At 34.9% G+C, this 72,089-nt stretch overlaps 2 protein-coding genes, 1 long non-coding RNA gene and 2 pseudogenes across 10 annotated transcripts in view; 3 read left to right on the top strand and 2 right to left on the bottom strand.

Annotated features, from left to right (window-relative positions):
- Nucleotides 1-32,209: 32,209 nt before the first annotated feature.
- On the top strand, nucleotides 32,210-39,751 carry LOC147477206 (uncharacterized). Its single transcript, XR_015209585.1, has 3 exons — nucleotides 32,210-32,463; nucleotides 39,371-39,442; nucleotides 39,532-39,751. It is a non-coding gene; the product is annotated as an uncharacterized LOC147477206 (long non-coding RNA).
- LOC147477207 (dirigent protein 22-like) lies at nucleotides 33,114-33,946 on the bottom strand (annotated as a pseudogene).
- Nucleotides 39,752-52,127: 12,376 nt separating the features above from the next.
- Nucleotides 52,128-54,260, top strand: LOC147477205 (large ribosomal subunit protein uL2 pseudogene; annotated as a pseudogene).
- A 5,792-nt stretch (nucleotides 54,261-60,052) lies between these two features.
- Nucleotides 60,053-63,247, bottom strand: LOC147477204 (Octicosapeptide/Phox/Bem1p family protein). Of its 2 annotated transcripts, none has more exons than XM_086583591.1 (2): nucleotides 63,086-63,247; nucleotides 60,053-61,503 (listed from the first exon to the last, which is right to left on the bottom strand). In XM_086583591.1, exon 2 carries the CDS (start codon nucleotides 61,475-61,477, stop codon nucleotides 60,320-60,322), a length of 1,158 nt encoding a protein of 385 aa, XP_086439717.1. In that variant the 5' UTR covers nucleotides 61,478-61,503; nucleotides 63,086-63,247; the 3' UTR covers nucleotides 60,053-60,319. The 2 variants fall into 2 exon arrangements, with proteins under 2 accessions (XP_086439717.1, XP_086439716.1); XM_086583590.1 differs by having other exon boundaries at nucleotides 60,053-61,507; nucleotides 63,086-63,245.
- A 5,970-nt stretch (nucleotides 63,248-69,217) lies between these two features.
- The window catches only part of LOC147477203 (equilibrative nucleotide transporter 3-like), a 4,700-nt gene continuing 1,828 nt past the window's right edge, over nucleotides 69,218-72,089 (top strand). The window contains exons 1-7 of one of the 7 annotated variants that reach the window (XM_086583026.1): nucleotides 69,218-69,411; nucleotides 69,621-69,669; nucleotides 69,754-69,858; nucleotides 70,742-70,897; nucleotides 70,987-71,130; nucleotides 71,397-71,502; nucleotides 72,013-72,089. The exon at nucleotides 72,013-72,089 is cut by the window's right edge and continues 99 nt beyond it. In XM_086583026.1, coding sequence (XP_086439152.1) covers nucleotides 69,628-69,669; nucleotides 69,754-69,858; nucleotides 70,742-70,897; nucleotides 70,987-71,130; nucleotides 71,397-71,502; nucleotides 72,013-72,089 — 630 coding nt within the window. In that variant the 5' untranslated portion in view covers nucleotides 69,218-69,411; nucleotides 69,621-69,627. Of the gene's footprint in view, nucleotides 69,513-69,620; nucleotides 69,670-69,753; nucleotides 69,859-70,741; nucleotides 70,898-70,986; nucleotides 71,131-71,396; nucleotides 71,503-72,012 lie in introns of all 7 variants that reach the window. The other 6 variants (XM_086583020.1, XM_086583019.1, XM_086583023.1 and 3 more) reach the window with 6 other exon arrangements.

The raw sequence follows: 72,089 nt of genomic DNA, 5'->3' as shown, positions 1-72,089 counted from the left end.
CCCTTTCATTCCATTTTATTCTTTGCTTTAATCAAGGCTCCAATTATTTTTGGTGGTTCATTTAATCTACCCTTTTTTTTCAAACAGAAAGCTCAGAGTACCTATTGGTATTGATGTTGAATCGTGTGGGAAATCTTGGTGAAAGTGTATTGGTTGGTAGCTCTGTTAAAGTAAACGTATGCATAGTAGTATTACAAAATGTATTAATTGACGAAAGTCTTTAGTAGAAGTAAATCACCAATTGGGCGGACAAGAAATTCTATTGCAGGCATTTGTGATTTCTCAACCATATTGAGATTGGAAATATATCTATAATCTGCACTTTGAAGGAATGATCAGGTTTCTTACATTGGTCACAATAGCTTCAGGACTTAGGGTGGCGTTGACTATCAATTTGAAGCAAGTCTATCTGAGACTACAAGAGTCGTGCTACTATTAGCTCTACTGGAGCCTCCAAGCAAACAAATCTCATTCTACCACCATAGCTCCCTAATTCATACTCTGGGTCTGCCGTTCTCAGAATCTCTCTGTACTTCTTATGTAGCGCAGAACATCCAAGAATAACTGTTTTAAAATTGACAATGTTTGCTCTGAGAACGACACTCAAGGTTTCAAGCCATGGAATTCGGTCTTCTTCTGAAAGAGGGATACCGTTGCTCATTTAATCTACCTTTATTATGTTAGTTGCAATAAATTATGTTCAACGGAATCACTACTGTGCAACTTCAATAGAAGAGGTGAGTTCAACGAGTTTTTATTCTTACTGTTCATAAATTCAACCTTTTGATTTATTTATGCTTATGCTACAAATTTTGGATATGCTTCCAGAATTTTTATTCTTACTGTTCCTAAACATGTGATTGCACTCTTAGTTGAATATTTTGTTTTATTTTTAATTGACACTCTAGTGCTTTGAAAACATTTAAGTTTCTAAGAACAGTTTTCTTTGAGGTGATGTCATTCTATATTTCTGTGTAAGGTTAAGTCAGATATGCATGCTAAGCTTGGAGAACAAGGCCAAAAGGAGTGGCAATTGACAGAAGGAGGGTGGTGATGAGAGAAGGTTAAAAATGAAAATTTGTCTACTGAGAGGAGAGTAAGAAGAAAAAAAAATACTTTTAATATAGAAGAGAATGGTTTAAAAAGTAGTTTCTTAGGAGGGTTGTTTCTTTCGAAAAGATCACAATCACTTTATTTTGTGTTGATTTGGACTTGGGATTAGTTTGATGACATCTTAGTTGACAAGTCTTGAAGAAACTTTTGGTGGACACAGATGAAGTTTAAGTCGGGAGACTCTATTTAGGCCTAAATCATGGGGAGACTTGGGTTGCATGCACAAGGGATTGTTAGTCAAGCATGGCTAAGTTTAATCGACTAGACTCTTTGTGTTAAAACTGTGGCCACTGGTAGTAGGGGGTTGTAAACTCCTCTCTTGGACTTCTGTCTTTTGGAGAGCGGTTCATTAGAATCACTGTATTACTCTTAATGAACTGGCCATCATATCTCTTATGCTTAAAAACAAATTTTGAAGGTTAAGGACCCTTGACAATGACATAGGTATCTTGGTTAAACCTAGACATACCCCTGATCAACTGAGATGGATGGATACATTAAACTTCATCTTTCCATCAGAAAGTATTCTAGAGAATTTGGCTGAACTGCAATCATTTTAGAGTAAACAGAAACTTATTATGGTAGTCTCTTAACGGGGGACAAGCTTAGCCATAGAAATTTTCATGGAAACTTGATTGCTGAGGCCTTTGGTTTGCCTTCACCACTCAACTTAACTAGGTGATTGGACCATGAGAGAGTGTAGTTAACCCTGATGAGAACGGGGTTGGATTGGTCGTAGGAGAGCTGTGGCATGGAAGCTCCTTTTAAGATATTCTCCGTAGAAGCTGAACTAAGGAGACCCATTCCAAACGATGCATTTATAAAAATGTGCTATCGTGTTCAGTAAACAATCATAACTGCATGTCTCCATTACATTGTAGATGCTTTAGAGAAGCCTGATCCCTTAACCATCCCCGGGGATCAAGTCCGGTTGCAAACAACAACAAATTTAAGGGAAAGGTGGACATGAACCTCATCCAACCCGGCCTAGGGAAAATAGGGGCCTGAAGTGGAATGAAAAGAGCTAAAGTACAGAAAAGAAAAATGAAACTCATTGCCGAAACAACACTTGCCAACCATGCAAATTTGCTCACCACCAAATACACTCCAACAGCAAAAGTAACAGCCAACATTGTTAATGCAATGGACAGGACAGTGAAAACATCCAACATTGTTAATTTCACTAGCAGTATGTTTTCACTCTTCTGCAGATTCTACTTCAACAGCGGCGTTTGCTCATAGTCGGCGTTTGCTCCTTATGTGAAATTAATCTTACTTTTCGAGGTTCAAATCACATTCTCTCTCCAACGTGCATCCCCTGCAACAGGAATAGAATAGGTAAGTTCTGTTACTAAATTAGTTTTTGCAGTTCCTACTTTCAGTGTTTTTTTTGTTATGCTTAGAATTCCTATTTCAATCTTCTCATTTTCAGAGTTCTTTTAACTAGATGTTTAATATGCTCTTCAATTTATTGTTGGTTTTTTCCGATTTTTCTCAATCATAGTTTTAGGGATTCCAAAATTCTCGCCTCATCAGTAGTTTACGAATCCGTAGTTTATTCGGAAAGTGTTAGAAACTTATAACCGATTCATAAATTGTACAATGGTTGGGAATTACAAAAAAGTTCACATTTGAACACACAATCTTGCTTCTCAACCAAACTGATTCACAATCGTTCAATTTGTGTCTTTGAAGGTATGTTGCTCAGATAGATACGACTCGATACCTCACCGTGCCAAATATGCTTTCTTTATTTTCTTCATTTTTTAGTATTAATAGTTGATTTTTTGTATTTAGTTTCCCTCATACTTTGTTTATGGCCATAAATTTGTAATGTAGTTCTATGTTATGAATTCAATGTTTTGTGGTACAATTAAATTCTTTATGCATTGATCACTACTAGGAGGATTTTTCTAGGTTTAAAATGTGTTCTTCACTATTGTGTATTGATTAATATATTCCTTCACACATCTATGTGTCACCAGTCATGTTATTGTTTCTCAATTTAAAAAAAAGCATTGCCGAACCATGATGACACATTGAAGATAAAATACAATGGAGAAAGAACAATTCCCTAAGTCCCTAACTAACGTAAGTTATCTAAGATTGCCATTGGTTTGAACTTTGAATTCCACTTGCAGTGATTGCTATGTCTTCAAAATGTACAGATTCAACACACAGAAATGTAGGTTAAGAAACAAGGATCATCATCCCTGTATTAGTTTCCACTTTCAGGTTATTGTTTTTATCGGTATCGAATGTGAATCCATTAAATGTGATGCCCATTCTTGCTTTGTCAGTCTCAAGCCTAGAGAAATGGAGAAAGAAGTGGTGGTATCACAATGTTGTATGAATGAGTCAAGTGCTTCATTGTATTTGACGTCAGACTAGCTACTGTGATAGGTAATGATAGTATTTTATTTCCAGTCTTATACATTATTTCTAATATTTTAGGTTTGACTATATGTCATATTCTTCAAATCGTGTATATGAACTATGGATAAGAATAATATTTTCTACACTAAAGCAGAAGAGTTATGAACCTATCTATTTGTTCATGTTCCTTAAGTATCTACTTCGATCTGTTTGAGCATCCTATCTGCTTATTGAGGAGTTTTATTTTATTTTTTAGTTCTTGGTGCGTGGTATTTTTCCAACTTATGTTTTCGTCTAAATGCATCCAAATTCTTATCTATTAATTTCTGGTCTATGACTCTATGTGCAAGGTTGCGACTTATCGGGACAATATTTGCAGTAATGATAGATGGAAAGGAATTGATCATTTTAAGTAGTAATTTTCTTCAACAAGGTTTGATTGTTAGTAAGGTAGTGTAACAGTTTTCTTCTATTTAACCGGCAATGTGATTTTAATTTTCTATGTAGTCAAAGAAGTTGTTGTCCAAATAGTTATGCATCTTCATGTTTAAACTTAAGTTCCCAAATTGAGTTTTTCTTTTTTCAGTCAAAACGGTGAAAAAGATACAACTAACTTTGATAAGGGAGAGACGAGAGAATATTAAGCCAAATGTGCATGTGCAACTTGGAGAGCAAGATCAGGAGTATGGCTAAAAAATAACACAATATTAAGGAGTGGATGGAGATTTTCTGTTTTACAATTTAATCTTATTAGTATTTTCTCTTTTTAGTTAACACACCAAAAGTGTTTGGTGGAATGTCTTGCATTTGACTTGAAGCAGAATATGTTTGCTATTTTTTATCGTTTGAGTTTTTTGAGTGAGAGGATGTTGCTTAGAAGTATCCCAAGTTGTGGTATGAGCTGCATCATGATGTGGAAGTTTATATTCATCATTTGGCAGAACATGGAAAATAGCTAATCATTTTTCACTTTAAACCATTGCAGCAGAATTTCGTCCTTTACTGACATGTAATCTTATTGCAAGCATCACATTCGTGACATGGTTGAACTTTTTGGTTGGGAGAATTGTGGACTAACATCTTGAGGACCTCACACATTGACTCGTAACAAAACATTTAAGGAAAAGGTACTCGAGGAAGTAACCACCCTATATCGAATGGAAATTATTTTCACAAAACCCAGTGTTAGTGTTCTTCAAGAACTTACCATTTCAAGGTCATTAGACCTTACTAGATATCCATATTTGGAAATTGATAATGCAAACCAACAATTGACATCCTTCGCAGAATACTACCATGACGCATCCCAAGAGACTAAATGTGATCGGCCCAGTGGGAATAGTAATCATCTTGCCCAACTAGAACGGTATGAATACCATCAATCTTGAGTTCCTGTTTATGTGAGGGTTTGACAAATTCTTTAAAGAAAATTCTCACAAGTATACGCATCTATGTTTCAGCTTATATATTCCACTTTGTATGAAGGATGTTCTTGCTGTTTTGATTTGGTTCAAAATATTATGTTACCTCTCCAAGACAAATTCGTTGATGTCATTTATTTATGTTTCACAATCTTTCTTTGAAGTTCATTATAGGTTTAATTATATATTGCTTATACTTTGAAAACTCCGAGCACATTTCTCTGTATATATTTGTTATGACAGTACAATTCGAAGGCAAAATCAATTAATTTTTCACCAATTAAATAATTTCAGCCCAAATCATATAAATACTACCAATTTTGTGACAGATTTATTAAGAAAGCAGTCATTCTCCTTCGGACTTGAAAGCAGATTTGTAAGTGTATGTATGATAGTATTGTTGGGTGAGTTTTTCTGTCTATAGGAACCATTATTGATATCATTCATCCCGAACAAACAATTAACTATTTTCATAGCACGTGCAACACACGTGCCCATTTACTAGTGTATATATATATATTATAACCTACTTTGCAATATGGATCACTTAACCTGCTTTACAAAGATACAAAACAATATAGGTAACAACATTCAAAAAGAACCATTTCATTGATTGGAAATGGGTTAAATGCATAGATGGGTAACGAACTATACATGAAATCAAACATTGGCATATAAATTTTTTTTTAACAAACTTGGGTAACGAAGTGTACTACGTTTTGCAATGTTGGGTTCTGTTTCACTTCCGTCCAATTTTTTCATACGTGTCAAGTTTTTTCATACGTGTCAGATTGCCACTAGATCACCACATAGGAAAATAAGTGACACATAATTAGAAAGAAAAAAAAAAAAAAAAACTTGACATGTGTGAAAAAAATGGACGGATCGGAAGTGAAAAAGAACCCAACGTTGCAAAACGTGGTACACTTCGTTACCCAAATTTACTCAAAAAAGTTTATACACCAATGTTTGATTTCGTATATAATTCGTTACCCATATATGTATTTTTTTTCATCATTGGAAATTAATTACAATTCACATTAAGGAACGTACGTACTTTTGCTTGTTCATTGAAACAAACAAGCTATTCAAAACATAGTCAATTTACAAAAGTTTTACAGCATAAGCCAGAACCTTCACAAAAGCATCTATAAAAAGACAAGTTACACCCAAAACAATTTCCAAAAATCCCTAAAAATCCAAAATCAACTTAACCTAATTAAGTAGATCCACCTAACAAAAGGAATTCCATCTCCGTTCAAGTTCTTCATTCGCCTACAAAATAATAACAATATGAATATGTATCATTAATGTAATCAAGTAAGAAGGAGATTTTAACCAACAATATCAATAACCAATAGTACCGAAAAAAGTGCAGCGCATTAACTATATAACTAGCACACATGCAAGAGAGGACATGCCCCATCCCTTATTAGGAGGATCCACTACAACAAAAAATAGTTTATATCAATGTTAAAAACAGTGACAAAAAATATTTTGTAACTGTTTTTTTTTTCTAAAACCGTGACCAAGTGGGTGTCATATTTTTTTTTTTGCAAAACCGTCACAAATACTCATTGAAGAACAGTCACAAATAGTTGAAAGTAGTCATAATATAACCAACTTTTAGTGACGGTTTCTCCTTAAACGGTGATAAATTGTATCCAAAACAGTCATAAAATGTAACACTTTAAGTACATTTAAGTTGTATATTCAAAACATATAGACATGTGACACCACAAACACAGTTAATGCAATACTTCATCTACTACCTAAGATAAAATAATCAATCTGATGAAATAATCCACAAAATTCTACACAAGAACCTTAACATGCATTCTGGTGAATAGCTAAACACATCTTTTAAAAGAAAAAATAAAGTTTGTTAATACTAGATTAAGATAGAAAAAAATATATATCAATTCAAGTTCATTACCTTATCATACAATTGTTTATGTACATGTGCATATGCTTCCTGACAAAGAACATATGCAAATCTGAATTGAGCATGCAAATCCCTTAGCATTTCATTTGCATCAAAATATTTTTCCTAACAATTATCCATTCAGCTTGTGAAACCTCATTTCTTGATCGCACTATCCATGTACTTCTTCGAACCTTTGAGCAAAGAAAAATTAGATAAGCATCTTGAATATATATATCAACTATCAAAAGCTTTTCAAGATCTTTTTTATTGCCAAATGCAAGTTGTTCAGGTGATTAAGTTCATGGCAAGTGCACTTAACAATTAGAATCAAACCGATTTCAATATATATTACAAACAGTCAAACAGAAAACAACTCACAAAGTAATCCACATACATATAACCAAGCTTTAGTGTTTAACCTATCACCAATGCCCTAAACAGAAATTGCATCATATATGTCGGTAACCATCGACTTAACAAAAAATACTTCCTAGAGTTTGACCCTTAGGGCAACTTCAAGTTCATCATGATACTCATTGCAAGTAACCTAGTAAATGAAACACCTCAAGAGTTTATATAGTTTGAAAGATATAGGAGTCATTTTTGAACTCAAATATATGTGAAGTCATTACTAGAAGGCAAAAGTAAAGCATTTTCAATGAACTTGTACCTTACACCAAATCACATACCACCCATTAGTGAACTCAAATGTGTAAAATAGGATCTTCAAATAGGATGAATTAATAATATAGGATCTTCCTTTTCAAAAATCATCAACTTTAAATGACCAAATGTGGTTTTTTTGGTCGGGGACAGATATGTTGGATTTTATTGAATCCTTAAAGTTGTCCCACATGATGGACACATGTCATGTATAATTAATGGTTTACAAAATATGGGCTTATATGATGAAGTATCAAAATCCATATTAATATTTTGACAATTAGAAGTTGTTTCCAATTATAGTCTAATTTTTATGGGAAATTAGAATCATTGTCAAATTAAAGAAACTGTCCTCTCCCCGTTTTTCTCTATATATACACATGTCTCATAATTGTGTATTATGTCATGTCAAGAAAACACATTAGGGTTAAAAAAAAGGCTTAGGGTGAGAAACAAGTTCTCCTTCTCCGTTCTACACGTTTCATTCATCTAAAGATATGGATTAAATTAAGTCTATTTACATTTAATTATTGATTTATGATTGTTATGACGTTTGTGAGTTCATGCGATTCAAGATCTTTGGTTTAAAATTAAGAATTGGTTAATATGTGGTATCAGTTGCTTTGTTGTGAACGAATCGTATGCTTCTCCCATTAAAAATGGACTTTTAATATCGTCAAAACCTGATATTTTATGGATCGTTATTTGCACTATTCTTGTTGAACGGTGAGATTATTGTGTGCTTATTTGGGATGCGTAGTGATACATGTTTCTATTGTTCAATGCCGAATAATAATAATTGCTTAAAACGGCTAGACATGTTTTAATGTTCAGGACCATATATCACCAACATATCATCTCGTATGTTTTAATGTCGTGCTATTGTTGTTTTACTTTAAGTTTTGATAAACTTCAGTTATGAATGGATCACTCCCCAAAGTTGTATTTTCTTTCCTATATATGGATTAAACCAATCAGTTCCCTGGATTCTGGTGATGGATCGACAAAGGGGCTATGCATCAAGGTTTCGGGTCATATACGGACAGGGATTAAAGTTTGGTTACTATCTGATCTTTGTAGGTTCATGTGCATGATATTTTGGGTTGAAGCTTAAAATCCCACTAATGGGCTTTGTGGTTCTACTTGTTCCCTTTATTGAATGGAAGAGGGTGCTGATATCATTAAGATATCATTAACTCATTAAGATTCCTTTGGGTTTCAACAGTTGCATTTTGACCCACTATGTTTTTTATTCGTTTCTTATAGTTGAGGAAAAAGACATGATGTTTCATCATCTACGTTTTTAAAAGGAATGAAATTATTGTTATTTTTAACCCAAAGCCCAGCCCATTAACGAATTGGGTATGGTCTGACCCTTATGTACTGGTAATGTTTAACCCAAAATATCATGTCCAGCCCATGAACCTATTTTTTCTAGACCAACCTGAATTGGTTCTGACCGGGATAGACCTGACCCATTAAGACAGGTCCACTTACGCAACCTTTTCTTGTACCCATATCGATATGCCTAGCCCATTAATAGCTCGGGTGTGGACCTGACCCATAATGATCGGGTCCAATCTAACAATATTGACCGGGTTAGATCTGAACCATAAGGGACAGGGCACATTTTGACCATTTATGAAGGCCCAGTTTTATTTTTAGAACCATTAACCGTCATTTAGACACATAACACTCATTTGAAGTCCGTTTTTGACGTATGAATCCATTACGAAGATTTTTTCGAGCCCTATGTATTGAACAAATTTAAAAGTGGTTTTAAAATTTTTAAGAATTATGATATTAAAGTTGAAAGTCTATGTAATCATTATGGATTGCCAAGTTGGGTTTTGACTTATGAACTTGTATGCATAATTTGTTTTCTTATGTTCAAAGCATGCAATATGATAGAGTGAATATTACTTTTTGTTTATTAATATTATTGATGTCTATCAATTTCCATTATAATGATAATTGCATAGTGAACCTTTTTTTATCTTGTACATTATGAATGTACACATGTTATTCCGCTGCATGTTTAGTTTTTCACTATAATTATATACGTTAATCAATGTCATTTAACAATTTGATACTCACAAATTAAACTGTATTGGTAGTTGCCACAGTGGCCCAATAGTAAGATATTGTGAATATTTTGTCGTATTATTGTTAGTGACATTGTATAATGTTATTTATGATGATGATTAAGGATCCATTGAGATTATAATAAAGTTAAAATAATTGATATAAAACTAATCATTTGGTAGTCACCACAGTGACCCAATATTGAGAAGTCGTAAATATCATTAACATTACAGTTCTAATTAATTTAGGGTGATAATGTGTACTAAAGAGTTAGATATAGAATTGAATGCCCATAGGTAGCAGACCTATCTAATTTTGACATACTTAATGACTTAGCCCTAAATGTAAGTGAACTCTTTGTATGTTGTGATACACGCCCACAAGTGGTTTCATAATTATAATATATGTTCATCACACGCCCACAAGTGGTTTCATAATTATAATATATGTTCATCATCATAATATTATGGAAGTGGTCACCTCGTGTATTGTAGTACTCACCCACAGGCAGTATTGCAATATATGACACTATTATGTTCATCATTAGATTTTAATCTAAATTATAGTTATTTGTGTTAATAATCAAAGTTTTCATGTAGTGAGCATTATTTTGTTTATTTAAGTCCCAATTCATATACCATAAAATTTTACTTGTTAAAACCTAAGGTGTCGAATATTCATATTACGTATAAGTTAGTGTTCGCCACAGTAATTCCAACTTTGGCTATGAATATTGACTTAAAACATTCACTTTATGTATAGGTTGGTATTCACCACAGTAAACCAACTATATTCTTGAATGTTATAATAGTGACAATAATTGTTGTTTGTTTATTCGATTGTTTTAAGTTACCCACAGGTAGACCAACCATGTAAGGTTGAATAAACATTGAGGGGTAATATGCGTTCTTTGGTTAAATAAGTATATCATACTTGTTTGATTATTGAATAAAAACTTTATTATTATGCATCTTAAAGTTAGAGTTGAACGTAGCTAAAAGATTGTCGTGTCTTCTTAGTTGTGGCATGAAGAATGTATAAATTTTTAGAGAAAGAGTTTATAGAAAGATTAGCATATGATATGATTCATTCAAATCTAAATTTTCCAATCTCATATGTGTGTGGAGTGTATTATAGAAAACAAATCAACACACAAGAAACGAAGCCACAATAAGTATTGACATTTATATACATTTTGCCACTTTGTAGTTTGTTATGAGATACATCTCACATGAATATGACAATTCACATTAAGATTATGTTCCTATCTTACATAATGAATCTCTACCAGCGTGAGTCGTTAAGATTTACATTATTGAGATTGTAAGCAACTAAACAGACAAGTGAAGACTGTCAAACCAAATTGAAGTGGTGAAAATTAAGATAAATGTCAATGTCCTAGACTAATAATTATCAAAGTTTTAGAAAAGCGTTGTATTTGTGATAAATACACAATACTTAGAACGCCATAGTGTAATGATATTGCTGAAAGGCGTAATTATACTTTATAGGACATGGTTAGGATTAGGTTAAGTTAGTCTAATTACCCTAGTTATTGTGGATATTTAAAGTTATAAAGACGTATTGTTGTGTATAAACTGAACTCGCTTTCTAGTAAGAAAGTTTCAAAGACTTTTTGAGTAGTTATGGAATAAAAGGAAACCTAGTTCAAGTTATCTACCATTTTGGGGATACCAACAGAGTTTGAGCTTATAAATTATCCACATAAAAGTATATTGGATTTTAGAAAAGTTACTAGTAACATTATTAATTGGTTATCTTGAAAAATCCAAAGGGTATATAGATTTGACTTATCTAACCATAGTACAATAATAGTAGAAACCAGTAACATTAGATTCTTTGACAATGGTGATATCAGTGGGAGTGACATATCATGATACGTGTCTATTAAAGAAAAACAATGACATAATTATGAAATGTGGAAAGTAAAGAAGCTTTAACGCAAGCCAAGATACTTGTAGCTTCTACAGTAATTGTTGTTCCTCATGATATTGATATATTCAATATGAATGAACAATTGTTGTAAGATCAAACACTCCATAATGGGATTCTCATCAATGAAGCATTCGCAGAAAAACCACAAAGAATGGTATTTGGAAAATCTTACATAACACAGAGATCTACAATTGTGAATGACATTGTGGCATATCTACAAGAATCCGATTATGATCAAGGGTCTGATGTGCAGGCTCGGTTTCATTTCTATGAGCCAAGATAGGTATTGATTCTACTAATTATATTGACACCATAAAAGAAAGTTCAAATCAATGGAACATAATGGAGTTAAGGATATTGTCACATTGCCTAAAGGATACAAGAAAGTCAACTATAAATTTGTATTACAGACAGAGTGTGACTACAAAGGCAATAATAAAAGACATAGCTAGGCTTGTTCCAAAGATTTCACCGTCAAAGGTATTAGCAATATAATGTGATATGTTATCTTGTGTCCTAGTAGGTGTCACTTAGAATCATTATGGCTTTAGTGACTCATCACGATTTGGAGCTTCACTAAATGAATGTCAAAATCGTTTTTCTGTATATAATTTCATAATGAAAAGAACACATAGTTGGCAAACTTAAGAGTCATATTATGAACTTAAACAAGCTTCCAAATTATGATATTTTAAATTGAACAATATCATTAGTCTCTTCAGCTTTAACGAAAGCATTATTGATTAGGGTGTATACTTGAAGGTCAGTGGGAGCATATTTTTAGTCATGTATGCTATAACGTTTTGCTAACTAGTAGTAATCTTGGTTTATTGCACAAAAATAGACAATTATCTCTTAATGAACTTTGAAACGAAAGATATTGACGAGGCAACATGTGCGAATGAAATCGAAATTTTTCGAGATCAATAGCAATGACTGTTAGCGTTGTCTCATAAAACACATATTAATAAAGTTCAAGAGATATTATCTATATTAAAATTTTCAACTACTGATGCATTTGAAAGTAATATTGTTTATTAGCTCACATTTATTATGATAAATCACTTGATCGTGAATGAATGTTCAAACTCAGATTATGTTGATTCCCTTTTATAGTAAATATGAGTTTTGTTACTATATTTATGAACGGGCAAGTTTGTGGAATAATGTGAAGCAAATTACCTTGCCACTTCCACTAATTAATAAAGCTGAGTTCGTGGTTTGCTTTGAGGCCACAATTTATGATGTATAGTGTGCATATTATCTTAGAACTTGGAGTTAAGATTATTTCAAGTTGTTGAGAACTTAAGTTGCACCTATTTCTCCAAGAATGACACACCATTATTGAGGTGCTAAACTAGTGAAGTTGAAGAGAACATATGGAATGCAAAAACAATAAGTGTCTATGGATTAAATAATAGTGCCAACTTACGAACTAGCGTGTCCTTAACCATTTGGTTACTATCAAAGACGATTACGAATTATGTTGACAATACAAGTCTTTGATACAACCAATGATGTTATGGTTATACGGATACATTGATGATTTATGCTTCTTCTATTAGACACTTTAAGGGCTTAATTTTGTGTTTTTGCCAACTTTGTTTCATTAGTGGGAGTTTGTACATATTATGAATGAAACGAGTTATCACTGCTGGACATTTTAGGCAATTATATATTGACCTATACTTCTTACTTATGCGTTATGTTAAACAAGTTATTATTGACGTAGTACATGGAAGGAATGGTGTCGCACACATGCATAAATGACACACGACCGCTATGACTCGCATTAGTAGATTGTTTGATAATGACATTATGATGGCCAAATTAATGAGAAAATTGGATTGGATGCATTTTTCAAAATCGCGTACGCATATCAGTTATTTTAAGTTAAACCCATAATGAGTCATTTTACAAAACTATTATAAGGTATATATTTTCATTAAAACTTGTCATGTGGGCCAAGTGGGAGACTGTTGGATTTTATTGAATCCCTAAAGTTGTCCCACATGATGGACACATGTCATGTATAATTAATGGTTTACAAAACATGGGCTTATATGATGAGGTATCCAAATCCATATTAATATTTTGGCAATTAGAAGTTGTTTCCAATTATAGTATAATTTTTATGAGAAATTAGAATCATTGTCAAATTAAGGAAACTGTCCTCTCCCATATTTTCTCTATATATACACATGCCTCATAGTTGTGTATTATGTCATGTCAAGAAAACACATTAGGGTTAGAGAAAAGGCTTAGGGTGATAAATAAGTTCTCCTTTGCCGTTCTACACATTTTATTCATATAAAGCTATGAATTAAGGTAAGTCTATTTACGTTTAATTATTGATTTGTGATTGTTATGACGTTGGTGAGTTCATGCGATTCAAGGATCTTTGGTTTAAGGTTAAGAATTGGTTAATAAGATATTCATTACCTAATCTAATTGAAGAAATTATATTAACAATCTGAACTATGTCCATAACAAAGTTCCAAATCTTTAGCACTTCTATCTCAAAATCCCAAATCATATGGAATAAAATTAAACAAAATAACTAACAAAAATAGTCTTACCTTTAAAAGATTCTAAGGAGGGTGCTTGCACTAGTACGTGCAAATAAACCCTTAAATCCACTATTTCAACTAATCAAATATGAGGTTAGGAGTAGATGATACAATGGGGTTCAATTTTGAGGAACTGATGGTGCCATTTAGGGCCCAAAAAAGAAAAAAAAATAGTTGAAGTTTCATCTTTTTCATACCTTATGAGACTCTAAACACCACGAATTCTGCCAAGATTTGTTATGAAAACAAGTCATGGGTACTTCCAAGTTCCACCATTGCAGTTGGTTCAATATAATAAATGGCCCACAAAGAGTAAAACAAATAAACCTCAATTCTCAATTCTAAGACTCCAAGGTCACTACACCAAATTCATTAGGCTGAGTCCAATAGCTCCCTATCCCCTTAAAAGTAGAGCTAAAGTCAATAGATTTTACTCTCTATCATTAATTCTCTATATATATATACAAATGATTTTATTCTCTATCTTTATTTTACTCTGTAGATATACTCCATTGGACTCAGCCTTAGAAAAAGACAAGGCTACCGAAGCCCCATTTTTGTCTTTTGCTCGCATGCACCAGGCGCATCGTGGAAAAAACCCTGAGAGTCGGATCACACAGCTTATAAAAAAAACCCCTCGAAACTAAACTTAAAAAACAAAAAACTCGCTCTCTCAAATCACTTTCCAAAGATTTGAAACTCACTAAAAAAACTCAAATCACTCACTCACTCAAATCACTCTATCTCAAAACCTAATCAGCTCTCTTCATCAAATCACTCGATCTCAAAACCTAATCAACTCTCTTCATCAAATCAACTCTCTTCATTATTGAGAATTTCAGGTAAATGTCTTCATCATTTGAGATCTCAAATAAACGATTTTAGCTGTTTTGATTGATTGTTTAACAAATTATTATTGTTTTGATTGATCTACAGGTTGAAAGTAGCTGTTTAATCTTTGTTTTGATCGATATCATCAGTAAGTAAACAAACCTTGCTTACTAAAATGCATAATCATATCATCAGTAAGTAAACATTCGAAATTTATTAAATTGGTTACTGTTTTAATCATATGACATTCGAAATTAATTAAATTGGACGAATGAATTTCGATGAACTGGTGGTTGGTGATGAATTCTGGTGAAATGGTGGTTGGTGTAATGGGTAGCAGCTTCGAGGTGGCTGGGACTATAGTGCAGAACCTTGAGAGGAGAGAGTTAACTCCAATAGCACATATCTTATGTAGAACCTTGAGATGTCTTTGGGTTTTTATTTTTTATTTTTTTTTTTCCATACTGTGAAGTGCACATATCTTATGCTCTTCCTAGTTTCACATCCATATACACACATATCTTACGTACACTGCACTTTCACTAGATTTTTCTTTGATTGGACCCCTTGATTAGAGGTTACCGTTACCACAGCTTTAACTAGACCAATATACCTATTTTCCAAGGAATGAGGAAATCTCATAATTTAACAGGGATCTCTTATTTGAAGAGGAAAGCTACTTTAGTGGTTTGTAGCTTCATGTAGTATAAAGATATGGTAGTAGTATTTAAGGCCTACTAGTAGTTTTTTGGTGCTCAACAAGTGTAACTAGTTTCTCTGTAGTCCTTAGGAAGTCTTATATCTATTCTGGTTAGGTATTTTGATGTTTCATTGATTGAATTTTTCTTCTCTATATTTAATACTTCCCATAAATTTTCAGGAAGCCTTCATAGCGAACTTAATCGGAAAACTAATCTTTCTTGACTTTTTCTGTTTTTTACTTTTTATGATCATTTTGTTTAAATGGCAGTTTGCACCTCTTGATACTCCTGCTGCAGTCGATGCTTTCCTTAAATTTTGGAGTCCAAATGTGGTCGTGCTTTTGGAAAGAAGGTCTGGCCAAATCTCATATTGGGTGCCTCAAGAAAAGGCATAAGTGAATATCACAATAATAATTCGTGCCTTTAAGGTGAATTTGAAATTGAGGATAACCTGAATGTGGGCAGATATTTTTCCTTTAGAATTCACTTTCTCTATTTCAGTGACAGAAACAATTGATCACTTTTTAGTCAATAGAGCTTTAAAGCAGAGGATACTTTGAGTATTTATCAGTATGCCACTTTCATGATATTAGATTACCAAACTCCCCTCCTCGCCTCGTTCCCTCCGTATAAGCATATTACCTTTAGATCCTTTGGTAAATAAAAATCATTCCAGTTGGTTTTCGTTTGATCTGTGCATTTGGATTGTTGACTCTCTCCTTTCATCTCTTTTTTTGGTGATCGGTAATTGTATTTGTTTTAATCCTTGCAAGTTATGCTCAGATCGTGCTGGCTTTGTTAAATGCCCAGGTTTCTTCCATATCTTTCAAACTTTGGTCACAGCCACTAGCTCTACCCTTGATTTCGTTGATCTATTGCAGTAGTTTGGATTTTTATACATTTGCAAAGAAGAATGTGAAAATTAATTGATCTATTGGAATAGCATAAAGGAGTCATGTGATACTTTAAAATCGTTGGCCTCAATACTTGACATATAGGATTATGTTATTCATGTACATGTGTATTTACCTTGTTTCTTCTTTCATTGTTTACCCTTTTCCTGTTATTCCTATCTCTTAATATCAATAAACGCTTTATGCATAAATCAAGAAACGACAAAACAAACATAACACGTTTGAAATTTTGAAACTTGGTTGTGTTGAAAATTCCACAATCCATGTCGATGATTTCTCACTGGTTTGAATTTGATTGTCATTTGTAAAAGTAATAAGTTAATAACATATCTACTGGTAACCTGAAAAGTTTCTTGTGATGGAAATATACCACATATATTGGAGTATTTATTTTGATTATAGAGGTCATATATATTCTACAAAGAAATTAGTGATACTGGAATATTATTATTTCACAGAAAACAGAGGAAAATTTTCCTGCTGGTGGGCTTTATACAACAACTGTTGAGGTGACTCGTGATAGTTTCGTGCAACTCATCTACTTGTTTCAGTGATTACTATAAACTATGAGCTTTCTACATCTCAGTTCTGGTTATATTTTGGCAGGCATTTATTCCAAATACTAGTCGTGGCATACAAGGTGCAACATCCCATTGCCTCAGTCAGAATTTTGCCAAGATGTTCGAGATAACCTTCGAGAATGAGATGAGAGAGAAGGCTATGGTCTGGCAGAATTCTTGGGCATACAAAGACTTTCGAACGGTAACTCTCACACAATTTCTTTTGTTATTTTTTATTTCACATAATTGCTTAGGTACTTAACAATACTGAGTTAACCACCTCTGTGAAATTTTATAAAGGCATTGGATGAGAAGCACTTCTACTGATATTTTCCAACTGTCCTAGAATAGTTAAAAATTGAGTGTGAAAACCAATAGACTCTTCATCAAATCAAGAGTTCATTTAATATAGAACTTTTAGAAGTTTGATTCATTCTGAAAGTAATTTATACCTCCTGTTCACTTAGCTGTTTGTAGGATTGTTCATTCTTGTATATGAAGAGACGAGATGTGCATTTGACAAATCTAAAAAACATAAATTTGCTTGGCAAGTCCTTGTCACTATCTGCCAGCCAAAGAAAGTAGTAATGTACTCGTTTCATTCTCTTACTTCTACAGATTGGAGTCATGGTGATGACAAAGGTTTGGTTCTTCCACCTAAAGTGGCATTTATCCAAGTTATTGTGGTTCCTATTCCTTACGAAGACGCTGATATGCAAGTCATTTTTTATGTGTGCTCTGCCATTGTAATTAGTAATTACACTATTTAACTCCCTGCAGGGTGGCTTCTAATGCTTGTTTTGACGGCCATAGTCCTTCTTTGGCAAGAATAACTTAATCTGCTTGAAGGATTGGGCTTCATCAGCTAGGTAGGACTTTGGTTAAATAGTGTAGTGGTTTATGGACACACTAACATTAGTACATCGTGGTCACTGCTGTTAGTTTTTGGGCTTGTTAAGTGCTGTGGGAGCATGGACCCATTATTCACTCTGTGAAGTTTCTTTACTTTTTTTATGGAAGATATATTTGGATATAGGAAATATTGCCTCTAAAGAGAATTTTTGGTCAGAAAAATCAATGGATCCAATTTGTACCTTCAAAATATCTTGGGTGGGTTTCAAATTTTAAAATGGAGCCATGATTTAGTAGATTTTGGGCTAGAGGCTTTTTTTGGCCCTGATTTAGCCTTTTTTTTTTTTTATTAAAATGAAAAATTGAAAAACGACACTTGTCAAGTGTTGTAGAAAAAAAATGACTGCAAAAAAAACGGGTCACCATACGACACCCAAAAGTGTCATGTCTTTTTTCAACAGATATAGTGTAGTGGGTGAGCTGGTAACTGGGGTGAGGTTAAGCTCAAACCAAACTAACCTACTGACTTGCTAGCTCTATCTACACATACTAATTTTGAGGCCAACCTAACTTAAGGAAGCTTTGGTGAACCTATCCAGTAGCCATACAACTAAAACAAAGTATCACGCACCACTAGAATAAGAATGGTTTACACTTTATACACTAAAGTGCAAACTTTAAGACTTTGTACTACCACTTCGGCCAAGTGGGTTTGGAATTCAAAAAGTGAAGACCGCTGATTATTTAAAATCCAAACTAGGAGAAGATGAATATATAGCATTCATCCAGAGTAGCATCACAATACTTGAGAAAGTAAAACTGGAGAAATTAATTGAGAAGAAGAACAAAATGAAGCCACCAACTATCATACAATTGTAATTGACTATAAAGCTACCATAAGCATATCTTTAACGATGATCCTAGTTTCAAATATCTGGGCATAGAAATTAAGGAATATTGTTAAAACCAATGCTTCTGAAATGAAATCCCATACCATATAAGTCAACAACATCAAAAAAGATTTCAGTTAAAAACTTAATTTTTCGTAATTGTAACAAATTAGAAGCAAATCATACATAATCTCAAATTGTAAGCCTACCAATTCAAAGAAAATGAACAAACTACTCTGGCCACGAAATCAAGTTGATAAACAAGATAGAAAACCCTTTTGGCAAAATATTATCATCAATTCAAGGAACAAGATTAACTTACCACCAAAGATTTTCGTAGAAAACAAAGGATTTCATAGCAAGTGTGGATAATCATTTATGAGGCTCCCACCCCATCTAGGCCCTAAGCAACCACTTGAAAATGACTATGACTGAATTGGTTCACCAAAGAAACATATACCATCGAACGCATAAACTCACCAAAATTTTGGTTTCTTCTTAACATTACAAATGTACTGGAAAGCAAAAATATATGAAAAACTATGGACTACGTCTACTGAAATTTCATAGCTCGCAATCAAGCGTATAGCTACTCATCAACATAAAGGAATATTTCATATAATTTTTCAATATATACACCTTCACAATCGAATTAAGATCTTAATTAATGAAACCAATTCCTATTTCCTACTACAGGACTTTGGCATGTGAATAGATTACCCTGAAAGATAAATAAGCAAAAATTGTAATTGTCCTAAGCTAACATTTTATGGGGTTAATTTGTATTTCTCGGTTTGTCTTCCATGTTACTAACTACCATCAAAATGTTAATGACCCTAGCTTACTTCTTGATCCCCTTGTGAACACCTATTGCTCTATTGATCAGTAATGTGGAGATGCTATATATCATAAATAATGAAAGAGAACAAGATAGGTCTGTGCGATTAGATATCGTATATTACAAGAATACAAGTATTGAGAGCAACACCCTTGCCAACCCTCCAATTGTTTACAAAAAGTATTTTGTAACAGGTGCCAAATAGCCGCCGATTTATTCCCCTCCCCGAAGGAGAAACCAAGGTAGGTCCCAACACAACACAACGCATTGTATCCCAAAAATTAACCTATTAAGAACACTAGTGTCACCTGCCCTGAACGCCGTACTCTTTTCCATACTAACTTTGAGCCCGGATTGAGCCCGGAGACGGCTTTAAAGCAATAGAGAATCCCAAGAAGAAATTCAAGTTGCTTCAGGTGTCCAGCCACAAAGACCGCAAAATCATCTGCATACTATAGATGGCTGACTAACAAACACACCAATGTATACAGCCACAAAGACGCAAAATCATCTGCATACAGTATAGACAGACCAACAAACACTCCAATATATACATAAGAAAATAAGATGGCTTTACATAGATCCAACCAAGACAGTTGCAATATCAATTGATTGTACTAGAGTATGCATAGATTCTACTAAGAAATTAATGAGGGCGGGAAAATAAGTGTCTATCCCCTAACATATCTATATTGATTTGCCATAGTACATCTAACACATCAAAATGTTAATCATACCTTTGTGAGGTCTACCCTTTGCATGAAAAGCTCCTGCCCGTCATATTTTGAACGTCAAATAATGGAACAAGATAGTACGAATGAATAATAAAAACTTGTACAAATAGTTAGAAGAAAGTAACTATGGATGATCAATTGCTTATGGAGATCTACATGTTCACTGCCAAGTGCCAATCATGATTCTAAAATCTTTTCAAACAAAACATAAGAGAAATATTTGATTGTCCTATGAATATACTTTCTAAGTTAATATATCATAATAAACATTTATTTTACATATTAAGTATCAAATATATATAGAAACGTGATACGGATCCAATGCATAAATAAGTTGTACAAATAAAAGTCAAAAGAAGTACACAAAGAAAATACCATACTTAGAAAATCTCAGCTTCTGTATAAGTCCTACTATTCTTTTAGTAGTTCCTCTTACTTTCCAAGACTCACAGGATAGTTTATTGTTAAAGTAGAGACATATAGTTTCTTGACTCGTACGTAAAACACAAATTCATATACAAATTCATTTATGGATACTACATCCACCACTCACATATATCGGTCGCTAAAAACTAAATATATAATATGTACTATAGCGGTTGCACTTTTACATAAGGCTCCTTATGTATCCAATCTTTCAATATTAGAATCAAGCCTTACGTAGCTCTTAACCAAAATCATAATTTCCATGCAAAGCCATGCTCAAAAGAATCATCATTCCCATTTAATATATATAACATATCATATTCGGAACCTCATTTATTCCCTAGGCATATCCGCCACTAGCACAGTGCAAACATTCTCAACAAGTTAAATGAACAATAATTATCAATCATTTGTCTTATTTCAATTCTAGAATAGTTTTGGAGCTTCCATCGGAACCCAAGCTAGATACAAGGCAACCTCCATAACATATACGTACCAAATCCAAACAAGATAATTTACCACTTAGATCATCTCAAAACGAATAAAAATAAGTTTCAAATATTGTCACTATAAAATAAATGAAGTTCCGGCCCTAATGATGCACAATGAACCTATAAGTCAAAATTGCTCAAACATGAATTTTACTATACTTTCGGGTCACCAGAAACTATCTTATGAACTTTGTTGTTCCAAATAAAAACCAGTATCTAAAAGTAGGTTACAAACAACTTACAAAATGCCCTGGAATGATTTAAGAAGCTCTTAGTTCATTTCTAGAAAAATTACTCAAAATAGTATGTGCACCTAGAAAGAGAACATGGTAGGTTTTCTAGCCAACTTGTCAAAGTAATAACTTTCCCTACATTCATCCCAATGAAACACAACTTGATTATTTAGAAACTAGGGTATGTGGACTTATTTTTCATGTAAAATTCGAAGTCCCAACCTCAGCCCATCTAGAAGAAAACTTAGGTTGAAAACGGTAAAAATCTTGAACTTCAGTAAACTAGATTTCTGATGGGCTTTTTTCGGGATAGCACCACTTTTTCCACATATATCCAAAAGAAACGAGGCTTTTTGTGTTGTAAAGATAACACAAAGACCTTAATTCTTTATGTTTTACAAAAATTCTCAATTGCATTCAAAATATACTAAAACTAGACTCGAACACAGTGCGTAGAAACTGATTTCTGACGCACTGTTCTCTGCCAACCAAACTTTGTGATACCGTATCTATCTCCACAAGACTCTGAATGTGTCGAGGACGTACAATTGGGTTAGAAACCAAACTGATTTATGAAGAGTGGTTTGCCATGCCACCAAGCTTTAGTCCTTGTTGCCAGCATACATCCTCATCGAGCACTTGTCTCCGCTGAGAAATTAATCTCCTTACAAGTATGAGTAATGTTCAATCATTCCACTTTACTCTTTGCTTTATGACATGCACTTTTGACTCTCCAGTGGACTTCATCCAACTGAAAAGCATTTACTGTCGCTATTGATTGGGACTCAACCCATATATTCCTCCCTCATATCCCTTATTGGTGGCTTGTGCAACTCGCTCAAGAATAGATTGTCATTTAGCATTATGGGTTGTATCCACACCCATTCCGCCAGCTCCAACACCATGTAACCATTGAACCCTCCTAGTATGTTCTTTGTAAACAAATCCCCATCCTGTGATGCTATGACTACCTCTTGTGCTTCCAGCTACACTAATCGTTAACACTCCAATGGGTGGTAGAAGACAATAACACTCTAGAGTCAAATGAATTGATAGGTGCTTAATTACTTTGAATTAAGTCGTTCTTCCTTTTTTTCATTTCCTACAAATTGATGCCTCTTCGAACTGCTTGAATTGATTGACAAATAGATGGGAAGTTAGGTTTCCCCTATTCATAAATCATTTTGTTCCTATTTCTCCAGATAGCCACTAAACATGAGATAGCTACTGCTCCCCAAAGAGCCTTAGCTTGCGGATCAAGGCTAGCCCTAACCTCTACAAGCTTAGTGTGACTAACTGGAATCTATTGCATCGCAAATGTGTTTGTAGCATAATTCCAACACTGCTTATCAAAGCCACATTCATAGAAAGTGTGTGATTGCATCTCCGTGCTTTCCTTACACGATATACATCTTGGGGACATTCTAAATTTCATGCTCTACATCCTATCATCAATATTAATTGCACCAGACAATATTTTCCATCCAATTGCCAAGGTTCTTGGATGTAGCTTTGCTTCCCAAAGACAACTTGCCCAAAAAGGCTTATCTCTTTTACTCCTTATTTCCTCATGAGCTTAAGCAACCGAGATGTTTCTAGTTGGTGTGTGCATCCAAACTAACTCATCCTCACATTCTTCATTGGGTTGTTGAAACTGTGAGATCTCAACTTCAAGTATATCCAAGATATTGGTGAGAGATGGGGAGAGTTCCATCTATTATGCTCAATAATGCATCTAGTCACTCAAAGTGGCATTATGTTCTTGCCAAAAGCTTGTCTCCATTGGCAAAAGCTCCATGTTAGCTTTAGTACCAATCTAAATGTCCCTCCAAATGTTTATGCTTCTGCTCATTTCCAATTATCCAGCTCGAGTGTTGATGTACTTCCTTCATAGCACATTTAATGCCAAGTGCTATACAGTTGAAGTATGTCATGTTTGTAGCCCAAGTTCCACTTCTTTTCTTGTATTTACTTTGCATAAATGTTGACCAATTGTTGTTCTTTTTTAACATAGTCCAGCTCATCTTCATTAGCATAGAAATATTATTGATGTTTTTCAGTCAGTGAATACCAATTCCTCCCTCCTCTTTAGGCCTGCATGTTCTCCTCCATGATGGAGTGACTACCTTCTTGCAAGAGGGTTTTCCGACCATACAAAGTTTCGTATAATACGCTCAACATTCCTTGATGACTGAGGTAGGCCATTTATAGATAGCCATGTTGTGAACTGACATACTATTCAGCACATGTTTTGCAAGTAAAACTCTCCCTTGAAGTGATAATAAGTGTTGTCAAACTAGCTAGAAGTTTTAAGCCTGATTTTGTCCACCATGGGTGCTATTGTAACCCTTGTGACTCTTCCTGTTATCAAAGGGACTCCAAGATAAGATTATGGAAGCACACAAACTTTGATTCCAAGGAGTTCTTATATTGTATTCTTCCTCTCTTTAGTCATGCGACTAAGAAAGAGCTTGCACTTGTCCTTACAGATATATTTACATGCAGCAGCTTAATATCTATCACAACATTCTTGATGTATCTTTTGTTAGTATTATAAAAATAAACATATATATATATATATATATATATATATATATATATATATATATATATATATATATATATATATATATAATACATAAATAAGTACATAAATAAAATTTCACCTACAAAATGAATTCAAACCTATTTTTTGTGGATATGATATACTCAATATTAAGATCATCTCTACAAAATTTTAGCTCATTTGGAAACCTCTAACATTGGCAAAAAACGATTACAAAAACTCAACATTTCTAGACCGTTAGATTTCTTTTTAAAGATGTCAACAATTTTTATCTATATTAGAGGTTTTCAAATGAGCTGAAATTTTGGAAAGATAATCATTATGGTGAGTGCTTCATAACCACAAAAAATTAGATTTGAATTCATTTTGTAGGTAAAGTTTTACGTACGTACTTATTTTATGTTAACTTAAGTAGCTACTTTTTAGAGAATTATTATATATATATATACACACACAAATAGGTTTTGTTTACCATACTTTTTATATCATAGTTTATACCACACCCCCCTACAAGATGAGTTAAGTACTAATAATTTGTGGATATGATCTACTAAAAATTGATAACATCTCCACAAAAATTCGTCTCATTTAGAAATCTCTAATCTAGTTAAAAATCGTTCTCAATATTTTTTTTTTTTTTAAATGGCTCAGATTTTACGATTTTGCAATCATCTTTTGACATAGTTAAACATTATCAAATTAGTTGAAATTTTGTAGAGATGATCTTCATGGTTAATTGAACACATCCACAAAAAAATAGGTCATAATTAAAGTTGTACATAAAGTTGTGGGGCATGATATAAACTATGGTATAAAAAGTGTGGTAAACGGAACATGCCCGATATACGGTTTAATTTTCGGTGAGATGAAATGGTTTAATTTCAGATTTAAAAAATGAAAATTTGAAATTAACCTCACAAAATACGAAACAAATTTTGAAAACTCAAAATTTTCGTAAACTCACAAAAACAAACTCACAAAGGGTTTTGAATTGGGCGTTTTCATCTCACCGAAAATTAAACCACCAAAAATTAAACCATTTTCATATCACCGAAAATTAAACAAACAACAAACAAACTCAACAAAAGAAGGAAGGACGAAGCTAATCACGAGTTTTTTTTTTCCAAAAATGAAGGTAATTTAGATTAAGTTTATAACTTTAATTAAGTTTGCATTTTCCCTTGCTAGCTAGCATTTGAACTCGAACCCAAAATTTAGAAATGGAGTCAATGGGAGATAATATAAGAATCAGTATCAACAAGGACGTAGTTGTTGGGTCTTCGTCGAATAAATCCCCGGATAGACTAGTTGCTCCGTTTGTATGTATGGTTTTTAGTAGTGTTGACAACGCAAAGACTTACTACAAACAATATGGTCAACAAGAGGGATTTGAGACTCGTGTTTGGTTAACATAACGGAAAAAAAGCGGTGTGGATTTTGTTACGAGATGTTTAATAGTTTGTTCACGTGAAGGGGTCCATAACAAGAGAGAAGTGGGAGAAGTGGGTGTTTCTAGAAATACAAGCACTGTCAAGTGTAGTTGCCTCATTAGAATGCGTGTTACAAAAAGAAAACACAGAGATATATACTATGTAAGTTGCCCTAATAATGACCATAACCACGGTTTAGTTAGTCTAACAAAGAGAAATTGCATGAGATCGAACAAAAATATGCCTGAAGTGGCGAAGAAGTTGACTAAGATTTTTGGTGAGCATGGTTTACCTGTCGGTAAAGTTACAGCTATTTTTAGTGTGAAGAAGTTGGGTTTACAAATAAGGATTACTAGAACCATCATTATGGTTTGACTAGAAAGATGCCTAAAGAAGGTGATGCAACTGTCGTGCTTAAATATTTTATGCAGAAGAGTGCTTTGAGAATCCCCAGTTTGACTACACTATTGATCTAGATCAAAATGGGACTGCAGTAAACTTTTTCTGGGTTGATGTGAGGTCTTGAGTGCAATATGAGTATTTCGGGGATGTTGTCTCTTTTGATACCACATATTGTACGAATGTATACTCTATGCCTTTTGCCCATTTTACTGGAGTCAATCATCATATGCAGTCGATTCAGTTTGGTTGCACGCTGTTACTTGATAAGACAGAAGATACATTCATATGGTTGTTTAAGGCCTGGCTTGCAGCCATGGGTGGTCATGCGCCAACTGTAATCATCACTAACCAGGATAGAGTGATGACTGCAGCCATTGCAAAAGTGTTCCCTTATACTAGTCATCGTTACTATCTTTGGCATATTATGCATAAATTTCAAGAGAAGCTATCATTTACTAAAATTGAGACACTGATAACTGACCTGAAAAACACTATTTCTTACTCATAAGATTGCTAATTTTGAAAGAAGATGGTGTACAATAATAGAGAAGAATGAGTTGTCTGTAAATCCTTGGTTGACAGAAATGTATAATATGCGGGAGAAATGAGTTCCTTGTTATCTCAGTGACACATTTTTTGTTGGTATGCATACGACTGGGAGGAGTGAATCGATGAATTCTCATTACGACCAATTCGTAAATTCGAGCACTATACTGATGGAGTTTGTACATGGTAATGAGAGATCTTTGGTTTTGATTACTAGGAATGAAAGAGATGTTGATTACTGCACTGAGCATAGTTCATGAATTGTGGCTAAAGATGATTTCCTCCTTATACATGCTGCGAAGGTCTATATGATTAATGCATTCAATAAATTTAAGGAGCAGTTAGAGAAGGCAAAGATGGAGTACAAAATTGATGGGGATGAGATTGTCAACAATGGAACCGGAAGCTATATGGTGAAATTCAGAGACCCATAGAAGAAGTCTATTTGGAAAGTGAGTTTCAATAGAGGAACCTTAAAGGGAGACTGTGAATGTAAGTATTTTTAGTTTATGGGGTTACTTTGTGGTCACATGTTAAAGATTTTTCAGCGTTACGAAATCGAAGAGATTCCAAGGAATTTTCTTTTGAAGCGGTGGATGCAAACTGCAAACACGTATAGAGCGGAGTTTCATACTGGATTAGTGTCCAGCCATGAAAACCATGAACTTTTGAAAGTGGCTCATTGTATCAAGGTTGCTTTTCAAGTGGCTTACGATGCAAGGAGTAGTGTTGAGGCTTATTCATATTTTATAGAAAAGATGGATGAAATGGCTAAGCATGTCTCAACGTTGAATATAGCTTCGAACGAAGGAGACGAAGATAATGAAGATAATCTAGTTGAAGAGTCTTTCATTGATACCTCACAGGTTATGATTGTGATATTAATGTTTAATTTGATATAAGTTTAGTGTTTAATGTTATTTGATTTATTATAATGTTTAATTTGATATAATTTTTTTTTTTTTTTTCCAAATCTTTATTTCAGATATTGATTTTGAATCCCAACATTTCTCAAACAAAAGGGAGGAAGAAGAAAGCGGAGAGATGGAAATCCCCCAGAGAGATAGCCTTAAACAATCCAGGAAGAATGTGTAGAAACTGTGGAAATATTGTTAACCATGACTCGAGAAATTGTCCAGAGAAAAATAAGATGTTATTTGTGAAATGTAAGTATTTTTGGTTGCTAGGTTGCTTGGTTTGTTGGTTAATACGTAATCTATGATATGTTAAAGGGGTGCACATGTTTTGTGCATTTTGGTATTTTTCTGACCCTCTACTTGATATATGAAAGTGATTATGATGTGGTTGTGATCCTTCGATGCTTCTGAAGAATTTATTCTTTGCCATTTTGTGTAAACTGATCTGTTGCTTATGAATTATTTAGGTTTTAACTCGCTCAAAGAGTATCAAGGCTTCTAGTTTGTTAAGGGTGTGTTATGTCAGAGGAAAAAGAAAGAGGAGAATATGGTGACAGAGATTACTTCATTCCTTTTGTCAGCTCGTTGGATGCTAAGGATGGTATTGTGCTTAAGAACTCGTTGGATGCTAAGGATGCGGTTAGGAATGAATAGCAGATTCAACAGTGGGTGGTTATTGATGCTTCGGTGAACTCTGTTCTTGTAGCTGTTGTATAAGCACAGAGTGTCTAGAGAGTCTGAGATAAGACAACAGTGTCCAGAGAGTCTGAGATTAGACAAGCAACTTTTGAATGCCTTGTTTCAGTTTCATCTAATAAAACTTAATAATCAATAATCAATAAATGCCTTGTTTCAGTTTCAGCTTTTGAACGCCTTGTTTCAGTTTTGGCTGTCAGAGTTTATACAATTTTGGCTTGATTTTTATACAATGTGGCTGTCAGAGTTTTGGCTTGAATGTGGCTGTCAGAGTTTTATACAATTTTGGCTTGAATTTTATACAATGTGGATGTCGAGCTAGTTTTATACATAGTTTTAGATATTACATGTAAGAGATTTAATTTTGGTTGGCTATCAGAGTTTTAATTTTCGGTGAACTCTGTAAGACTAGGTTGAATTGTTGAGTTTTAACTAGCATTTTCGATGAACTCTGTCAGAGTTTTAACTAGCATTTTCGGTGAACTCTGTCAGAGTTTGTATCTCTCAAGTTCTGTCAGATAATTTGCTCTCAAGCAAGGGCTCAACGATATTAACTTGAAAGTGAGAAACTCTAAACTACAAAATAGGATGCTCTGACAAGAAGTGATAAAATTTTGGTGATGCTCTGACAAGAACTGAGAAGGGATAATAAAATCCTCAACAACTTGGAAAATAAACTCTTGAACCAAAACAAATGATGAAGATATAATATACTTTCCATCTGATCTATTTCACACTTGTAAGAAATACATGTTTAATCAACATGCACAGTGACAAATACAACAAAAGTGATGAAACTATATATTTGTTATATAGGACCACACAAGAAAGCCTCTTACATTGATCAATCTCACCCCCGACACTAGTTTCACAATATTAATGGTAATCGTATTAGGAATGAGTCCTATAAGCTTCCCATTCAGTGACTTTGATGTACATGCAAGAACTTCTGTAGCGCAAAGCTCCATCCTCTAGGAGCAAGGAAACATCTTCATTTAGCATCGTAGAGATTAAGCACTCGGCAACTTTCCCACCTTGTCAGAAAACTCAACACTGCTTGATCCAACTAACTCAGCAATGTGAAATCTCTCTCACCATATGACAACAAATTCTGTTCAAGGAAGCACTTGCACTACTTGATTTCCATATATAAATGGTACTAAGATTCTCCAAGCAGATAGAGACGCCAACCACTACTTCCTTCACTCTCAGCCACCTTGAACCTAACCGCAGCAAATCAACCAAAGCATGCTCTATTCCTCCTTCCACGTACTTCCCATGCAAATCCAAAAGCCATCTATAAATACCCCTTAGTCCAGCACTCCCACTTGATGCAAGCCCAACACTTCCTTTTCCGCAAACCTTTTAACTACTGAAGCACTAAAATGTCGTAATATTTAAACTACAACAAACAAACAAACCCCCAAATCTCAAATTTTCCAAAACATCAAATTTCAAATATGCCACAGGAAATCCATCAGAGAAAAGAAGCTCTTTAAGAACTATAGTCCACCCGAGTCGACCATTGCATGAGTTTCTGAAACAGTGTCCGAAAATTATACAATGTCGTGCACAACTTATACATTGTCGTATATAAACTTTCTCTATTATATAGTGTCGTGCACAGCTTATACATTATCATATATAAGCTTATACATTGTCGTATATAAACTTTCTCTGTTATATAGTGTCGTGCACAGTTTATACAATAGGTATGAACATTGATTGGTCATACCCCAAATAGGTATGAACAATATGAACAATGATTGCTCATACTCCAATAGATGTTCTTACTGATCTTACATTATATTGAGGTATGAACAATGATTGTTCATACTCCAATAAGTGTTCATATTGTTCATACATCACATAATATATGATAAGTAAGAATAATGATTGTTCATATGAACAATGAGTGTTCATAGCTCATGTTAAGATTGTAGGAACCGTTATTTCAAAATGACTATTTCTACAAACCGCGAAAACCACGCGCAATGGAATCAATGGGTTCTCACGATTTGGATAGAGAAAACATACCTTTTAGATCCGGTTTTGATAACTCTAAGAATCCAAGCTTTATGAATCTGAATCAACAATCAACCCCTTGATCCTCTGTTGTATTCCTTTAGAATAAATTGGACGTTATGTGGACAATGATCTACCAATCCCCTTCTTTCTCTCAAGATCATAAACGAATTCAGATCTACTTTTCTTGCCTCTTTTTCAAAACTAGTGAATAGTGAATTTCGGCCAGAGAGAAAGAGTATTCTATTTATAGGCTACAACAGGGACCATGAGGAGAAATTAGGGTTGGCCCTCCTGACGGGCTTGGGCTTCCCATGTTAAGCCCCGACACACGCGCCCCAGTCCGTCAACAAATGGCTTATTCCACTAAAGGCCATTGTTGCACTACCGCCAAATCCCAAATTACGTGTCGGCGTTTATGGGCTCCATATTATATGCTTTCGTTGATCTCCCGTGTTTAAGATATCGAATGTCCGTTGATTAAGTCAAGTTCTTCGACAACTACATTAATCAACTTCTTATGTCCTTGAGTAGTACCACTCAACCTCATTATCATGTTGGAATAAATCCACCTGCAGGGTTTACATGACAATCTTTTTGAGCTCCTCAAGGGGACATCATCAACCCGACTTCTTGCGGGACACGGATTCCTTCTATAATCAACAGCACACCTTACATACAATGTCATTACCCAATCCATCGAGTTTGTTGATTTACAAATGAATCTCACTCATTGATGATCTAAAGCAATATACAATGCATGTAAGTGCCCGTTATTATATCCGGATTAGGAGGACAAACATCCATAATAACAGAGGCATTTGTTCTCTTATATAGTCAGTATAAGGAGAAACAACCTCACTTGGTCCTGTTTAATACACACAAAGTGTACTAGCTAGTGTAATCCTATAATCAAGATAGACTAATACCAGATTATACTACAACCGTACCAATGGTTTGTCCAAATCCATCTAGGTTGTGAACGATTATCTTATACTTTATTAGGTACTGATGATATAATCTTCTGTGTGTTCACACCATATCATCTACAATATAAAGTATTAGACACATGCATATAACTAATAACATATATAATATGCATAATATTTGCCCATATGATTCTCATTCAAAATATAAAGAATTAGAGTTAATACAAAAGTAATGTTTTTAGTATATAACCCTATCAAAGATATGAACAATGATTATTCATACTCCAAATATATATGAACAATAATTGTTCATACTCTAATAGGTGTTCTTATTGATCATACATTATATTGTGGTATGAACATTGATTGTTCATATCCCAAATAGATATGAACAATGAGTGTTCATAGCTCATATTGGGGTATTCATACCTATTTGGGTATGAACAACCACTGTTCATACTCTAATAAGTGTTCTTACTAATCATACATTATATATGTTGATGTATGAACAGTGTGAACAATGAGTGTTCATAGCTCATGTTGAGATATGAACCCAAATAGGTATGAACAATGATTATTCATACTCCAATAGATGTTCTTACTGATCTTACATTATATTGAGGTATGAACAATGATTGTTCATACTCTAATAAGTGTTCATACTGTTCATACATCACATAATGTATGATAAGTAAGAACAATGATTGTTTATATAAACAATGAGTGTTCATAGCTCATGTTAAGATATGAACAATGATTGTTCATACCCAAAATAGATATGAACAATAATTGTTCATACTCTAATAGGTGGTCTTACTGATCATACATTATATTGTGGTATAAACATTGATTGTTCATACCTATTTGGGTTCATACCTCAACATGAGCTATGAACACTCATTGTTCACACTGTTCATACATCAACATATATAATGTATGATCAGTACACTACTAAAAAATTGACATTTCCGGACGGTGGAAAATAGATATGCCTACGGATCCAGTCCATACTTCTATTGCTGATGGACATTACCCGTCGGCATAAAAGCCCAGGCCCGTCACAGCTCACTTTTTATCTATTCCAACCCAGCGACGATTTTGTTGGGGATCTAATCCGTAACAAAATTCAACCCTAAAATCCCAAATTTCTTCTCGGTGGCTCTATTGTTATTTAGACAATAAAAAAATTCAGGAAACCGTCGGCTTACATTTAGGCGCCAAGTTGAAAATCTCCCCCCAAAAGTTTTGTGAGCTTGAAGATTTAACGCCGTCATTGTTTTCTCTCTTAGTTTTTTCTAGAGAAGTGTTTTTTTCTGACCCGTTCGTTGTTCTAAGGCAGCCAAACACAATCTTTGCTAGTTAATTTCTCAGGTAAATTTTCAATCTTTTTCACTTTAAGCATCGATATATATAATCTTTTTGTGAAGAAATTTGGTGTTTAGAAGTTCAAATTTAGATCTGTGGTTTCTTTTTTTAGTGATTGGCAATTTATTATCTCATTCGTAATGAGTGTTTGCTGCAAATGTCAACTCAAAAAGATTTCTTAAAGACTGATGATTGAGGTTAGCGCACTAAAGATTCTCTTTATTTTGTAGATCGAGTTTTGTAGTGAGGAATTGAGGTTAGCGCACTAAAGATTTCTTAAAGACTGATGATTATTCAGTGAAAAACATCTATAGTATTAATAAGCCATCCTAATTCATTGGTCATATATTGGTGGTAATCCAAGTTCTAAAAAATCCTAGGTCAAGTGCATGCATCTCCGGTTTCATGTTGAGTTTTATTAATTCCTTCCACTCGCCTACACTTTGTTATACTAAGTACTAACAGTGAAATTATTCTTAAGCTTCTTAATTTATGTTCTTCTTTTTTTTCGATAGGAAACTTCTTAATATATGTTCGAACCGTCTTTTTAGCAAGTACATTATTGAATGACAAATGACACAAGCTTCGTGCTAGTACCAACTCACAAGGACAAAAACACACGCTCTTGCACACTACGATATACACAATCACTAAAAGCTACTTTAAATTTGATAAGAGCAGGAAATTTTCAGTGGTTTAGGAAATATTCCAAAAGATAATGCCCATTTCCCCCAGAAAAAGTCATTATGAACTACGGGTCTACGGTGAAACAAATTGAAAATAGTAGCAGAAAGCATAAGATTTTCAATAATGAAGTACGGTGACATTATACTCGACAACTGCATCTCCTTTGGTATTAAACCAAGCAGTCTTTGCAAGTGCATACCCGCGAGCGAACCTGAAAAGCTCAGTCCCTCCAACAATTGGCATCTCCCTTATTGGATGAAGTACAGAATTCTTCCCCAAACAATTGACTTAGTAATTCTTCCCTCCAACAATTGACATCTCCCTTGTTGGATGAAGTACAGAATTCTTCCTCAAAAATGTGTCATAGTCCCTCTAACAATTGACATCTCCCTTATTGGATGAAGTACTACCGTTATATTTTCCCTCCATGAAGGCGTAATTTAAGACCATAAGCAAACCCGGCTCTTTTTGAGATGCCGATGCATATATACCTTGAGCTTTTCCTACGAGTTTCGACATAAGCTAGAGTCCTTCTGTCAAGGGATCGTTTGCAATCATCATAGTGCCAAATCCAGGGACTTTCGGTCCAGCTATTTGCTTGGCTGATGGTTTGCTGCCACTGATAGTATCATGAAAGTAGAAGTGAAGGTGGCTGACTTTCTCCTTCATTTGTCCCAAGAGTTTGGTTTCAGAAGTCCATTCAGAGCTTTCTCCATTTGTGATGATGAGTATGGTTGAGAGAACGAGCAAGTTGAAGAAGTTTGTGAGAGCAGAAGCCATTGCAATAGTTGTTGAGGTTAGAAAGGCAGAATATATGAAACTAACTGCACCGAAAAATAGTGTAGTCGGTAGTGGAAGGGGAGTTTATGGTTATATATTATGTGGTTTGATGTTGGCGTGGTAGCTAAACTTGGAGGACATTATACTTTTAAGACTTCTAAACCGACCAATGTAAGACCATTGGGATTAGAATAACGTAATTAAGTTGGCCAGTCGGATAATCATTGGTTCCATCTAACCATGCGCTTTTATCTCATATTTATGTTCTAGAGTGGGTATCCAACTATAGGGAATCTCCCTTTCTCTGTTCCAAAATACGAGAAGAGTGTGTGATTTTGGACATAATGGCATTTCTGATTTGGTGAATTGAATCTAACTAGGCATAACGACATTGGTGTGGCCATTGATAATGAGTGAATACATATTTGAAGAGGATCACTCTCAAGGGCATATGACACATTTTCGTAGTCTTCAGAGTCGAGTGAGACATGGTCTTAAAAAAGGTTTGTCTCTCTCATCATTTCACCTACCCAGGAGCTTGATGTTCCCATAACCCATGTTAAAGCATCTTTACAGAATGCTAATGAACTTCCATTTCTCAAGTGGATACCTGTTGGTTGTCGTTGGGGTATAATTATGACTTTCTTGGAGCATGCTTGCTTTAGAAATAACAAATGTTTTTTCTTTACTCATGTTTCCACATGCATAATAGGTACTCCAATACATTGTAGTGGGGTTGGGCTGTTGGGGCCTTCTCGTTACTAGGTAAGGCAATTACCTTTAGGGACTTTCATCCCTCTGTGGCTCTGTTGATGAGATTGCATGTATGTAGTAATGTAGAATTGTAGAGCTACAAGCAAATTACAGTGAAAAATGGCTTATTTCTTCACAATAGATCTAGTATAACCTAAACTACACAGATATGGATTTGAGCTTATATATAAATAAATGGTTGTGCAAATTTGGTGTTTAGAAATTTGGTGTTTTCACTTTGAGCTTATAAATAGATGGTTTTTTTTATACGATATAGTTTATAAAGTCGTTGTTTTGAGTATTGGTGTTAAGGTTATAGTTTTATTTATAGATAGTTTAGATCTGGTTCTATTAATTGCACTTTGTTAATGCTTTATTTATTTTATTATTTTGGTAAAATAATTGTATTAATTCATGGCTTAGATTTGAGAAATTTTGGGTTATTGTTATTTTGTTTTAGGTTTAGGGCATGTGTAGACAATCAACAATTTAACTGTTATATTTTGCATGAAAATTGTTGTTGGAAAATGATGCTATTCTAGTTCTCCATCTATTTAATTCTTAGCATGGATGCATTGCATTGTATGGTGAGGTGCTTAGTATTGCATTCTAGAATGCTAAATCATAGATTTATTTGATGCCTAATTATCTGATTTGGTTGATGCTTCTTACATACTAGCTTTTCTTTGTTATATATAATGGTATGGATGCTTTCGCTTCATCGATAGATAAAAGTTGGATTTCCTTGAAATATCCAGATAAGCATTTTATAGCTGGTTTAGAGAAATTTGTGGAGTTCACGAAGATACACCATCGTAATAAAAAGGTCATACCCTGTCCATGTGGCAAATGCCTAAACCAAGGCTCGGCCAAGACCCATGATGACGTCAAAGTAGATTGTTTTAGGCATGGCTTTGATGAAACATATAATGTGTGGTTCATGCATGGTGAAGTAGCACAAAATCAATATGTTGAACAAGGATCAGGTTTTCGTGATAATGCATATAATGAAACGGACATGGCTAATGCCCTTAACACTTTGGTGGGGGAACTTGGTGGTGATAATTTGGATATGCTAATGGGAGAACATAATGAACAAAATGACTTATTTGAAAATGACTTATTTGAAGATGTTAAGTTTAGTTCTAATTTGCGTAAGGCGATGAGTGAATTGTATGCTGGAAATAAGGACTTCACCGTTCTTAGATTTGTAGTGAAATTATTTAATTTGAAGATCACACATGGGTGGACTGACCAAAGTTTTACTGCATTGCTTCAACTATTCTAGTTGGTGCTTCCAAGTGGGAATAACACACCAAAAAATATGTATCATGTGGATAAGATAATCAAAGATTTAGGATTGAAGTATGATAAAATTGATGCGTGCAGAAATGATTGTATGTTATACTGGGGAGACTACAAATCTAAGGTTTCTTGTCATATTTGTGGGGTCTCGAGGTTTAAAACTTTAAACATTGAGGAAAGAAAGAAAGGGGTCAAGTCTGGTGCTGCGAAGATCTTAAGATATTTTCCACTAGCAGATAGGTTAAAGAGATTATATAGAGTGCATTGGGTAGCAAAGGCTATGCGTTAGCATTCAACTGGAAAGTCCCCTCCATGTACTTTGGGGCATCCAGTTGACTCTGGGGTGTGGAAGTTAATTGATACACAATACCCAGATTTTGCTGCCGAGCCTCGAAATGTCCATTTGGGGCTAGCAACTGATGGCTTCAATCCTTTTGGGTCATTAAGCTCATTGCATAGTTCGTGGCCTGTGATGTGTGTGACTTACAACCTTCCACCTTGGTTGTGCATGAAACCCCAATTCACCATGCTCACAACACTCATCGAAGGTACAAAATAGCCAGGTAAAGATATTCATGTGTTTTTGCAACCATTGGTCAAGGAGTTGAATGACTTGTGGCATGAAGGAGTAATGGTAAAAGATGCATCAAAAGGAGACGTATTTAAAATGCGGGCTGTTTTGATGTGGACAATACATGACCTTCCAGCTTATGGAAATATCTCCAGTTGTAAGACTAAAGGAAACTTGGTTGTCCAGCTTGTGGTCCAAAGACTGCTTCTTTTTGGCTTCGCAATGGAGGTAAGCATGTGTACATGAGAAGCAGACGTTGGTTGCCTTTGTTAGATGAAGCCAGAATTGATACAAGAGAAAGCACCTATGATAAAACTCAAGAGCTAGAGGAGCCACCAGCAAGGCTAACTGGGATCGAGGTTGATACTATGACAATGAACTTAAAACAAAAGTTGGGAAAGGCAAACGAAAACACAATGTTACCGAAAGTCGCGATGATAACCGAGAAAATGAAGGTGAATCGTGTTTTACCAATAGGTCGGGATTCTTTGGGTTGGATTATTGGAAGTATATTCCAGTCCCTCATAACTTTGATGTCATGCATATTGAGAAGAATTTTTGTGAAATCTTGATTGCAATGATGCTTAATTCGAAAGAGAAAACAAAGGATAATGACAAGGCACACAAAGACTTAAAGCTTTTGAAAATTAAAAGGAGGTATTGGTTATCCCAGGTGAATGGTAAAACTGTTATGAAGCCGGGAACTTTTTGGCTTAACAAAGTGGAGAAGAAATGCTTTCTTGATACATTGCGCAATCTGAGTGTGCCCGTTGGTTTTAGTAGTAATTGGTCTAATATTGTCAAGGCTGATTCAGTAGATTTAAAGGGATTGAAGTCACATGACTATCACATCTTGATGCAACACTTGCTCCCGATAGCGATTCAACATGCCTATAGAGATGGCAGCAGAAAGGAAGCTCGATCCATCATCAAAAGCATTTGTACTTTTTTTGGTGCTTTATGTGCTAGAACAATAGATGTCGAAACACTCAATGTACTCAAAAGAAATATGATTAAGACATTGTGCGCACTCGAGAGACATTGGCCTCCATCACTTTTTGTTATCATGTTGCATTTGCCCATTCACCTTGCTCAGGAGGCTCGTGAATGTGGTCCTGTTTGGGCGAGATGGATGTATACATTCGAAAGGTATTAGTTTTGTAATTATTGTCTTGCAAATTCTGTTTCCTATTAATGTTATTCCTATAATGTGTTCCTTGTCGTTTAAAGGATGATGAAGACTTATAAGGGATCCGTCTCAAACAAAGCACGTCCCGAGGGCTGTATTGCGGAGCGTTACTTGAAAGAAGAGACCCTTATTCATTGTGCAGGCTATAAAGGAGGGGGTGGTATTCTAGAGAAACTTGATAGGATGGCTGAAAATGAAGCTCCACTTGTACCTGGTTTGTTTGATAAGATTCATGATCATACTATCAAGGAGGTTGGGCCAATTGGAGTGGGTCATGGCTATGGGTTAGAAGGTGTTGAGTATGAATAGGCATGTAATTGGGTATTAAAAAGCCATGCTAAATATGATTATTGGCAGGAGTAAGTATACCTTGACATAATTGTTTGGAATTGCATACTAGTTTAATAAAATGCAATTTCTTTCTAACATGTTAAATAATATGTAGGAAGTACACCAAATTTCTTGAGGACCGGAGAAGAACCGGGAGGAAGAGGGCAGGCCATTTAAGGATACCTTTGTGTAAAAATTTCACATCATGGTTGAAAACACAGGTTGAGTACATAGAGTCAAATGATGTCCAATTCAAAGATGTTGTGAGAGGACCTACAGGTTTGGCAACAACATACACAAAGTATTGTGTAAATAGTTTTCTCTTTGTCACCAAGGATCATGAACGAGCACAAAGGAACCAAAACAGCGGTGTTAGCACAAGATGCATGACTACTTTTTGGTGTAGTGCTAAGGACAAATATCCAGTTGAAGACTATGTCGAATACTATAGTGTTCTTCGGAAAATTGTCCAGCTACAGTATCGAGAGGGGTACAAGCCTGTTTTGTTCAAGTGTGATTGGGTAAAATGCTCCCAAACTGGTGTGAAAATAGATGTAGAAGCAAACCTTAAATTGGTGAACTTGTCTAACCTAATGAGTTTAGACCGCATGGCTGATGAACCGTTTATTTTCGCAGAGCGTCTTTGCCATGTGTTTTTATTCGAGGGATCCAATGGATCCCCGATTGGCATGTAGTCATAGAGGTTCCAAAAAGTTGTATTCTCATCATGATGAAGTGTTCCGCTATCAGATGATAGAACGATAAATATTAATATTGATATAGGAGGGCCTTCCAATGTGGAAACCGTGGAGGATGATCTAGTACCTAATGACCCAGAAGATGTGTTTGTGGTTGTTGAGAATAGGAGAAATAAAAAGAGACAAAGATCTAATAGACCCTAGACCATGACTTGGTCGTTGTCTTCTTCTTCTTTTTTTTTAATTTTATTTTTTGGATTGTTTTGTTTCCATGCTATGTATTTTGTTAGTTGCAATGACTTGTGAATTTCTTTGTTGGTTATTGCATTATATAAAATTAAACTATTTGGTTATGTCCTTATGTCATTGGTTGTGTCCTTATGTCATTGGTTATGTCCTTATGTCATTAAACTATTATAATTGATTGTGAAGTGTCATCATGGGAGCAGAAAATCAGCACAAGTATAAGATTAATAACTTCTTTTTCCCTATGTTATGTTATTAGAATCTTATAATTTGATTGTATGCTCTCTTTGAAATGTCACCGTTTTCTTTATTTTCTTTTGCTTTTTGCTTCATGAAATTCCACATTTTATTTAGTGAACATGGACACTCACTACTCACCTGGTGGTTCAAACTCACTGGATGATGATCAGCTCAATGAAGACATGGGTAATTAATTTCAGTTTAACATTTAAGATTTCTTTTAATAATTATGATATGGTACAAGCTTAATTGTGGCATGTTATCTGTTTGTGCAGGTGATGATGCCACAAACATTCCGGGTTCATCCGGAACTACATCTTCTAAAAAAAGAGGCCCTTCAATTGGCATCGAAGAAATTGAGGGTCAACCACGTCCGAAACTTGTAATGCAGACTAACCGAAAAGGCCAACCAGTCACACCCATAGACGTTGTTAGTGAATTTGGCACAAGATTGGAATACATTGCTCGTCGAGACTTTCCAGTATGCTATGAGGATTGGCGACATATTGGTAAGGATCTTAAAGACAAAGTTGTTAAGACTTTGGGATGCCAATTTGTGTTTGAATATGAGAAGATGATAGATACTGACTACACAAGGCAGAAACTAAATGAAGCATGGAGGAACTACAAGCACACGTTGTATGAAACTTTTGTCGAAGATGAAGATCCTTCCTTGGTGAAAGAAGTTGCGCCGTGTAACATTCCCTTGAGAGGATTGGCACAAATTTGTTGATTATTGCAATACAGATAAGTTTAAGGTATGTGTCAATGTTTTAATAGGTAGTGTTTCATGTTAGTTTGATTTGACATTGATTTAAATATGTAGGCCATGAGTGCAAGGAACAAACTGAATTGCAAGCAACAGATCATGCCTTCATCTCTTGGCAGAACTTCAGTTGTTATAGCTCGGAACGAGCTAGCTTTAGAGAAAGGTATTCCTAAATCGAAGATTACAAGGGCAAACTCCTATATGCTTATTCACAAACCAAAGGAAACTGTTCCACAAAGCCAGGAAGTATTGGTTAGTGTTTTAGTATGTATTTAGCTTATATATACATCTTTAGTTTAAAATGAATGACTTTCATCTTATTTTTGTAATTTTAACAGAATTCGATTAAGAATCACATCTCTGAGCATCCAGAGTCGCAATATGATTTGTCTGGAGACGCAATTGCTACGGTATAGTTGTTTCAATATCATGATAGATATTTATTTTAGTTTTTGTACTTGCTATAAATTGCTCAATGAAAACAGGTGGTTGGGCCAGATAAAAGAGGTCGTTTCCGAGGTCTAGGTATAGGGGTTTGTAAAACTGTACTGCGAAAGGGAGACTCTTTGATGAAAAAGAATGATGGCTTGATGGAGGCAAATACTCTCCTTGAGAGGAGGATCGAGACTATGGAGGCGAATATGGATGCTAAAATGTCAAGGCACATGGAAGAGGTTAGAGGCCTGTTTATGAACCAAAGGGGAACTTTCAACGACAATGTTCCATCGCCACATTCTCATGCCAGTCATCACAGTACTGCTCCTGCTCCGGTAACTATCAATAACTTTCTCTTTGTTTGCTTTTTTGTTTTCTAACTTAGGTTTTCAGTTGGCAGCTCATTTTCTTGTTTTTGTGAGTTGGGTTATGTGGAGATTTGGGTTTTGTAGAGTGTAGCTAGGCATTATTTGATTTTGTTTGGTGTTAGGCCATGTGACACTTTGCCTTTTGAATATTTTTACAGACTGACAAAGAAACAAATAGATACTAGTTCTTCAATCTAAAGTAGATCATTTGGGAGTCCTTCACTGCTGCTTAGCTTCTAAGGGATCTCCTTACAACCAAAACCATGAATTGCAGCAAAGAGAGTCCGCTTCTATCCATAGGTTCACCTGCCCCTCATTTACGGCTCTTTTTCAAACAACAAAGAATTGTATAGTATATTGCTTAGCATCAGTACATCATGTCTATGTATGTAATTCAGATTTTTAACTTTAGGGGAAATGGGTGAATCAAGTTTCTAAGTGGAATTGTACACAACCAAAAAAATAATCACAATATATTAATGCCACCCAGGTGCTTCATAACCTCTATTGTTTGGTGGAAACTGGCAACAAAAACATTGCCTTCAATGGAACCATTTCAGAACACCATTTCGTTCTGATAGGGTTTGTATCCACTATCCAGTTTTTAAGATGATACTATGTTACATGCTCCGCAGTTATGTTCGTCTTATCAACCTTTGGTTATACTTGATTGGATTTACATGCCAATGGTCAAAAGAGAGGTCTATCATAAAAGGCTTAGCATAACTTTTGAGGGTTAAGAAATTTTAAAAATACAATCAGTTGCAACTTTCTAAGGTCGACATAGAAAGTGAGGGAATTGAGGGATAGTCCTTGCAGAAACTTATAACTGTTGGTGATTATTCATTTCCATACCGTTTACATCTATCTGGAAAACAGATTTGTCACATTAATACAACTGCAAACAATCAGATACATGGACCTTTTAGTAGGCAGGACATGGATTGGATTAAAGGATTACGGGGACGCTGATCGGTTGGTGCGATGACTATACACTCGTTAGGATAATAATCATGGACTGAATGTGGAGCATAAATTGGTTAATAGGAAAGTACTCCTGACCTGTGGGCACTCCCAAATAACTTTCTCCTTGTTTGTTTTTTTGTTTTCTGACTTAGGTTTTCAGTTGGCAACTCATTTTCTTGTTTTTGTGAGTTGGGTTATGTGGAGATTTGGGTTTTGTAGAGTGTAGCTAGGCATTATTTGATTTTGTTTGGTGTTGGGCCGTGTGACACTTTGCCTTTTGAATATTTTTATGGACGGACAAAGAAACAAATAGATACTAGTTCTTCAATCTAAAGTAGATCATTTGGGAGTCCTTCACTGCTGCTTAGCTTCTATAGGATCTCCTTACAACCAAAACCATGAATTGCAGCAGTAGAGTCTGCTTCTATCCATAGATTCAGCTGCCCCTCATTTACGGCTTTTTCAGCTAACAGTAATTGTATAGTATATTGGGTAATAGTAATTATATATTGAAGGGTATAATAGGCTAGCTAGCTCGTCTTGTGATCGAGCTAAGCAACCTCAAGTATTGGGTTTGCAGACTATGGTTTGTATACCACTTTCTACTAGAGTTGTTGAATTGGGTTCCACTGATTTGATTATTTAAAGTTCAGATCTAATGAATAAAGTCAGTGTGTTGTTTAATTTCACTGAAATTGGATCTTGCCCGCTGCCTTCAAACCCTGTGAATGGAGATCAAGGAGAAAATGATCCTTCCTTGTCATAGATAAAGCATAGCCATCTAGAGTGGAGGGGAAGGCACCATAGGCAGGGGTTAAGAAAGCAGTCAAAGCAAATATAAGGGAAGCGTTAGCTTGGGTTTCACCCCCGGGCGTTTCAAAACCAATAGCGAAGACAGGTGTTGGATCTGGTTTCACCATCATTGGCAAAGGCAGGAGTTGAAAAAACAATACCAGGAGCAAAGGTAGAGACACCACTACCAAAGGACAAAAACTAAGGTAGAAGCACAGCCGGGCGGGAGTAGAGACAGCGGGGGAGACCCAATATGTTGCAGGGCAGGAGCTAAATAATTGTCCGGAGCATACCGTTGTTTCGAGATCGAGGAGCAACATCATATGGAACCCATTCTATTAGTAGGGGAGGAGCGACGGAACTACACACCTATGCAAAGAGCGCCTTGGCGCGATCACGGCTTTTTGCCGTATCTTGCGGAGCTAAACCCAAGATCAAGGGCGGGATCCGAGTCCGAGGTGAGGTGCGCAAAAGAGAGTGCGATGGCTTTGAGAGGCGTTCATCTTGCTGATATCGAGAATGGCCTTTGTTGCCCGCCTTGGCTTTCATCTTTGATCGGGGATTATTTGCTTGCTTTAGGAATCCGGCCGATATGGAGAATGAACCGGGTAATACTCGAGCAGAATCAATGTTTCTACTGGGTCGTCTACCCGATCCATCCGATCATCAATTACCCAAGCAAAAATAGAATCGGTAACGAATTTTGATCAAAGGATCATGTACGGCATCCCCCTCAGATAATGCGATCTACATAGAAAGATATAAAGAGGCTCGACAAGACCTTTCCACGCGATTCTATTAAAAAAAAAGAATAGAAAGCTCTAGGATTGCGTAGGATTCTTTGGCTACCTGCAGCGGCGGTCAAAGTCAAAGACCCAACCAACCCTAGCCACGCCTTTAAGAGAGGTCGACACCTCCCTCCCTTCCAAAGTGGGCTTGAAAGAAAGCAAGCCACCTTGTTTTTGGCAATGAATGGAATCAATAGATCGACGGCACAGTAGAGTATTCTAACTAAAACTCCTGCTTGATCTGTTTTGAGGCCCCCAGCTCTAGGTTAGGTATAGGCCTCTCTAGAAGGTTGTGGGTTGGAGGAGAAAGGGGAGTGGAGGCAGGCCTCCGTTTGCATCTCTCCTCCACCAAATAATGACTTTTCCTCGTTCCCATGACTCCGCGGCCCATATGCCTTTTCCATTGTCAACCCCAGCAACTTATGAGTGGAGTGAGGCTTTCGGGGCTACCTACTTTAGGGTAGGGCTTATGTAATATATAAAGGTGAAGAGCTCAGGGCCTTTTTGTAGAGTCTGTTAACACACATGTACCTAATTCTATTGCGCCTGCTATTGTTCAGGATATTCCAATTTCTAAGTCGTATCAGTTTGATCACCCTAGTTCAGTTCTAGTACCGTAACGGACCCAAGCTCACATCAGAACCAACAACATAATCAATAGAGTTTCTACAGTAGATCGATAACTGAATTTTTCTGAATTTAGCCGCTTTCAAAGGCCCTCTGCCATGAAACTATAGGCACCCTTTCTAATGCGCTAGTAAACATATTGTCATCAGTGTGTTTGCATAAGGTTTAGGCCTAATCTCTTGGTATTGTGAATGATTTTATTCTTAAATGTTGTCGACAGCTAAATATAATCTATTAAGTAGTAATATATTACTAATTTCAATTGTCGTTGTCATGTCTTTCACACTGTTGGAGTCAGTGTTATTAATCCTATATTGTTATCTTGAGTCATCAAATTAATAAGGCAGCATGACTGGTAGTAACAAAAATCTATCTAGGCTTTTGTTTGGTACATTATCTAGTTATGTTCACTTTCATGTAGAACAAATGTTAATTCCAGTGTAACACAGAAATGATTATTTGTTATGTGTTGCATAGCTTCAAAACAAATCCTGAAACTAAACATTATTGATCAATGGAGAGAATGCACGCTATTTACATGTATGTATTGTTTTAACGTGAAATCTTTATTAATTAAAATGTTTTCTTTTCAGCTGGAAAATGCCTACTATATTGGCAAAGATTGTGAGTTGCGTGGAGGTTGGCCGCTTGAACTTGTTGCTAGAGGCGTTGTGCAAGACGTCAACCCTAACACAGAGTATGGTGAAAGGACTTTAGAAGAAGGGAACTTCAAAGTTTATGTCCAAGTCGTGTGTAGGGCTGATGCTATCCTGCCTTTCCCTCACAATGCATGGCAAAGAACGCTTGGTCAAGTTGTGCAAGGAGTTGTCATCTGGCCTAAAGAGTTCTTGGTGTTTGCATCTCGCAATTCGTCTTCTTGAAGTGTTTATTTAACTTCATCTCTTTAGCGATCTTTATTTTGCCCTATTACTTAAGAAATTAAATTGACGTGGTGGAGGATGTGAACTCAATAGGTACTTAAGTAATCGCATAAATATGGTCTTTGCTAGACTGAATTCTCTTTTAAGTTCAGGATGTGAACTTATTTTGTAAGTTGAAGATGAGAATTGAACATTTTTTTTGTGTTATGAGCACAAGTTATATATATATATACACGGTTTGGCTAGGATGACATTCTTAGCGTGACATACTTATAGTGACATCCTATTGTTCACGTCCTTAAAGCCCGGCCCACGAACCAACAAAACACAAAACTGAAATTTGTTTACAAACCTTCGTCAAACAATGTCCGAAACCGAAACCAAACTCTAAAAACTCCAAACTCCAAACTCCAAATTGAAAAACCCACTCCGGCCTCCCACTCCGACATACCACGTCATCGCAAGCTTGAAGGACAGGTTAGTTACTTCCCTTATTTTGGTACAATCAGCTATGTCTTCATAACATCCTCCCTCAATTAAAATCATTGCATCTGTTTTGATAAATTTTTGATAAATTTTCGTTTTTAGGACTACTTGATAAAATCATTGCATCTGTTTTGATAAATTTTCGTTTTTAGGACTATTTGATAAAATCATTACATCTGTTTTGATAAATTTTTGTTTTAGGACTACTTGAATCAGTAACCATGACTCCTTGTTTCTAAAGGTAGTAACTAGTAGGAGGAGCTAGTTTTTAAAGACAAGATTGAAGTTTGAATGGTGTTTACTTCAACCTTAAAGTAACAAGATTGAAGTTTGAAGTATGTCGTAAAGAAACAATAATGAGTAAACTGCTGGATTATCAGTTTGAAACTAGCATATTCGGTGAATTCTGTCAGAGTTTTGAACTAGCATATTCGGTGAACTCTGTCAGAGTTTTGAACTCTACTCTATCAGAGTTTGGTGAAGTAACATATTTGGTGAACTCTGACAGAGTTTTGAACTAGCATATTCGGTGAACTCTGTCAGAGTTTTGAACTAACATATTCAGTGAACTCTGTCAGAGTTTTGAACTCTGTTAGAGTTCGAGTAGCATATTCGGTGGACTCCCTCGTGACTCATGTTTTTTTTTGAACTAGCATATTCGGTGAACTCTGTCAAAGTTTTGATGTTTAAGTTATTTACACTGTTTATGTACATTGGGATTTTTGTCTATAGTTGTTGTCACTCGTGATATTGTTGGCAAAAAACGGTTCAATCAACTTAGAGGCAAGGCAATTGCCCTTCACTCACAGGTACAACTACTTACTCCATTTTTTCTTCATTCAAGAAGCTAAACATACATTTCAGTGGTGATGCCTGATGAAAGTTACAATCTCTATATCTTTCTAAGAGCAATAGAATAACAGAGCAGCACACACACACACGTAAATGCAAGAGATTTCATTATACTTGATATTGGTGGATTCAACCTTGTCATAGGTAATTACTGAATTTTGCAAATCAATTGGAGCTGATGCAAAGCAAAGACAAGGACTGATTCGATTAGCGAAGAAGAATGGAGAAAGACTTGGATTCCTTGCTTGAGGAAATAGTTTCATTCATTCATGAGAAATGCATGGATTTTAGTTTCTTCAAGGAATTCAGATGTATATACATTAATGCGGGTTTCGATGAGAAAATGTAAACCGGGAAATTCTGAATGTCCAATATAATCGCTTCTATCCGAATTTGTTTTGATTATATCGGTCGGTTTATCTTCTACTTCGGAAGAAACATAGGCTACGCAGCTATTAAACCTTATTGGACAATGTGTTATATAGTTCTTTTCGGGGCTTTCAGCTAACCCGACAGATGATTTAAAGTGGCAAAGATTTTGGAGCACCACACACCAAGCATCACCATAAGCGCCACTTGCATGCAAAAGAGTCAGATACCACATTTTAGCAATACTTCGTGCCCTTAAAAATCAGTTTTGCTTCACGGTGATACTAACTACCGTATAATGTTGCAATTAAGGAGTCTTTAATCGGATTTGGCTCTAAAAAATTTTCTTTCCATTTTCAAAATACCCATCTTGCTTAAAACAAAGCGACACTAAACGATCATACGATCCAAAACCATTGGACAAATTCAATGTAAACGCTGAACGATCGCAATTCCTCCCGTATTTAAATCGAAAACCTATGTTTTACGATAGTTCGACTTTTGCAGTGTAAAAATATAAATAAGAGCAATTTCAATGAACAACAAAGACGAAACACATAAAATATTTAATGCTAACAATGCGCGAAAAATCAGAATAGCAAAACCGATCAATATCGCTTTCCTCTTAATAAACCCTCATTACATCCAAGATTGTATCTCATGTACTCATTCTTGGCTCAAGATCTTGGAGTTTTGAGGATAAAAGATGATCATAACATTGTTGCAATTTGTAAAACCAATTGAGTAGTTGCCTTTTCCCCAAATGATGTAATCTAAACTTCCTCATACATTGTATCGACTTCTAGTTGATTTGTCTTTCTTTGAATCATCCCGTGACAAGATGGGTAACAAATAGTGAGGTTCGAGATAAACAAACCACTGAGTTCATCAATTGAATGATACTTACATGGAAGTCCGTATGTGATCCGATCAAGAATATCAATGACTTCTTTCCATCTCCTCCCAATGCTCATCCTTGAATAATGTCAAGATACAGACGCACAAAACATCAATCCACAAAAGCAGAATATAGGAAAAAATAATTCTTCCTAGTCATTTACTAGCGGCGTTCTCTTTAATCTTCCCGAGTGTATGCTACTAGAACTAGTGAAAGCATCTCACAAAAGTACCCGAAGATTGGTATTTCCTAGATTTATTATTAATTTACAAATACATGTCTTATTTCACTGCATAATAACATTAGACCAACTTAAGAAATCATATTATTGGACTTCAAAAAAGTAGGTAAACAAAAAACTAAAAGAAAAATTACTGTTAACTCTTCAAAATACTTCTCAAGTAGGGCCGTGTCAGAAAAGTGCACGGATACAATCTACCCACAAAAAAATTCCCATTTTGGATAAGTAAATACTATGCTTCTCACAAAACAACAAGTTATAATCTTTAATGTGCAAAGTGAGGATAGCTACCGATTTCTCGCTTAGTGAGACGTTCAACCTTTTTACTTAAAGAATCCCTAGTTAATCTTTAAATACCAAGCCAGTTAAGAAAATAAAACGCAAGTGAAAGTGCACACAGTCCACCTCCCTAGTGGGTATGAAATAGAATGATCTTTTTATTCCTAGAGATTTTAGAACTGCTAAATTTTCGTAACTATAGCTTATTACTTCTATTGTAACTTTAAGATTTGAAGTGTTGAATTGGAAACCGCATGTCTGTAAGGCTCATGTTTTACAAAACTGAGGAATCCCTCTAGTGCTTTTCGGTTACTGAACAATAACATGGGAGTGGAGTAGTGTACAAGATTTCACAAACTTCAAATTACATGTTTGCTCAATAACTAAGTCTCATCAAACATCTTGGAGTTTGCACTTTCAAATGTGAGAGGATTACATCTTAGAGACAAGAAGGTCTACAGCCATAACTAGATTCTATGGGTCTAGCAACTCAAGAGGACTTCAACCTTGACTAGTTTGTAAGAAGCTGCAGTAGCTCACCGAACTCTGACAGAGTTCACCGAATATATGCTAGTTCAAAACTCTGACAGAGTTTACCGAATATGCTACTTCACCGAACTCTGACAGAGTTCACCGAATATGCTACTTCAAAACTCTGACAGAGTTCACCGAATATGCTACTTCACCGAACTTTGATAGAGTTCACCGAATATGCTAGTTCCAAACTGATAATCCAATAGTTTACTCATTATTGTTACTTTATGACATACTTCAAACTTCAATCTTGTTACTTTAAGGTTGAAGTAAACACCATTCAAACTTCAATCTTGTCTTTAAAAACTAGCTCCTCCTACTAGTTACTACCTTTAGAAACAAGGAGTCATGGTTACAGATTCAAGTAGTCCTAAAAACAAAAATTTATCAAAACAGATGCAATGATTTTATCAAGTAGTCCTAAAAACGAAAATTTATCAAAACAGATGCAATGATTTTATCAAGTACCTAAAAACGAAAATTTATCAAAAATTTATCAAAACAGATGCAATGATTTTAATTCAGGTTATTCTTGATGAAGACATAGCCGATTGTACCAAAATAAGGGAAGTAACTAACCCATCCCTTCAAGCTTGCGATGACGTGGTATGTCGAGTGGAGGCCGAGTGGGTTTTTCAATTTGGAGTTTGGAGTTTGGAGTTTTAGAGTTTGGTTTCGGTTTAGGACAATTTTTTGTGAAGGTTTGTAAACAAATTTCAGTTTTGTGTTTTGTTGGTTCGTGGGCCGGGCTTTAAGGACGTGAACAGTAGGATGTCCCTATAAGTATGTCACGCTAAGAATGTCATCCTAGCCAAACCGATATATATATATATATAAGTTCATGCTAGACAGTTGTGTATGGATTCAAATGTAGGATTTTGGTAAACATTGATTCAATTAGCAAAATATGAGTATTTAAAAAAAAAATAGAAAAAAATTAAAAAATAAAATAAAATAAAAATCTGACGGATAAAATCCCTAGCTAACATTAACGATCATTCGTATTGTTCCGTCACCATAAGTACCATACAACAACAGATAACATCCCACACGTAACCGTCGCAAAAGGTGACCTATACCGACAGATAACATCCCACACATAACCGTCGGCATAGATATTATATACTGACAGATACCATCACATACCAATCCGTCGCCAAAGGTGACCTATACCGACAGATAACATCCCACACATAACCGTCGGTATAGAATATATTCTATACCGACGGATAAAATCCCACACACATCTGTCGGCATAGATATCACTACAACAGAAAGGCTCAGTTGCAGTGCTATACCCCGTCGCTAAATGTATAAAAAAGCGTTGCAATTGATCAATTGCAATGCCAAACATGGCGTCGCAAAGGCGTTGCAAAAAAATGGGTCACAAAAGATCAAATGTGACACAAACAATGGCGTTACAAAAACTTTTAGTATTTTGCAATGCCTCACTGTGTTGCTAATAATTTATGTGCGTTGCTACTTTATTTTTTGGAACTAATTGATTTTAAAATTATTTCAAATTATTTGCAACGCTAGGCGTTGCAAAAAACAATTATTAACAACACCATTGGCGTCGCCAAAAGTTAACTTTTATCAATACCTTCGGCGTTGCAAAATGGTCTTTTTAATTGCCTAACCCTACCATATTGAAATGTCCTCATTTGCTTTGATGGTCAACAAATGTATTTGACGCCTTAATATTTTGATTCTTTTGAATTTGCAAATTCTTCCCGTGAGCAATTTATGTAGATAACAATAACAACCCCATTTCATTGTACAATAAATCATAACAAAGTATAATTCATTAAATAAGATTATGTTCTCTTTGCCAATACATCGCATCACATTTTCTTCAAAACATTCAACTAAATTAGACAAGTTATTCTAAACTAGAATCACAAGTATAACACACGTACACACCCACAAGGAAGGATCAGTAAGAGGCTTCTCACTCTTTGCTCGTTGCCCGGAAAGGTAGATAGGCATCAATGTGTTTATCTGGATCAAAATAACTCTTTGATTCCACTCCTTCACTTTGCGTTTCTAAGTTGCTAGCCTGCTGCTTTATGCATTCTTTAGCACTCTGTACCATCTTCTTTTGAATTAATTGTGGACCATTAATGAGGTTATTTAGGCATGTGAAAACTGTTCCACCAGAAAAAGAAAAAAAAAATTGGTTAAAAAAAATATAGACTTGCTATCATAACAGCCAAAAATAATGGCAAAGAAATATGTAGGCTGGTGGGACCCTACCCAAATCCTGTGATTACAAACATGTGCCATATCGACATGACATTGTTCTTATGCTCCTTAAAGCTGTATATAATAGTCCAATGAATGTGAAAATATTTTTTTCAAGTTATACGTATGGACCTAGGATGAAAACACTATTGGTCAAATTCCCAACCTTTTACAACATGAAAAATAATAATCTGCCCATGGCCAAAAGCTTGCAAGAAGATAGAAAAAAAAATAGGCAAGAACCAATAGAGTTGGAATTAAACAACATGGAATAATGGGTAAAAGTACCATCTTGAAACAAGGAAAAAGACTAAACACAAGTACCTCACACAGAAACATAGATGTCATATGGATCATAAGATAAGCATGTATTACTTTAAGGTCATTACATTTGTAGTAAGCACTAACACCGTCAAAAACAATATTGTAGACAATCTAAAGTAGCAAGGACAACCAACTACACTAGATCCTACTGCTATATATATGAGTTAAAAACACAAATGAAATTCAATGCTGTAATATTTTTCATGTTCTATTGTGAAACAAATTTCTAATTGTGTTACTACACATGATATGGTCCATAAATGTCTAATGGGGAACTAGTGAATCCAATATTATCTACTGAAGCTTATGCGGACAATAAAAATTTACTACTTATTTCCCGTATAAAAATAGATAAAAGTCATACCCCTACAGTATTGGAGACAACTCAATCTCAAATCAAATCAACCCTTCAAAATTTCAACCACCTCCTACGAACATCCAGTAAAATAGCAAAGATAGAGATTATTGAAAACAATGAATGGCCTGACCATGAAAAACAAAATTATGAGTTAGTAAAAATAGACCAAAAAATAAGTGCGTTCAAGAAGCAAAACTAGTTAGTACTTCATTATGTGAGAAGTTAGAAAAATACAAATGGAAATCGTGTGGTAACGTAGACCATAAGCAACTCACACGTCCATCTAACACAAAGTTATGACAACAAAATGAAATAACAAAGTAAATACACTATTATACCACAATACCATAAAAATGAGTCACAAAAAATGGTATTCTCATTGTTTCTCATTATATTTCACTTGAAACATAATAAACTCGAAATCAAAGCTAGAAAACATCAAATAACGAACCATTAAAGATAGGTTGTTGTTATTTGAGTCTGTATTTTTCATACATATTCTCCTTTTCTTATACTTACATCCTTTATTTTGGTTATTTCCAATTATTTATTTATCTTAATAAAATGTGTATGCCCACAAGGCATTCACTTTAATCCCCTCAAAGATCCGGCGGAGACTCACTTGACACTTTAGTTTCTAGAAATACCAATAAGATAACCATGACAAGTAAAATGGTATAATAAGCAAGATTGTGATTATAGTATGAGATGAATATATAAAAAGTCGTAGACACGGATCAATATGCAGTTAAACAAGAATCTTAAAACCGATGATCGCAACAATTGGAACAAAGAGATGAGGAAAGGCAAGTGTTAATATCGCCGGTCAGATACAACATTTTCCAAAAAAGATTGGCAAACAATCTCCATCCTTTTCGATTCACATCAAAATGGCGACCATATTTTGATAGAAATATCTTACTCAAATACCCAATTTCCATCCTTAAGTACCCAATTAATAGTTGCAGCTATAGGAATTTCACCTTTCCCCAATCCGACAGCATAAAGTAAAACCAAATAGAATCACACAAAACATAAGCCAATCCAAACTAAATAGTCATCCACAAATAAGATAAATGGTATACCACGATAGCAAGAACACCAGTAACTTGACTAGCTATGCCTTGAACACCATGACATAACGAATACTCCATATTCTCTCCTAGCCGCTTCCTCAAAACACAGAGTGGAAAACCAAAAAAATGGGACGTGTGATTCGAAAAGCACAGAAAAGGAGCCGGGTCCAGATTCAAATCCCACACCCACCAATAAAAGGACCCGCCAAGTTTCCGGTCACTTTCGACTTTGGTGAACGTAACGGGTACCTTTTGAAAAGGAGTAGTAACTCAAATAGTCCATGATCCGGGTCGGTGGAGCTCCATTAGCCCGAGTAACATTCCATAATCCATTTCGTTACAAGCATCGAAAGAACTGCTTTTATACTAAGGGAATGTATACAGGACAATTTGTTTATTAAAAAGTCAAAGGTAATTTGATGGTGGGGAATGTTTTACCATTGAGAAGTATACAAAAGGAGTTTTGTTTGTAATGTCGAACATCATGTTGGTGATCGTGGTGTCCTTGCTAGAGCTTCCGGTGATTATGCTATTGTTATTAGTCATAATCTTGACAATGGGAGGAGCAGATTAAACTACCTTCTGGTGCCAAGAAGATTGTTCCAAGCGGATGTCGTGCCATGATTGGTCGTCACCGGGAAGTAGGAATCGAAAACCTATGCTGAAGGCGGAAACACTTATCACAAATACAGGGGTGAAGAAGGAACCGTGGCCCAAGGTTAGTGGTGTTGCCATGAATCCAGTTAAGCATCCTCATGGTGGTGGTAATCACCAACACATTGGGCATGCTAGTACTGTTCGTCGTGATGCCCCTCCAGGACGGAAAGTTGGGCTCATTGCTACTAGGAGGACTGGTCGTCTCCGTGGTCAAGCTGCTGCCACTGCTGCTAAAGAGAAGGCTTAGATATTATGCGTTCGTTCTCAATTTTTTCACTTTGTCTTTCGAAATGATCTGTGTCAGACATTTGTTGTTCACATTTTGAGAAAAGACGAGAGAAGACTTGCTATGCTTTGTTTTATAATTAGGATGGCAACTATGATTGTTAATTGTTATTTTTTCTTCTAAAAAAAAAACTACTAACACTATTCGGATAACCATCGGGTGGCATCAACTGTAAAAAAAAAGGTCCCTACAATCTCTACTCTTAAAGTCAAAATCATTAGAATAAAAATTAGAAAAATACTCTTGAATTGTGATTTAAGGAACTAAAGCATGTATTAGATCAAATATTGTCAATACAGTAAACTTAAAGTCCAAATCAATAGAATAAAAATTAGAAGAAATACTTGAATCAATGCAAAGAAAGCGGTGTCATGTCGTTCTGTGGTACACCAAGGAACACTTAAGACATATGTTCGTATGTCATATTCAATCCTACTTCCATTCTTATTATAGCCTATCGCTAGAGTATGAACTTGCAATACCTGAGGTGCTTTGCCATTACTCAACATATATTAATATTGACAAAGAAATCTAAAAGGGCGAGGATTTTACGGTGAGATTTCATCTCAAAAGAATTTAAATGTTTCACCAGCAAAATCATCAAACAACATTTTACTAGGCGAACTATCCCAAAACTAATTGGATATCAAACTAATTATCCCAAAATCCAACAATTAAAGACCTAAAATAACATATTGAACCTCATTTAATCCCTAAAACCAAAGTCGAAGCTTTGCCTGTGGTGGAGGATTAACCCAAAACCAAAACCGAAATTAAGCTTTAAACTTTAATAAAGAAAGAGGTAGAGAGAGAGCTTACCATATCTTTGTGGCGGTGGAGGAAGGAGGAGAGAGAATAAGATGGGGAGGCAAGAGAGAGAGTGTGAAGTGAGAGAGAGAGAGAGTAAAGTGTTTTTAGGGCTTTCTAATTTTAATTTTTTTTTTTAGTTGGAGTCGAGAATGGAAAAAGGCCCGCCACAAACTTTGGTTTTGAAATTGAATATCATGCGGCACATAAAAAGCCATGTAAGCGACACCAACATCGTTAAAAAATAACAAAGGTTTAATAAAAAATCTTGGGCTATTGAATTAAAAATCTTGTTACTACGGACAACGCGTTGCTACTGATCACTTCTGTTGTAGCAATGACAACAGTGTTGCAAAAGGTTGATTTCCTTAAAAATAATATTTATTCATCTTTCAAAAAAAAACAATTAGACCATTTGCTGCGCTGTAATAGTAAATCTAAATAAGTCCCAGCCTAATAAAATGACAAATGTTTAGCGACATTGGAAGGCGTGGCAATTGATATCCTTTACTAACAATTTTTGGGCGTTGCAAAAAGGTGCGTTGCAACAGACCCCTTCTGTTGTAGTGTATTCTATACCGACGATCCTTCTCGACGGTTTTTGTCCCTAACTAAAGCAATGGCGACAGAGCAAATTAGGACGGCCTAGGGACGGTTTTCATCCGTCGGTGTAGCTCTACCAGGACGGTTTTTTGTCCGTCGGTATATCTCAATTATTTTGTAGTGGTAAGAACACTTATTGGAGTATGAACAGTGATTGTTCATACCTATTTGTGAACAATGAGTGTTCATACCCCAAATAGATATGAACAATCACTGTTCATACTCCAATAATTAGTATTCTTACTGATCATACATTATATATGTTGATGTATGAACAGTGTGAACAATGAGTGTTCATAGCTCATGTTGAGGTATGAACCCAAATAGGTATAAACAATGATTGTTCATACTCCAATAGATGTTCTTACTGATCTTATATTATATTGAGGTATGAACATTGTTATTCATACCCTAAATAGGTATGAACAATTACACATGGGGGTATCTCAAATAATTTTAGAGGGCAGGGGGGCATCTCAAATAGTTTTTAGAGGGGTGTTTTGGTCAGTAAATACTAGTTAACTGACGGGAGACGTTAGTTAGGGGGGTATCTCTCTCGATTTTCAAAATGTGGGGTAAAAAAATCTCAAACAGGGGGGTATCTCAAATTGACCCAACTAAAAATTCTAAGCAAACTAAAAACTCTGACATGCTAAGAACTCTAAGCAAACTAAAAACTCTGAGCAAACTAAAAACTCTGACAGGCTAAGAATTCTGAGCAAACTAAAAACTCTGACATGCTAAGAACTCTGAGCAAACTAAAAACTCTGACATGCTAAGAACTTTGAGCAAACTAAAAACTCTGAGCAAATAGACATCATACAAAATGCTTATAAACTCCAATACATAATCAAAACCAACAAAAAACAAGCAATGCATGAAACTAACAGAGAAACTAACAAACCCAACATCAAAAACTCCAAAAGATTTAAACAAGCCTTCCTCACAACCAGGAGTACATTGATAAGAGATGAAAAGTTAACCATTAGGATAAACAATAAGCTTCCCTATAGCATCACCATAACGTTGACTAGTACAACCACAAGTAACTTCTACACAATCTTCACATCTTTTAAACCCATCAACAAAAACTTAATTATAAAACTCAAACTTAATCAAAGTTATAAACTTAATCTAAATTACCTTCATTTTTGGAAAAAAAAAACTCGTGATTAGCTTCGTCCTTCTTTTGTTGAGTTTGTTTGTTGTTTGTTTAATTTTGGGTGGTATGAAAAAGGTTTAATTTTTAGTGGTTTAATTTTCGGTGATATGAAAACGCCCAATTCAGAACCCTTCGTGAGTTTGTTTCTGTGAGTTTACGAAAATCCAATGGCTGTTTTTGGCAGTTTTTTTTGTTTTTTGCTTCGTGTCTCCCTATGTCTCACGTTTGCCGTATATATATATATATATATATATATATATATATATATATATATATATATATATATATATATATATATATATATATATACGGGCCGGCTACGTCGACATACTATTCTAACATACTATCTTGACATATCCAGTTGACCCTCAGATCAAACAAAATCTAATGGCCAGATCTATTTCTAGAAAACCAAGCAAATAAAAGAAAATGGGCCACAAATAACGGGGGCAAAAATGTCATTTTCTTTTAGAAAAAAAGAAAAACCCTTTCTCCTTCTTTATTCACGTTTTTATAACTCAACTTATTTATATTTTGAATTCTGCAATTCATCTCTTAACTGTGATGGCATCATCGTCGACCAATTCGCAAACACCTGTAGTTCTTGTTTATAATTTTGGGGATGGAATGATACTACAGGTTAAGGTGAATGGATCTACAAATGGGTATAATACGAAAGTCGAGTTTTAGCTTAAAAATAGTTCAAAACAGTGGGTGGAATTTATCGCGGACAGACGTGAAGTCTCTCATCACTGAAACTTATTAGTTTTTATTTTATTTTATTTAGAGTTTTGTTGTATTACGGGAATTGGGTTCTTTTAGTTGATCGTCCTAATGGGACTACTGTTTATAAGCAGCATGCATTACAAACACCATTTGTCAAGGACTCGATTTAATTATAATATCGTATAATAATCAATATGTGATCTCAACTTGATATATATTTTGTTTGTACTGCATAGTGATTGTCTATTTGGTTATAGTAGAGTTGTGAGACTCAAAAGTTAATGCGGTTGAATTTGTTAACAGAGACCCAAAAGTATTAAACGTGAATGAAAAAGAACAATTTAAATATACGCAGATGGATATGCACTCGCTGCTACCTTATTATTCAACTCCACCTCCTATCATAGGTGAAACAAAGGTTCCAACAAAAACAAATCTATCAATGAAGAGTTCCACATCCTATGAATCGCAGCTGCGACCAACTTCCCTAATCTGGCCAGTTCTGGGGTCACATGAAACCAACTTAGCGCCATTGTACACAAATAGAATGTCTCCGCCCTTCAAAAGGCATAACAGCTTAATATATTGAAAGTCCTCCGTCATCGGCATGGACGGACCCATGGTATACTGAAGGTATTCAGTTGAATACCCTCAATTTGGGGGGAAAAAATTAAACATGTGATGAGTATTCAAGCCTTTGTTATTAAGCTTCTGTTTGCCGGATGATTTTTGTATTCAACCTTGGTATATGTTAATTCAACGTTTGCTATTTAAGCTAGCTTTGTTTGCTTGATTATTTAATCACTTATTTTATAAATCGTGTTTCTCTACATATTCAATTATGTTGTCCACCCTACCATGCAACCAGTACATAATTATTTATTTGTATGAACTTAGCATCTAGTACTTATGTATGCAACCAATACTTATTTGATTATTTATTTGTATGTAATATTGAACTTAGCACCTTTCTAAAACATTTCCTGCTTATATATATATATATGTTTTTCCAAGAATATAGTTTGGTTATCCAAAGACAAAAACAGAGAAAAAAGTAATTAAGTTGATTATTGCAAATATATATATATGAAATTCAGTTTTGCATTCTAGTATTTTTTATTATTATTATTTTTTTTCAAATAGAAAACTTCCAAAGTAAATTTGGCCTATTAACTATTCTCTCTTTTTTTTTTTTTTTTTTTCAAAAATTATAATTTTTTTAAAATACAACTTAAATTTTCTTAATAAATGTATAAAGCAATATTGATTGACCTTGAATACTCTGGGTGAAAATCCTGGTCCGTCCCTGGTCATCGGTATCACAAATTGTTTAGTCCAAGACTCATGCCTTCCTAAATGCTTCATTATCCATATCTCAGCACGTCCAGGTGAAGAATAATAGTCAACCACATAAATACAACCTCCCAGTGGACCAGTGTCTACAAATCCATGATTCAACACAGAATCCATATGCGGAGGTAACGAAACAAATTGAAATTCCTCATTCCTAATATCAAAAGAACCAATCCCCACTGCATCTGACTCATAACTCTCATATGACATCCAATGCAGGCTCCCTTCAGTGGAAAAATGTTGATCGATTGGCAGAAATGGGACCTTTCCGATACTTCTCCATGAACACGAAGAAAAAGAAAGTTTTTTACTTTTGCAAAACAAAATGTCATTTTTGCTTTTGGTTTTCTGGAAGTAGATCTGCCATTAGATTTTGTTTGATCTAAGGGTCGGCTGGGTATGTCAAAATAGTATGTTAGAATAGTATGTCGAAGTAGCCGGCCCGATATATATATATATTATAGCTCTCCCCTCATCAATTGAGGGAGAGTTTTGAGAGTGTCCATGTGGGCAAAACTAATTACGATAAAATAGGGAGAGCTAAAAAAATGCATCTACTTTTTTTGTGCCCAAATCTAACCCCAAACTCTAAAAAAACTTGGCGATAGATATCTGGAAAAACCCACGATTCAATTTCACGCCATCCACTCCAAATTACAAAGTACCGAATTACAAAGTGTCCCCCATTGTTTATATATATATACTGGACAATCATCTACAAACATAATTAGATGAGTAAGACTAGAGCAGCTAGATTGTATGATTATATGTTTTATGCATTTTCAATACATTTACTAAGACAATCCTTAGCAAAAGTGAAAAGTGAAGGTTCGAGAGGATCACCTTGTCTTAATCCTCTATCGGCAGTAAAGAAACTTCTTGAAACTCCATTGAGCATAATAGAGACTGAGTTGTTTGAAAGTGCCCCTTAGATCAGTTAATCCAAGATTTAAGATAAGATAAACATTCAAATCCTAGTCAATCCAAGATTTAAGATAAGATAAACATTCAAATCCCAGTCAATCCATTGAGTAATATGGTTGTCTATCCTATTTGCAATTGTGCTCTCCTAATTCTAATGTTTACGACAACAAAAATTCTATAGCAACACACAATTTGAACCGAATGGGCAAACACAATGACGTGGCAAAAGAAACTCACGTGCCTTGAAGTCTTGAACTTCTTTTCATTGTTTCAACTGCCTCGCCTCTTACATATTTCTTTTCACTACCTTTGAACTTCTATGACTTGATTGTTGTTGATTCTACCATTAATTACCACTATCAAATTGACAGAAGATTTACCTTTTAATATATATTCATTCCTCATTTTGAACATCCAGTTAACTAAGGATTGAACAATTTTAACCTTTCCTAATTATGTTTTCTTATTTGAAACTAATCGACATTACACTGATGATGATAACAAGTGGGATATCTGGATAGGTACATTGATGACTAATTAATACAGTAAACAAGATTTACAACTTTACAAAAAAATTGTCTTTAGTAATAGGTCAAAAGTTTAGGATATTTATCCATGGGTTGTCTTGTACGATTTTTTTATCATCGAAAACGAAGATAGATGGATGCAATATATCAAGAGATAAATGGTTAAAGTAAAAATAAGGAAAACAATTAATGGCGGTTTAGAATCAGTTCTTGTTTGGTATGTAGAAACAGTAAATGATATTGAGGTTAAAGATGGGTCGATGGGAGTTGGTGTTAGCAAAATAAGACACGTGAGTTTCCCTTGCCACGTCATTGTGTTTGTCCATTCGGTTCATAATGTGTGTTGCCGTAGAAAAACTGTTACGACAATCCAAGATTTAAGATAAATAAACATTCAAATCCCAAAACTTTCTTTCAATTTTGAAACGTAGATGAAAAAAACAACAAAAAAGGAAAAACCCAAAGAAACGAAAAGGCAAAACCTCATTAGCCTAAGATAGTAATTACATTTTTTACAAAGTTGAAACCAATGAAATCCAATCGTGAATAACACTAATAGGCAAACATATAAGTGATAGGCAACAATAGCAATCTTAAATTCCAAATGCACCCCATTTGCATATTATCAATGAGGCTGAGTTACATTACTAATTTTCATCTCCGGTACCCCTCCTTGCGGCACTCGGGACCATAGTAGGTTGATACCCCGGTACCACCCCGAAAATTTTCCCTCAATAGTAGACTGGACTCATTCCATCTTGCTTCATTCCAGCCTGATACTCATACCCATCCACAGGCCCAACTGCCCTTATACCTGCACCATAAACCTGGCCCACAACCGGAACCTGGTGCCGATAACTTGTCGGAATTTGGCCCACTGGCGATGGGATTCGCTGAATAAATGGCACTTGAATGGGTACCTGTTGAACTTGAACCGGTACCGGTACATTACTACCCGGTACCAGGCCTGGAACATAATAGACTGGCATTGGTTGTGGTTGCAAAGGCGCTGGATGCTGGTATCGGGCTTCAGGTACATAATTCCACATTGTGTTACTCGGATAACTAGTTTGCTGGGCCACAAACTTCTCTCCAGTGTCAATTTGATTCTCTTTCCGATCCATGAAAACTGTAATTGGGATATCAACCTTAGTTTTGACAGGTGGCAAATCAGGAACAGAAGTTGTTGAGCAATAAAGAGAAGAAATAACACCGGGAGAAGGAGATCCAGGATCCGAAACCGAAACATTCTCCGATAGTACATTCCGATTTTTAAGTTTCGATTCCCGATTTTCATCAATATTATCAAGTCCGAAAAGATAATCTGGAACTTCCGACATAATGGACGAAACTTCGGACCGCCCACGCTCTAGCGTGCCAGAAGCCGAGCCCCCATTGAGAGCGTCAAAGAACCAATGCTCCCTTCTTGAGCCATCAAGAAGCGAGCTAATAGAGCTAATACTATTAGCTCGAGAAACTCCAGCTGGAAAAAGAAAAAGCCGAAGCCGAGCCACTTTTGAGTTACCACTTAATATTAAACGGTCATACTCGTCCATCATATTTTCGACATCTTCGTCCGTTGTAACTGAGATCAATGCATCGAGATCTTCGCTAGGTAGTTGGTATTTAACGGTGATTTCGGGGTTGTTAGATAGTTTTGAAAGTTTTGTAAGGAGAGAAGAGAATGTGGTGGAACGATGGACGGCTACAATGCGAGTATCACCTCCAACGTAGCGCAGTTGGTTGTCATGGGGTCTAGGGAGAATTTGTCCACCAAAACTGCACATGAATCGGACGCGTGGGTGGATGTCACTTGGTTGGTGATCTGAGCGTGGTGATGATGTTACCGAGTCAGCTGGGTCGTATTCTGATGGTTGATGAGATGTCATTTATTATCCGGTGAGAGAGTACCTAGCTAGCTAAGACGAACAAAAAGGACATGAATTGCAACGTAATATCACAAATGATGCAAAATTTTACAAAATATCCTGATATTGGCTGGTTTCTCAAGGTACCAAGACCAAAATGTGTTCGATGTATCATATACTTGGTATACAAGAAACAACCCTCGGCAATATCAGGAACCATATTTTATCATATGGTTGTTTGTATACAAATTAAAATCAAACTTATTCTGGGAAAAAATAACATTGATGTTGAAATGCACCTAACAATGAAACATTCTTACTCACTTCTACGTGGCTTGGCATGTAAAAGATGATGGAAAAGGAATATCTTAATGATATACTGGATAAGCAACGTTATTAGAACATCAAAAGTGGTTGCTTTTTGAAAATGAAATTTATTAAGTATGCTGGTGGTTATAGAATCTTGGTTGGTCGACTTTTGACGCAATGGACCACTTAAATTAAAAAAAACGGCTAATTAATCGACTAATAAGACAGTAAAGCAGATAGATATTAAAAGGACTGTATATTCAGTTTGAGTTAAGAATAAAAAGAAACACTCGAGATTTTTATTTACTTATTGTATCAAAACATTGAAAATCCAATTTATGTGGACATGTAATACCGAAATATGTCGAATCATATCATGGAAATTTGACATTTTTTAACTGGCCATTGTCCTTACTCCTTACATATATATTTGGAAAATAAATGTTGAATATTATTTCACTCCACACCTTTTCAAACAAATACTCTAATGGAAACTTTTTTATGGTGCAGTTCAGAAATAGTGGACTGGCCACTACATAACTGAAGCATGAACAACAACTTTCAACTTGAGCTTTTCTTCCATTCACAAGTATAAATGTTTTGGGAATGACGAGCTGATCATTACCAGTTTGGTGTTGATCGACCTTTCTTTACAGAGAAAAATGCTAATAAATTAACATCATATTCAAAGATTTGTATCAATATATGAACTTGATTATACAGTACCTACAGGCTACATCATCCACAATCAGTTATACAGTTATACGAAGTCACTTAAGATCCATATATTTTCAAACATGCCTGATTGTCTGAAATCCTATATGATCATGATTCATGACTTCATTAGGAAGGTAAGTTAATTAAATAGCTTAATTGAAGTATTATGAGAGCTTATTTCAACTTTTCAAGTAAGTATATTTTAAGGAAATTAGTTGTTCTGGTAAGATTGCCAGGTTGTAGAAAATGGACAGCCCATAGTTTTTATTGCATGAAATTATATAGGTGCCCAATAAGTTCCATCACACATTCAAATATCTGTCATTTAGTTTTTCTCCATTAAATATTGATCGAAAACAAATTGCAGAAGAAGGGGATGATGAATATCTTTCTACTTCCTAAGAAGAAAACCACTCTTGAATACTAAGTTGATCTGAGTAGCAGTTTAGGTGTAAGAACTATGAATAGCAGCACCAAACTCCCAAAAGCAATAGTAATAGGCATAAAAGTCGATCTAACCTAGCAACATAACAAAATTTAGTACAACACTGAACAAGTACTCAATCCACAATTAAAAGAGATCATGAGAAACATTTTACTTACTTGCAATATATAGGGTACCCCAAGATATATAACATATGAGGATTACCAGTTGTACCAAAGTTGCTCAAAACCTCTTTAGATGATTATTGAAAATAGAGAGAGAGAGAGAGAGGTTGAAAGGAGAAGAGAAATATGACTCTTACTTTTGAGTTTTTGATTCGTAATAAGAGAACACAAATAGATGGCCGGCTGGATGAGGGACCCAGAGTCGTATATTAGTTGTATTGTGCCACAACGTGCACGACATGCTACTAATCTAGCAGCTTGCTTTCCCTTGGGATTTTGCACTAGTGTTTACCAAAATAAAAAAGAGTTAGTTAGATTTACCTTCCATTACTAGTTGCAATTAGTGTTATTTTCTCTCCATTTTCAAAAATATTAGTGATACTCTCCCAATTGCAAGATACAATGGTTAGGAGATAAAATTTTTTTTCAAATGAAGAAATATGACCATTAGATCATTCAAATGGGGATATCACTAATATTTTTGAAAATGAAGGGATAACACTAATTGCAACTAGTAATGGAGGATAAATCTAACTAACCCAAAAAAAAATATATATATAACTGACTATGTATATGCACAACATATATTAGCTCAAACCTCAAGGGTTCGAGGCATCTAAAAAAAAAGTGTTAAGATCCTGGGTAATTAATTGACTATTCATTAACATCTCGAATTTTTAGAGAATACTAGTGATCGGTTGCTCAACAAAATAGTTACCAGGCAAACTGTTCAAATCAAGCGTTTTTTCATCGTCATACAAGGAAATACATGGATCAAACGGACAAAATATTATTAATTGAAAGTCTATATGATAAAAGGAATAGCTGCACCATTTTCTCTTCTTTTTGTTCTTTGTTAATTAAAATTTTATTTTCACAATATTCACGTGTGATTTTAGGTGTGATACAGAAAATAAGTTGCGGCGACAATACAAATAATAATATACAATGGCACCGCCCATGATTTGGACATAAAACTGTGTAACAACATGGAAGATCAGTACTGAAGAGCAAAAGCAGATCGTCGCAAACAAAACGCTGTTGTCAATTGCCATATTAGTAGTGAGTGACTTCTTCTCCTTTTATTAAATAACCTTATTATTTTGCACCATTTGTAGCAGACATCAAAATAATATGATGAATATTTTACAATTAACACTTCAATCAACAGTTCAAAAAGAAAAACACTCCCTACACCAAAAACTATTGTTTAATCAACTTGTTAGTTTTTTCTTTTGATAAGTTAAATTTTATTGATGAAGCCACTAGAGGCAAAATTACAAATTGGGTGAGAGAGTTGCTCACACCAATACATAACATGACAACAACATACAGTCATCAGGACACTCTAAAAAGTGAATTCCAGTGTACAATTAAGTCTTCAATCAACTTGTTAGTTAACAAATGGAAAATAATTAAGCTGAAACATTAGCAAGTGGGAATGTTTTAACTGAATTTCCACACTTTCACCTAATAATACCTTTTACATCATTTAAAAATAAAATGAAAATTTATTTAAAAATTACTCCATTTTTCACGTATTTTGAAATGGATACTGGATAGAGCCTTAAAAATGCTTGCCTCTCACATTAGCATCATCCACTTATGATGTATGATTGGATTATGGATATATATATTGTACTTAGGGCTGGAAATGGAGCGGGTTTGGGTCGGATATGATTCTCACTCAAAACTCTTTACCGTATTAGTATCCATCCGGATTCGAGTCGGATTTTGAATATCCATATCCATTAAAAAATGCACTATTTTAATGATTTTTCATATATAAATGTATTATAACACCCTGTGTTTTTGTTTGATATTTTTCTAGTACAATAAATAATAATAATAATAATAATAATAATAATAATAATAATAATAATAAAAGATAAAATAAAATAAAAAGATAAATATTAGAAAGAGATAAGGTAAAGAGGATAAACCTCATTATCTATTTTTAAGGAGTTTTTGAAAAAAAATGTGTTTACACAGGAGTTTACACGGAGAGTTTTAGACAGTAGAGAGAGAGAGAGAGAGAGTGTGTTTTTACACAGAGAAGAAAAAGTAGAGTTTTACACATAAAGAAGAATGAAGGATTCTTGCTGGAAATCTACTGATAGATAACTGATAGCAGGAGTGTATCATGGGTAAGTAGATTTTTCTTTTTATTTCTCTTTGATATATATTCGCTTCTACGATCTATTATCGTAATTATTAATGTCTTGTGGTTTGACAAAAGATCGGTTAAAACGGATGATGATGCAAGTGTTGTTTGATATGGTGTCAAGGTTAACAATTAAAATATAATGGATAATTTCCACGTTGGTTTCCTGTTGGATAATTTCGTATGTATTAATACACTTATCTTGTCGTCTTTGGATTTCTCCTCTTAAATTTTGTTAAGGTTTGGTTACTTATATTAACTAGGAATATTTGAGAAGAAGATGAATTGAAAAAGGGTGACCTGAAAAACTACACTACGCAGTCAGAAGTTTCTTACTAGATGGAGGTCAAATTATCATTAGATTGACTTCATATTTAATCTGTAGTTTTATAAGACATTGTAGTCTGACATATTAAAACTTTAGACAGATCCAACAGTTGGATTTCTGTCGAGGTGCGCATAAGCGTGACAGGTCATAGTGTTTCTACACCAGAAAAACTGCAGTGCGCAGTCTTTTGTTTCTGCTTAGATGGTGACCTTTCTGGATTTGTATGAAATTTAATCCATAGTTTCCTGACACATTGTAGTCTTCCATATTATAGTTTTAGATTTATCCAACGGTTTGATATATGTCGAGGCTTCCATTAGTGGGACTGGTCGTAGTAGAAACTACACCAGAAAACTGATGGGCGCAATCCTTTGTTTATGCTTAGATGGAGGTCAACCTATTATCGGATTGACCTCAAATTTAAATCCATAGATTCTTGATATCTAGTTAAATGACATATACAAATTTTAGGCAGATCCAATGGTGGGTTGTCTATCAAGGCACGGATTAACAAGGTTGTTAGAATTAGCTAAAGTTTAAAATGGATATAGTTGGGTGGTTACATGATGGCATTAGATGGTCAGTGATTATTATACTTTCGATATATTCTTACTATTGTGGAAATATTGGGGTGGAATGAAAAGATATCTATATGTTTTCTTTTATCATGATTATTAAAATATTTGGAGAATTGGTTAAGAACTACGAAGGCTTGATTCCAATCCTGAAAAATTTGGATACGTAAGCAGCTTTGAACAAAAGTGCAGCCACTATATCTATAATATATATATTAGTTTGTGTGATAACTATGTGATTGTGTTAGAAATTACTGTTATTTTGAGACTACATAAATATATATGTGTGAGAATTTTAGGCAGATCCAATGGTGGGTTGTCTATCAAGGCACGGATTAACAAGGTTGTTAGAATTAGCTAAAGTTTAAAATGGATATAGTTGGGTGGTTACATGATGGCATTAGATGGTCAGTGATTATTATACTTTTGATATATTCTTACTATTGTGGAAATATTGGGGTGGAATGAAAAGATATCTATATGTTTTCTTTTATCATGATTATTAAAATATTTGGAGAATTGGTTAAGAACTACGAAGGCTTGATTCCAATCCTGAAAAATTTGGATTATTGAACAAAAGTGCAGCCACTATATCTATAATATATATATATTAGTTTGTGTGATAACTATGTGATTGTGTTAGAAATTACTGTTATTTTGAGACTACATAAATATATATGTGTGAGATAGAAGTTGTATATGAATATAAACTTTAGTATATGTGGATCTGTTTTGGACATTAGTGTGTGTGGACTTGAATTTGGACTAATGAACTATTTGTTTATGATATTGTGTATATGTGTGTGGTTATGTAAATTGTATTTGTTTGATTATAAGTCTGTTTACATTCAATGATATTTAAGTGCTTGATTTGCCTTGACGCGCGAAAATAACTCTCTACATGTGTGGTCTGTTTTGACATGAGTAATGCTAGTATAATTATAAGTGATAATAATGTTTTAATGTGTCGCCCACATCTTTAGAACTCGCCATGTCTCAGGATTTGGTAATGAGATATTATGACTTGTGATGTCATGTGATAGATGGGTATTCATTGATTGTGTCATGAATGACCCAATAGTTTGAATGTAGAGGGAACTAAAGTATTAAGGGTTGGTCGTATTATTTGAATGTATGGGAATATAGGTTTGGGTATTCCTTGAATGTGGCGGGAATGACTCATGGCATTCATTGAATGTGTCATGAATGACCCGTTAGTGTTATGATGGGTATTCCTTGAATGTGGTGGGAATGACCCAAGGTATTCATTGAATGTGCCATGAATGACCTGAGATTTTATAGCCAAAAAGGCTGTGATTATGTGTATGGAAAGCCCAAAGATGGCTGTGATATAATGATACTCGGTGGGAGAGAGGCACACGTGTATGTGTGATTTGGCAAATGTGTGGAGTGCAAATCGTATAGTAGGAACTAAAGATTGGGTTGAGTCTGTTTATAAATGAGTCAACAAGATAATTAATAAAGTGAAATATTGATTTTACGTATGAGTGAGTTATTGCCTATGAATATTTATGTATTATGATGTATATGCTTTGTTACAAAGAAATATAGAGGTGGTTTGTGTGAGGTTATAGATGTGAAGTGTGACTGGGAATAATATTATTGAATGCTTGTGATCTTTTCTGTGATTGTGGAATGACTCTAAAATAATATGTTATTATGAAAGCATTAATGACTTGTAATAGTCTGAGATATATAGTTATGTACTTGGAAACTTTATGACGTAATGATGTCATGTGAATGACTACCCTTGATATATATATGTGGTATGATAAGTAGTATTCCCCGAATATGCGGGACGAACTATGTTGTATTAATTAGACTTTAATGTCTTAAATGAGGTTTGATTATGAATAAAAATTTGACTAGCTGAGATAAATCTTTTTATAGTGCTGTCTAACTCTATTTTTGCAGGAGGATATGATCTATTAATCTTTTATGCAGAGACGTAAATATCCTACCCTGAGACGACGTGCTGGCTTAAAGGTAATGTGTATCAAACCAATATTTAATTAAGTTATCATATATATATGTAATAAGTAGTATTTCTGTTGTGAGTTATCTTGGAAATGTATATTGGGATTGAAATCTTACTTGGGAAGAAACTACACGCCGTTTTGGAAAACGGAACTATATTGTCTTCCAAATTGAAATGGTTGGTAATGCTATATTTATTAATTTGAAATATTATTGTATATATTTTGTTGTTAGTCTACTCATACCAAAAATTCAATTTGTTGACCCCATTTTCTTTGTTTTCTGGCGTGGGTGTGTTCTTAGGAACATAGATGATGGAATCTGTGGGATGAAGACGCTTGATTGGGATTCGCTCTTGGGGTCTTACTGGTATATATTTTATGAAGTATAAAGTCTTGATTTGAAACAGATGTAATAGAGTGGTTTAGTAAATTCTTGAATTTGTACATTAAGAGTTGTTCGTTTGGTTTTAATTTGATCTCATATTTTAATATCGTGGTTAATAATAGGTTATTAGGGTTTTGTTTCATCCTGAATTTTCAGAAGATGGAATAGTGTGTGGATAATTTCCTATTTTTAATTTTCTGAAAATTTGGGGTGTGACATGTATGCTATAAATTAATTTTTATGCATCAAAATATAAATCTTGTTAAAATAGTTCGGGTTCGGATCGGATTGTAATCACAAACATAGAAACCATTTTCAGCCCTAATTGTACTTTTAATAAAATCAAACCCTATCATCTACCTATACTTGAAACCATTTCCAGCCCTAACTGTACTTTTAATAAAATCAAAGCTTAGCATTTCCAGCCCCAACTGTACTTTTAATAAAATCAAAGCTTAGCATGTACATATACTTGTGGATCAGTATCCAAAAGGGTAAATTCCTAATTCGGCTAATGTCAATGAGTTTTCAATTCGGCTCCAAATTTCAACTCAACACATTTTGTCAGCTATTTTTTGAGTTGCTGACAAAACCCATGACCTAAATACCAAATTGACCAATTGTAGCGAAAGTCAAAGAACCCAACAACAACCAAATACACACAAAGTTTTCCTCCCAATGAAAATGGTACGTGTGAAAAGAGGTCTCCGCTTTCTAAAATATATATATCGCCAGCCTGGACTCTATAATTACCCATTTACCCTTTCTTCCCAAATTAGAGTCCACTATCCACACGTTGTATATATTCTAATATATAAGATTCCAAGAATCTCCTTTATTCAAAATCCAAACCTCTTTTTTTCCCAAGGTATGATGTTGTGTTTTTGCTTCTTGGGCTTTTTTTTTTTTTTAATCATTTTATGCTGTTTATGTATGCTTTTTGTATTCACATGATCAATATATGTTATGGTATGTTGTGAAATGGTTTGTAACTTATGTGATGTATTTCACACCAAGTTGAGCAGTGATATCAGTAATGTAATGAGTAGTCTAAAGCTGTTTTGTTTTCGTGTGTAGTGCAGCCATGAAAAACTCTAGTGAAAATGGGAGTCCAGTTAAGCTTGAGGTCAGTAATATTTTCTATTTGCTTTTTTAAAGTTGGTTTGCCGTCGAGAAGATAATACATGGTTATCTTTTTTGCAACTACCAGGGAAAGTATATGGCTATCCTTGTATGCTGGCTTCTTGGGAACGGGTGCCTTTTCTCATGGAACAGTATGTTGACCATAGAAGATTATTATGGCAACTTGTTTCCGGTATGTTGCCAATATCCTTCTCTGCATTTTCTTGTTTTCTTATGAACTTATTTCGGTGATTTATCTTACATCCGCATTTACATTGAATACTTTTGCAAGAAAGGAAAGAAAATTCGGGTTTGAAGTTCGAACACACTTTCGGTATAAACCAACCATGGCTTAAAAATATCTTGAGTTTAATTTTCCTTCATCTTATTGTGCACAAAGTTATACTTTTGATTTGTCTGTTAGATAATACTCCAAGTCTAGGAGATGTGGTTTCTAGAAATAGTTTTGGATTATTTCCACTCTAACAAATCAAAGAAAATACCTCCTCTGGTCGCAGTTCAGCATGTCTGGTATGGCTGAGATAAATTTTGTTTCCTCTCATGTCTTCCCCAAGCAATGATCTGCTGGGCAGTCTGCTCCGAAAAGATCCAGCAACAGTGACACTATTAAGATAGACAATAGCCAATCCTTATTACAAATGTCTGGGGTCAGCTGAATGTATCTCCCCTCAATTCAACTACTTTCTCATTCTAAGTCATGTATAGCCTGCTGCTACCAAGTGAAGCTCCTAATCACTTGTGCACTCGGAAGTTGGACCCATGTTCTTTTTGTCATTTTCTTTCCTAGGTTTCAAACCAGTAGTTCATAAGCGTAGTAAGTGCATGTGTTGTTTCAAGTATGTAGCTCAATACATATTATTATTTGGAGGGAAATGAGAAAAGCATTGCTGATACATATAGCGTACAGTGAAGAATAGTTGTTGTTTTGAGGCTATGCCACTCATTAATACATTGTTCTTTGTTCTCATCATTAAATACTGCTCTTTTCGAATTGAACTAAATTTAAAAGATATTTCATCTAACCATATATTGTCATGTCTTTATCTATTGTGCAGCGGTACCACCCTTCAAGGGTACTTACTCTTGTGTATCAACCTTTTGCACTTGGAACACTTGCAATTCTTGCATACAATGAAGCAAAGATAAACACAAGAAAGCGAAACTTACTTGGTTATTCACTTTTTTTCTTAAGTTCCTTGGTAGTTCTAGTTGTAAGTGTTCCAAACCTTGTACTTTAAGAAAGTTTCAACTGTCATTACAATGATTTTGTCAACCTGATTTGACGATCTTTCTGAAATAGGTGGACTTAGCTACTTCTGGAAAAGGAGGCCTTGGGACATTCATTGCTATATGTGCAATGAGTGGCGCTTTTGGTGTTGCAGATGCTCATGTTCAAGGAGGAATGATTGGGGATCTCTCCTTGATGTGCCCCGAGTTTATTCAGGTTAGTTGTTTTTTACTCAACACTTATTTTTTATGGAACGTTTACTTCCAGTAGGGCGTTTTTGATGATTTTAGTTGATGTGAGGGCTATATGTAACCAAATATACAAAGATAATTACATGAGGGCATTTCTAAAATTGTATTAGGAGAAAGGACAAATCATTTAATGGAATAATGCATCTGGGAGATATCAGTTTGTTACTCTTCTTTTTATGCAGGTTTCTATTGTTACATTTTCTGATTCTTATTGTTGTTGTACATATACAGTCCTTCCTGGCTGGTTTGGCTGCATCCGGAGCTATAACTTCTGCCTTGAGATTAATTACAAAAGCGGCCTTTGAAAATTCTACAGATGGACTTCGCACGGGAGCTAGTATGTGTTATTACTATTGTTATCTAGAATTCTTGTCTCACTTGTTAATGTTGTTTTGTGATGCTTAAAAACACAGTTTATGCCAAGTGTCATAGTAAGCATCTTCTCTGCTTTCTGAGTATTTGGAACTTAGAAATTCTGGTTGATATATTATTCTTGTTGAAGGAGTAGCTTAACTGTTTACCACAATATGTAGCAAATGACAATACAAATTGAAAAAGATGCAGAAGACTTTAAGTTCAACATCATTTACATTAATTATAGATAATATTGTGCCTTGAGAAAACAAAAATCATGAGATCGATGTCAGTTTTTTGCTGGAAAACCTTGTTCAAGGTAGATTCGTTGAAGCTTAAATACTAAACTTTTTTGTTGTTGTCGTTGTCGATTTTATATATATATATACAAGATGTTTTTCTTAACTACAGTCCCAAAATATGTACCCCACATTCCATGAAATTTTTTATAGATTTTTCATTTGTTTTGACCCTCTCCAATTGCTTACTGCAGGGTTGTTTTTTGCAATCTCCACGGTCTTCGAGTTCTCATGTGTGCTTCTATATGCATTTGTCTTTCCGAAATTACCA

This window comes from Coptis chinensis, chromosome 9, assembly GCF_015680905.1.
Source record: "Coptis chinensis isolate HL-2020 chromosome 9, ASM1568090v1, whole genome shotgun sequence".
Taxonomy (NCBI): Eukaryota; Viridiplantae; Streptophyta; class Magnoliopsida; order Ranunculales; family Ranunculaceae; genus Coptis; species Coptis chinensis.
Note: the sequence above shows the minus strand (reverse complement) of the source record. Positions and strands in the feature narration are given on the sequence as shown.

What these genes read in the sequence shown, in the direction of transcription:
- LOC147477204 (XM_086583591.1), bottom strand. Translation starts at nt 61,477, where the DNA reads ATGACATCTCATCAACCATCAGAATACGACCCAGCTGACTCGGTAACA.